This window comes from Micropterus salmoides, unplaced genomic scaffold (genome assembly GCF_014851395.1).
Source record: "Micropterus salmoides isolate LMB-PRFRI ecotype aquatic unplaced genomic scaffold, ASM1485139v1 Ms_hic_scaffold_1, whole genome shotgun sequence".
Lineage (NCBI taxonomy): Eukaryota > Metazoa > Chordata > Actinopteri > Centrarchiformes > Centrarchidae > Micropterus > Micropterus salmoides.
In genome coordinates this window covers 23,801,561-23,873,649 of record NW_024040040.1, presented here as the reverse complement: position 1 = coordinate 23,873,649, position 72,089 = coordinate 23,801,561, and positions in this window count along the sequence as shown.

Below are 72,089 nucleotides of genomic sequence, written 5' to 3'. Positions count from 1 at the left end.
TTGTTGTAGCAGAGGGTGTCGAGCAGGAACACGGGGGCAGCAGGTGACCCGCAGCCACAGATCCAGACTCCACTGCTCCAGAGCCAGAAAACCTGCAGGAAGTGATAGGAGAAGAGAGGAGAGGGACGAGAAAGCACAAGACTACCGGAAAGGGTAGAAGTTGTGTTAGTAACATGCAATAATGGGATGAGGTTGCATACAGAGGGAGAGAAAGTAGAGGAGAGAGGAGCTCAGTGCATCATAGGAAATCCCCCGGCAGTCTAGGCCTATAGCAGCACAACTAAGGGATGGTTCAGGACTCACCTGAGCCAGCCCTAACTATAAGCTTTATCAAAGAGGAAAGTCTTAAGCCTACTCTTAAATGTGGAGATGGTGTCTGCCTCCTGAACCCAAACTGGAAACTGGTTCCACAGGAGAGGAGCATGATAGCTGAACGCTCTGGCTCCTAGTCTACTTTTGGAGACTCTAGGAACCACAAGTAACCCTGCATTCTGGGAGCGCAGTGGAGATAAGACGGTGCCTGACCATTAAGAGCTTTGTAGGTAAGAAGAATGATTTTAAATTCTATTCTGGATTTTACTGGAAGCCAATGCAGAGAAGCTAAGACAGGAGAAATATGATCTCTTTTCCTGGTTCCTGTCAGAACATGTGCTGCAGCATTCTGATAATAAGGAATTGCAGTAATCCAGCCTAGAAGTAACAAATGCATGGACTAGTTTTTCTGCATCATTTTTAGACAGGATGTTCCTGATTTTCGCAATATTCCGTAGGTGAAAAAAGGCGGTCCTTGAAATTTGCTTAATGTGAGACTTAAACGACATGTCCTGATCAAAGATAACTCCAAGATTCCTCACAGTGGTGCTGGAGGTCAGGACGATGCCATCAAGGGAAACTATATCTTTAGATAATGTGTCACGGAGGTGCTTAGGCTCCAGAACAATAACTACAGTTTTATCTGAGTTTAACATTAGAAAATTACAGGTCATCCAGGTTTTAACATCCTGAAGGCACATTTGAAGTTTAGCTAACTGATGAGTTTCATCTGGCTTGATCGATAGATATATCTGCATAACAATGAAAGTTTATGGAATATTTCCTGATAATATTGCCTAAAGGAAGCATATATAAAGTGAAGAGGATTGGTCCGAGGACAGATCCTTGTGGAACTCCATGACTAACTTTGGCATGCATGGAGGACTCATCGTTAACATGTACAAACTGAAATCGATCTGATAAATAGGACTTAAACCAGCTTAGAGCGGTTCCTTTAATGCCAATGAAATGTTCCAGTCTCTGCAATAGGATCTGATGGTCAATGGTATCAAATGCAGCACTAAGATCTAATAAAACCAGTACAGAGACGAGTCCTTTGTCTGATGCAATGAGGAGGTCATTAGTAATTTTCACCAGTGTTGTCTCTGTGCTATGATGAGCTCTAAATCCTGACTGAAAATCCTCAAATAAACTATTGCTCTGTAGAAAGTCACACAGCTGTTTAGCAACTGCTTTCTCCAGGACCTTAGAGAGAAATGGAAGGTTAGATATAGGTCTATAGTTGGCTAAAACATCCGGATCAAGTTTGGGCTTTTTCAGAAGAGGTTTAATTACAGCTACTTTAAAGTACTGTGGTACATAGCCTGTTGATAGAGATAGATTGATCATATCTAGTATAGAAGTGCTGACTAAGGGTAAAACATCTTTAAGCAACCTAGTCGGGATGGGGTCTAAGAGGCAGGTTGATGGTTTAGATGAAGAAATTATTGAAGTTAGTTGGTAAAGATTGAGGGAAGCAAAGCAGTCTAAACATATATCTGGTTGTACAGCTGTTTCTAAGGCTCCTGAGTTTAGAGATAAGTTGGTGCCAGGTCTTGGTGAATATTGTTTCTAATAGTTAGAATTTTATCATTAAAGAAGCTCATGAAGTCATAACTACTGAGAGCTATGGGAATACTTGGCTCAATAGAGCTGTGACTCTCTGTCAGCCTGGCTACAGTGCTGAAAAGAAACCTGGGGTTGTTCCTATTTTCCTCTATTAATGACGAGTAGTATGCTGCTCTGGCATTACAGAGGGCCTTCCAGTTTGTTTTCCAGTTTGGTGGAATGCCAATTCCTCTCAAGTTTCCGCGATATTTGCTTTAATTTGTGAGTTTCAGTATTATACCATGGAGCTAACCGTCTTTGTTTTATTATTTTCTTTTTTAGAGGGGCTACAGAGTCGAGTGACATTCGCAGCGAGCCTGCAGCACTATAAACAAGATGATCGATTTGGGAGGGACTGAAATTAGCATAGGAGTCCTCCGTTACTTTGTGACTTGATAATGAATTTAGAGCTGATGGAATCGCATCCTTAAATTTAGCTACAGCACTATCAGACAGACATCTTGTATAGAAATTTTTGCCCAATGGCATGGAGTTCAGCAATACAAACTCAAAAGTTATCAAACAGTGGTCGGATAAAGAGGGATTCTGTGGGAACACTATTAAATGTTCAATTTCAATACCATATACCAAAACAAGATCGAGGGTGTGGTTAAAACAGTGAGTCGGTTCATGAACACTGAGAGAAGCCAATGGAATCTAACAGAGAGATAAACGCAGTACTAAAGCTGTCATTCTCAACATCCACATGAATATTAAAATCCCCTACAATAATAACTTTGTCCGTTTTAAGGACTAAAGTTGACAAAAACTCAGATAAGAATTCAGAGTACGGACCAGGTGCTCGGTACACTATAACGAAAAGAATTGGTTGCAGTGATTTCCAACTTGGGTGCGAAAGACTAAGAACAAGACTTTCAAATGAATTATAGTTTAGTTTAGGTTTAGAGCTGATTAGTAGGCTAGAGTCGAAGATAGCTGCAACTCCACCTCCTCGGCCTGTGCCTCGAGGAATGTGAGTATTAATATGACTGGGAGGGGTGAATTAATTTTGGCATATATATTCTCCATCACCCAGCCAGGTTTCAGTAAGACAAAATAAATCAATATCATAATCTGATATTAGTTAATTTACTAGTACACCTTTAGAAGAGAGAGATCTGATGTTTAAGATTCCACATTTAATTTTCCTATTAGTTTGCACTATTGCTCTTGTGGTTTTAATTTTTATAAGGTTTTTATGCACAGCTCCTCTTCTGTTTACCTTTGATTTAAATAATTTCGATGGTCGGGGGGCAGACACCGTCACTATAGGATTTTCACTAAGTAACTCCTGAAATGGAGGAGCAGAGAAGTGTGTTAGACTGCGACTCTGCGTAGGGTTTTGGGTGGGTAACTGCTGAATTAGAAGGGCAGAGAAGTGTGTTAGATTGCGACTCTGCCTCCTGGTCTCAACTCTGGGTTGTCATGGATTTGGTCCACTAATAAACTTGGCCAGATTTCTAGAAATGCGAGCTGCTCCTTCCCAAGTGGGATGGATGCCGTCTCTCCGAATCAGACCAGGTCTTCCCCAGAAAGTCTGCCAATGATCTACAAAGCCCACATCGTTTGCTGGACACAACCTCGACAACCAGCGGCGGAATGACGACATGCAGCTATACATGTCATCACTGGTCAGATTTGGCAGGGGTCCAGAGAAAACTACGGCGTCCGACATTGTTTTTGCATATGTACACACCGACTCAACATTAATCTTAGTGACCTCTGATTGGCGTAACCAGGAGTCATTACCACCAACATGAATAACGAATAATGTCCGAATAATGTGCGAATAATGTGTACATGAATAATATAATAATCTTACTGTATTTACGTTTATCCTTAGCCAGCAGTTTCAAATAAGACTCAATGTCTCTGGCCCCAGGGATGCACTTAACTATGGCCGCTGGCTTCGCTAACTTCACCTTTCTCAAAATGGAGCTGCCAATGATCAGAGTTGGTTTCTCAGCGGGTGTGTCGCTGAGTGGGGAAAATCTGTTAGAAACGTGAACAGGTTGGTGGTGACCCGTGGGCTTTGAATGCTTACAACTATTCTTCCTTCGGACAGTCACCCAGCCACCCCTTCCTGGCTGCACAGGAGATGCCGGGGGATGCTGGGTGGGCGTACACTAAAATTCTCAGTGCCGCGCACGTGCGCGGAAAAGGTAAACCCAATAGCGATAGCCTTAGAGGGCTGCGCCTATACTCACAGAATCCGGGTTACTGTACGTAACCCCTGATACATGGACTATTTACGTCTACTTACTTGTGTACGTTCTGTTCATATATTATGTCTGCTTGCAACATACCTGCAACATACACAAAGAGATTGGTACATTGTTATGAGCATGGTCTGCACTGCCTTGTTGAGGCTGCTTCTAACATAACTCACTAACAGTATACTCCCTCTTGTGGTAAAAGTGGGATCTAACACTTACTTTTTAACTATGCCCTGCTTGTGTACAGGACACTGGAGCACAATACTTAATTAAACAATACCAAAAAGCGAAACAATACACGAAGAAACAAAAAAACAAACACCACTGCTACACTCTAAACAATATGTAAGGGGGTGCCTGTGTTATGAACCTAAGAACCCATTAACCTCACATAATACAGAGCTAGTGCAACCCAGTGCAGGTGTGTAGATGTAGCTGAGCATGGGGCAAAAACAAACACTAGGAAAAAACTGATCGATCATTAATCACCATTCACTCCCTGGTCAAATGACATCGGCAGTGATGCAGGTAGTGTCCTCTGTTTCTGATTAGCGGATGTCTATCAGGCCTCAACGTTACATCCATATGTGTGTAGTAATAAAACCATACTAGGTCTGCTGGCTGAGACTTCATAGCTGCGCTGTTAGTTTTTCAGAGCACACAAACACTGTAAACACACACCTTTCACCAGCCCAGCATGGTGCTATTACCCAGAAACACATCTTCTACACCTATCTTTACAGTTTATACACACAGCCCACAGCGGGGTTAATAGCCGCATTTAAAACCTGCATGTACCGACAGTAACGTAACTCATGCATGTCAGCAACAGTTAGCCTAATATAGCTAACTTGCTAATGTTATCATATCTTACCTGCTGTACTGTCTGCTGCTTTCTCATCAGACAGATAGCATTCCTTTCACTGTTGACTTTGTATGTGAGGCCACATGGACAGAAATGCTGTACACTTTTAGTTATGGTATTATAAATGATAGTCCTCCCTCCAGCCCTGCTCAGTTCCTCTGCTTGCTTTCATGGCAGTGGGCTGGCAGTCAGAGCTCCCCCTGCAGTCCATAAAGTGCCTCTGCCGTTCCAAACCCTCCCTGCAGCCTTTGGGTCATTTGCATACACGACTCAATCCTCAATCCCCAAATCCCCAAAACCCCAATTCTAAATCGCTAAATGACTAAAGGCCCAATCCTAAATACAAAATGCCCTATCCTTAATACTTAATGCCCAATCCTAAATACCAAATGCCCAATCCTAAATCCTAAATTAGTTTTTGATTTCGACTTTTAGTTTCCGATTTCGACTTTTAGTTTTCGATTTCGACTTTTAGTTTTAGACTTTTAGTTTTAGTTCTGACCCAATAATCCCTCCATAGATGCTGCTTCAGAGAGCATCATACATAATGAAAAGGTGGAAACTGTCTCATCATATAAATACTTGGGTACTGTTTTTGATGACCATCTTAAGTTCAATATAAACAGCGCCGCCATTGTGAAGCGGGGGCAAGAGAATTTATCTTCTCTGCAAACTAAACTTCTTCTCTGTCACGCCAGTTATCCTGTGTAGATTCTATCAGTCGTTTATTGAGAGTCATTTAAGTTTAGGTTTAGTTTCACAATCTGACAGAGAAAGACAGGAACACCCTGAACAACATTATAAAAATCTGTCGGTGTGAAACAGAAAGACCTTAATGTCTTAATGTTCTGCAACCAACAAATAGCCCGGGACATGCTCTGGCAGGTGAACAGAGTATGGTCTAGAACTGCTCTTTTATGAAAAGCGCTGTGAGATAACTGTTGTTGTGATTTGGCCCTATATAAATAAAATTGAATTGAATTCTCTATGTTGCCTTCTGGGCGTTGTTATGCACTACCTGTGAGTAAGATGAACCGCCACTCCAAATCTTTAATCCCTATGGCGATCAAACTTTCAAACTCCCTGTAGGGTTCTTGGGGTTTTTTAAATGTGCACATACTGGCTTGTGAATAATGTGTGTGATTTGTGTTATGTACTGTTGCAAACATGCTGCTCTTAACTAATTGCCCCTAGTGGGATTAATAAAATTGTTTGAATTGAACTGAATTGAATTGAACAGTTTGACCGCAGTAAGTAACTTTATTGTAGTGTTAGTGGATGGGTCCTCTGTGTTGTTGTCACTGTTTTGTTGCAGTATTGTATATTATGTGTGTCATGTTAGTTACAGCAACTGAGACGGTGGAGAAGTTGTGTACCCGAGTATCGGTAAAACCACAATAAATCTAAATTTCAACGTTGCGAAGGAAATGGTAGTTACGTACTATAACTCCAGATTCTATGAGTATAGGCGCAGCCCCGTAGACCGTACATAAGAAATGGACATAGTCGTCATAGAGCCATATAATGAGCCACCCAGATCCCCGCAGTCCGCGGCATTGGTGTCGGCGTGTGCACAAACAACAATGGCGCGACATGGCAGGCAGAGGACCAACCCATGTGTAATAGCCAGGGAACCGAATGGGGGGTCCCGCAGCAGTACAGATGCAGGCGGGGTTACAACAGTGACTGCATCAGCTGCGCACAGAGCAGGGCCAGTCCTCCCACTGTCCAGTGGGAGAGGGCGCACTGCACACTCACAAAGGGAAAATCACTGTTACCTGTTACATGCGTCTATTAAAAGTAAAGTAACACAAAAATGTCAGGGAAATTACTTTACTTAGATTTCAGGACTGCAGTTGTACATTTGAAATACCTTCCTACCTTTCTGATAGGAAGCCTTCTTGAGGTGGTATAAAACATTTCTTCTTATATTCTGATTTGAGTTGTGGACAACTATGACCACATGAATTAAAAAAAATTAAACATTTCACTGCCCAAGTCAGCTATAACACAAGTCTTGTTCATCAGACTACATGCTGTACAGTATTTGTGGACAGATTTTGTCCCAGGATTTATTATGCATTTCTTCTTCTTCGTTGCATGATTTAGAATAATAAGGTGAGAAATGGGTCTATTCTGAGTTCATCCTGCACTGCAGCAGCTAATAAAGTCCATTTAATCCCAAAAACGCTTTTCTTTTAGGCAGGCTGGAGCAGAAAACACATGTCACATGTGTATGAAGGTGGATCAAACAAGCTAATCTTAAATGTCAAAGTAGAGAGGATCCTAGTAGGCCTATTTATTTTCATTCATTACACAATATGAATAAGCTATGCAGACAGTTGTAAAGAAAGAACATCTTTTTCTTCTGTTCTCTACTTGTTATAGTTACACAGTATTAGGGGTGTGGGCTGTATTAAAAGTATCCACTGTTCTCCCATGCTCTAACACACAGTAACGATGAAATGTGTGCTGTTCTCACATTCTTCCTCTGTATGTACACATAAACAACAAGGCAGGGAAATATAAAAGGAATTTATTTTATTGTTTGGGTACATTATTGTTCAGTGTACATGCTCACATCTGAAACAAACTTTACGTGCTTGATAACTTTCCCACCCCGCAGACATCTACACACCAATACCGATTTATATTCATAGCGGCAAGTGCTATGTAGCTCCACATAGGGGACACAGGAAGTGACATATAACACCTTCATGCGGTGTCGGAACCGCGTAGGAAATTCACAGCCGCACCGGCAGAGCTCCAGAATATGCAACTCGGCCGGCTCACACCCGGACGCGCTACAAGTGCGAGGGCCCGCCCAACGCTGCTTGCAGCTTTAATTTTTATTGTTATTATAATAATTAACACTACGACTGTTACCATTAACACTACTATAAATATCTGTACCATTTTTTCATTTAGTCTATAGCAACATCACCTTTACTGTTTGTACCTCTGTGTGTGTATATTAGGTAGGCTGCCTCCCTCCCCTCCCTCTCTCCTTCCATCCCTTCCAACCCCTTTTTCTCTCTGTTCCTCTCCTGCCCTCTCTCTCTCTCTCTCGCTCTCTCTCTCCCTCTCTCTCCTTCACCCCAACCGGTCGAGGCAGATGGCCGCCCACCCTGAGCCATGGTTCTGCTCGAGGTTTCTGCCTCTTAAAAGGAAGTTTTTCCTTGCCTCTGTCACTACTCCAATCCTATTGGTGTTGCTAGAACGGTAGCGTGTGACGGCGTAACCGGAGGCGTATATAAGCACGCCGGCACACAGGACACATTAGCCCTTTTCTATGAAGCAAGGCACTCCAGGCCGGGTGAGGTGTGGCCTCCTCAGAGAGGTGATAGCGAGGAGAAAGGCCATCTTAAGGGTCAGGTGCTTGGCCTCAGCCGACTCCAGGGGTTTGAAGGGGGCCTCAGCCAGCGCTTCGAGGACCACTGCCAGGTCCCAGGTGAGAACCCTGGAATGAGTCATGGGTCTCATCCTCCGGTCTCCACGGAGGAAGCACATGACCAGTGGAAGCCTCCCCAAGGGCCCATCACTCAGAGGGGCGTGGAATGCTGCAATAGTGAAAGATCTGGCCCTCCGCCTGGGACTGCAGGTCTCTCCTCAGAGGGAACTGCCAGGGCGGGCCCTCCAGGAGCGATATTAAATAGGAGAACCACACTCGTGCAGGCCAAAACGGGGCTACTAGTAGTAGGCTGACGCCGTCCTGACGGACCCACATCCCGTGAGTAAGGTGTCTGTCGAAATAATTGTTCGGCGACAGATCGCTCCCAACACGGGACCTTGGGACAGGAACCAAGATTTCCTCCATACAGACAGGGAACGAAGGTACCCGTATCAGACGGAGCGGATTTCCCCTTGGGGAGAATCCCTTGGATTTTAGCCACCACTGCAGGGCTCTCATGTGCAGTAGTCCAGAAGGTATTATACTGGACGCTGCTGCCAGGAGACCCAACACCCTCTGAAAGTGTTTTACAGTGATGGCGCGGCCTAACTGCACTCTGGTCACTGAGGACAAAATGGACTCGACGCGTGCGGGAGACAGGTGGGCCCGCATCGTCGTTGAGTCCCACACCACCCCTAGGAACGTAGTCCGTTGGGCGGGCGTCAGCACGCTCATCTTCACGTTGAGCCGCAGCCCCAAACGTCATCTCGGTGCCAAACCACTAACTCCCGATACTGGACAAGGATGAGCCAGTTGTCTATGTAGTTTAATATGCGGATGCCCTGGAGCCTCAGCGGGGCCAGAGCTACCTCCATGCATTTGGTGAACGTGCAGGGAGAGAGTGCTAGGCCGAACGGAAGAACTGCTGTCTTCCCGGCGCTGCTGCTTCGCTTGACTTCAGGTAAGATGATGATGATGATGATGCAATAGTAGAGCTTCCAAACATACTCAGAGTGCTTGCTGAATAGAAAGAAGCTAATGTGTCCTGTGTGCCGGCGTGCTTATATACACCTCCGGTTACACCATCACACGCTACCGTTCTAGCAACACCAATAGGATTGGAGTAGTTTCATTCATAATTCAGCCCTGCCACGCCCAGAAGCGTTCACATAGTGTCGTCACCGACGCAGTTCGAGTTCCCTCGAAGGGGAACAGTGAGCTTACATTGTCCAGGTATCTGTCAGTGGTCATACTTGAAGCACTAGATGTGATAGTTTTTGAGATGTTCTTCATTTACTTTGGTATGTTAGTCCAGATGAGCCAACCCTTCCAAGTTGTAAAATACTGTATTACAGGATTATGTAGGAGACATCATGTAGCACTTCATTTCTTGATGTGGCTGTTTATTAATGAACAAGTAATAATAATATTCAGAAAAACATATGGTTTTACTGAATAATTAATAAATATATATATATATATTTATATATATAAAGAAACCTGATTTCTTGACTGGCAACTCTCTGCTATCTCATAGATGACATCTTTGTCTTGTCTCAGGCACCGTAGCTATACTACTCGCTTGGATAGGGGAGAGAGGTACAATTCGCAACCCTCACCATTAGATGTCACTAAAACTTACACACTGAACCTTTAAGGGATGGTAGAACAAGCCAACCTGCAAGAATTGAATATTGGCTTGTAGATATGTTCAGGGCAGCACACTTCCTGTTTCACGGCGAATCACTGATTTGGGATGCCACCCACCCAATGCCACCCAAGCCGTTTAATGAACACTCACCGTTTGTACAACTTTTCAATCATCAATGGCTTTCGACTGCACAGCAGTTACACACTTTGTACTTGAACAAACTCCTCCTAGAGAATTAGTCCGATCAACTTCAAATTTTCGTTGTGCAGTCTAAACCCATTGAAAGTTGTACAAACGGTTATTCCCAGTTGACCAGTTTGCCCGTGGCGTGTAGTCAAAAATCAGTGATTCGCCATCAAACAGGAAGATGTTATAACTTCACTATACATGCTCACATCTGCACCTAATTTTAAATGTATAATAAGAGTCCTGCCCTGAACATAGGGCTCCAGCCACTGTGGATTTTTGATGCAATCCATTGCATTGCATTTTTCTTTCCCCCGACCGCTGGAACAGCAGCCTCTGCTGATGTTAGGCCATCCTTCTTCATTATAATCCTACCACTAATTCACTTTAGCCTTGGGCCTAGCTGGTTATACAGCTGCGGGCTGATTCTCAGTGTAGTGAACCAACCAGCGTTAAAAAATTTTGTCTCCCCTAAGAGAAGGTGAAAGGAGTTATTTTACCCCAAGGGGGCCTCATCCCAAGATTTGGCCTTTGTGACCTGCACAGGAAATACACAGCTTTGGTTGTGTAAAAGGACCCCTGCACAGACTCAAAACTGTTTATTCTGAGATGCATCTGACCACTCTGACCGTAAAGGTGCCACTGCAGACACTCCCCAGGACCAGAAAAAGGGCAGGGTAACCATGGTAATGGTGTTCCCCTTTTTAAATTACCTTAGACAAAATTAAAAAAACCCTTTCTTTCAGTCCTGATTCTCTACCCCACCAAAGAGCCATTAACATGGACTCCAACATGCCCCCTCCTTTTCACGCCGATGTGCTGAACTGATAAGACGCCAGAGAAAGAACAGACCCAAATTCCTTTGTCTGGACAAAGAATGTCTTCTCATTATAAACTTCCTTATTACCCTGTTTGAGCTAAATAATCTCTAACACTAGTTCTCCACTTTTGAGTAGTTTTATTACCATGTTTTTCTTGTCAGAAACTATGTTGAAAAGAAAGAACCATAAAGAAGTTTATTTTACAGTGCTCTTAATCTTCAGCAATGCTCATTTACACTCATGCATGTATTTGATGTTTTAACTAATGCTTTATTCGAAGCACCTTTATATACTTTATTAGAAATTATATGGTACAGAAATATTACCATGTGTTACGTAACCAATTTTCCTGAGCCAAGGATTGAATTTAAAGTTAAATTTCTTCAATAGTCAGTGATTTCCAGGTCCTCTCATGAAAAGAAGTATTACATGCCATTTTTCTTAACTGCCTCTCCTTGTGCTTAATTTATATTACTGTCTGTTTTATTGTTTATAATCTGATGCCATGTTCTTATGTCTCCTTATATATATATCCTTATAGTAAGAACGTTCAACAATCAGTATTCTCCTGGAAGTATTTAGTTATGATGCTCTTTCATCTGCTGTGATCCCTAAGAAATATTTTTAACTGGTGACTATTCAAATTGTTATGGACGATTAACAATAACTTTTACTTTTATCAAATGCTTAAAACTAAGAACTTTTCAACAGTTGATTGTGGAAAGGTATTTGATTAAAACATGTGCAAATAGGCTTTAAGACCATATTAAAAGTTAAGACACAGAAATCAGAGGTGACCTAAAAGCCCTCCTCCTGGGGACACACCCCAGGCAACAAAAACACAGCACCTTGAGCTCTCTTGCTCTCTCTCTTACGCTCCGCTCTCTGCTCCTTGCGCCTGCTCCCCAGGCTTCTCGCTCCTAGCAATGCCAGCAATCAAGAGTTCGGCCCGGGGAGACCTCTGAGACTCTTGAATTAAAGGGGTACTTAGAGGGTAGAATCAGCAACAAAACAAACAGCCTACAGTGTCCATGCCGGTGCTGTTTGCTGCATGAGAGGATTTGGCAGCGGTGGGGGATCGTCTCTGCAGAAGACATAGATGTGATCTGAGACTGAATTTTTTGCAGCAACCAAGACACATAAACAAACTTTATTCAAAATATTCAACTAAACAACAATATTCCATGTTCAGTCGGGCTGATTGGGTCCATTGTGGATGGGCACCCTCTGCAATTTCATTTGAAAATGAAACCATGTATACCTGTTCTGGTAAAACCCCTAAATAAAATGATGAACCTGAAAATGAGCATACTATGACCACTTTAAAAAAGAAACACAGAGTCGGATCCTTACCTCATGTCATGAGGTAAGGAGTTACATAGTTTGCCCACCAGAGGGCACTCTGCAGCTCCTCTGTTCAAAACACTGACAGCAACAGCTGACCAGAGTCTACCAGAGCATGCAGAAACAACTATTAAGAGTAGCACCTGGTAGCTCTTACACTCAGTGTTCACGGTGAGTTGGTCATTTGTCATGTTAATTACATGACTTAAATAATAATAAAAATAGCCCTCATCAGTTATCCTCTCCTGAAAACATTCATGACCATATTTGCTAACCCTCCAATTTTTCACTGTCCTCTGCCGGGTCACAGCAGTTTGTTTAATGTTACAGTAGTTGAGTGGTGGAGGCTGAGCTGAACAAGTATGTAACACGGCTTCCTGCCTAACAAAGTTATCTAGCTCCTTTTTCAAATGTGAAATGTTAGTGTGAAATCTCAAAGTTGCAAGTTCTCGTCCCCCAGTCATGTAGTATTAGATGCTAATGGGAAAAAAGAATATATTGGATTTTAAAATCCTCAAATATCGAAATTGGTATCGGACTTAAAAATCCCATAACGGTAGGCCTATGTATTTCATTACAGAACATTACTTTGTGTAACTGTATTATATAGGCTTATTTTGGTTTTGTTTAGCTGTTATTTTGGTATGAATTACCGTAAGCTATACATAAGCTCTGATAAAAGGAACAAAAAATCTGGACCTGACTAATTTATAAACGCTGGTTATGGCCCTGGTCACCAGTACCGGGGACTTTAGGGCTGAAGAGGTTTCCACAACTTCAAAAGACTCACCGGAGCTCCTAGTCAATGGCAACAATTCCTAGTTTGAATACTACAGCGTTACATGAATAGGGCATCACTTGCGTCACTTTGTCTTTATGGCCCATGGCCACCCCGTCGCTGTGTCATGTGGAGGTACATACTATCCAAAAGATGATATGGCTTTAGCAATTAAGGGGACTCATTATTCAGCAAAAACCCCACATATTTTTCCCTCTAGAGGGGAAGCTCAGCCAAAGAGGACAAAAAATAAATTGATGGCTATTGATGGCCAGAAAAAATTACCACTATAAACAGTATAAAAACGGTTTGATTTCTTGAAAAGCATGAATTGTCATTGTGGTGTTGATGGCCACTTAAAATGCAAGGTCCAGCAGAAAGGCTTCCATATTTCTGCAGCTGTCACATTAGAAAAGTAATGGTGTCCCAGAACAGCAGTGCATACTTTAACTGTGATAGGGCCTGTTTGTAGTGAAGTGATGCAAAAGTTCTCACTGTGCATGCTGAATTACTATACCTACTAATGCTACTTAAGGTTCTCTTCCAAAGAGCTCTTGGAAGCTGAACATCCAGTAGATTTTTGCTACTGGATCATTAAAAATATGGTCAGTTTGCCACTCACTGAACCAGGCAGCTGAGACGCACCCAGAGTGAGTATGACTGTGTGACATTTTACCAGCCTCGTCCCTCAAAATGTCTGTTGCCGCCCTTTCTATGACATTCAGAAGTCTTCTGGATTCTGCTGAAGATAGTTGTGTATCTGAGTTGGACTACTTGTCCTATAATGTACTGTTAATCTATATTTTTTTAAAAGGCTCCAATGATAAAGCAGAGATTTGTGCCTCATAACTAACTCTGCTCATCAGACTTACATTTGGAGAGGGCAGTAGGAGGTTTGACTTCAAAATAGCTTTGGCTTTCAGAGATCATTTTTAATTGACAGTTTTCTGTCTGGCTGACACGTTTTATCTGCCCCTTCTGTGTCCGCATGTGAATGCATTTCACTCCATCCCAATATGTCCAATTTGAGGGCTACTTTGCATGCGACGTGCATTACTGCGCATGTCAATATTGTTTATTCAAGAGTAACATGCAAACTGTCAACTGTTATCGCTGCATGTTTTTTTGGTTTAGATATTTTCATACAATAGGAATGAGGACAAAGAAGTGCCAAGGAAACACCCCCATCCACACAAACACTGTCTCTGCCTCTCCCCTTCTTCTTACTCTTTCTTTTTCTTTCTATCTCTCTGCCTCACTCTCCACTTTCCTCTCTGGCTCTCTTTAGTTCAAAGGCTGCCAAATCCTACCCAAACCAATTAGAGTATAAGTAAGGTCCTCAGGGGGGCCCTGCAGTGACAGAACAGGGTATGGAGTGGCAAGGGGTCTGAAGAGGCAATCACAGTCTGCAGTATTCAACAATATCACAGAGGAACAACAATAGCAGGCCATAAATCAGCCCCGGAACAGTGAATAGACACTGACTGAATGGTCGTTGGTTGAAGGAGCAGGAAACACACAAGCATGCATTTTCACAAAAACCAAACACATACACTCTCCAAATCTTTAAGCAACCATGTTTTGGTGACATAACAACAACAGTGATGCATTTTTGAAGAAGGAAAGTCAGAAAGCTATTTTTCAGGCATGATTTTTTGGAAAGCTGTTTAAACACATGGCTGAGTAATCCAATGACATCCTCCCTTCAATGTTCCTTCACATTTTAATATATGATAGTATAGGTTTATTTTGTGGCCATCGTCAAGTCATCTTTCCTGCCAGTTTAGGACAGTGGCTCTACTCTGCTCCTCAGCCGTCCCATCACTCGGAGGACTCGGAAGAATTAGTGGTGGAATGAACTCAGCAGTCACTGCCCATCTTCAACTACATCTCAGCGACCCCTGTTACCACTTACTAGTCATTCATCTAATTTCTTTAGAGAAAAAACTACTTTTACTGTAGCGCTGAACATGCTTTTAGTTATTTGTTTAAACTAGGGCTGGGCAAGTGAACGCGTTTCTATTGCGTTTTAACTTGTTACTGAACATGTTATGATCGTGGCTCTGGACTCTGATGGTAACTTGTTTTAACAAGCTAGAGAAAAGGTAATGCCCTGGCAGTGGCAAATAGCTTTGGTTTTATATTTGATTTGATTACATTAATTTTTAAGTTTAGATTTACAAGAAATATTTTATTGCTACTCTATAAAGGGAATACTGCTGGTAAAAAGCTTATTTGTTTAAAGTGTTTGCAAACCACGTTACTGCACTTTTGTGTAAATAGCAGTACATTAAAATTAAAAGTGCGCAATACACTACTTTAGAATTCATAATTAAATTTTGTGCGTAACAATCAAAAATTTAATCATGATTAATTGCACGATTTTCTGCAATTAATCGCGATTAATCATTGCCCAGCACTAGTTTAAATGGAATAAACTTACTTGCTTTTTGCTTTAGTACATCACAGAGCTCCTGTGAATTCAATCCTTCAGTTTTAATGGCCATCGGTTTGACTTTGACCTAGATACTTTTTAATACAGTTGTTCATATTTTGTAATGAGTGCTACAACTTTCGGCTACCTAACATTGTCTATTAGAAAATTTGTGTAAATTATTTCCCCAAAGCTCAGACATTAATGTAACATTCATAATATAAAGGGAGCCTTAGAGTTCAGACAGACTTAAACGCTGTTGTTGTCTTGACATTGTATTTGTTGGACAGATAAGCAAAGGTAGAGCTAACATTAGTAACTAACACACCAAATGACAAATGGCTGCAGCATTACATTTTCCAGCATCCATACTGACCAAGAATTAGTTATAATTACTCAAGCAGTTGAATCAAACCAGCAAATATTGCATTACTCAAAAAGAACAGTTCTTTTGAAGGTACTGACAGCATAAATAAAGGAACATTTGTAAATTGAGTTTCTGTTCATTATTCAGAAGTCCTTTAGTGGCCGTTAAGCAGCAGAGCAGAATCAAGCAGGCTCAACTCTCAACAAGCTCATTAATCCTGACAGAACATGAGCTCAGCCGAGTAGGGCAGGAAGAGAGGGATGAAGTTGCAGTATGACCCAGTGACTGCCTCTGTGCTCACAGCAGCATGGTGGATGCCATAAGTGTGTGTGTGGGCTGTACTGGACACTAAGATGAGTGATATCACTTTGTTCTGTTTAGGAACATTTTGTTGCGTGTGTACACATTTCCTATGGTGCATACATACTGTGACAGTTTGATGAAGGTCTCTCTCCTATGAATTACTTTTATATGCAACTTTCCTGCATCAGTGATTTCTGTTCAGTGACAGCCTTTAGTTGTAATAGAGGATGTAGTGTGACATTCATAAGGAGCAGTGATATGTGACTGGAATGCAAAACATATTAGAAAATGCTTGCTTTTGGGAGTAGTGTCTGGGGTTTACATCTTACTATAATGTCATCAACATTTTACTGAATAAACCATGACGATAATCTTTCCCTCACCCTAACCACATGTTTTTAGCTACTTAAGTTTAACCCTACTTATTCTTTATGCTCAACATGTACGATTATTCTAACAAGTTAAATATTTGCTAATGCAAATCCACTTTGACAGGTAAGAGCTCAAATATGTGGAACTTCTTAAAACCCACTTTTATCTTATGGCTTTTTATGAACAAGCCTAATGGCATTTATTGTCTTTATAGGCTCTAGCTCACACCGCTCCCTCAAACATTCATATACATCCTGTAGGCACAATGGGAAAATAATATATTTACCATTATGTGGAGCTTGTGTGGTCTAAAGGTTATCCAAGCGGGACTTATTTTAAAGGTCAAAATGTTCAGTGTATGTAGCTTTGTGCATATGTTCTCAACAATGTCAACTGCTCCACTGATAGAAAAGATTTCCACAAATGACCAACTGACACATTTTCTTTTTCGCATCACTTTGGTTTGTATTTAGCTTTGGAAAATGATTGAAGTAATTGTATAAAATCCAATTCAATCGCACAAAATTTCTCACTTTGCTATGACTTTATGCCTCATTTGATGTTAGCCAAATGAATCGCAGACAGAGCACATGCTCAAGATAATCATTTGTCCTCATTAGGATGCTCAGTACCTCCTTATCCTCACCCGCTTAACATTTCCAATCTTTCTTTCATTTGGCCAGTAAGTGATACCACCTCCTCCAGTTCTGCTGAAGCTATAATGAAATACCTGTGTCTTACTCAATCTCTCTCTTACATAGATGATTTCATTTAGTATGGTCAGTAGGGAGGTAATAATTACATTCAAATATTAATCTATGTTGTTGGGACACAGCAATGAATCAAAATCCTTTACTTAATCTCTTTCCAAAATCCCACCTCCTGTTTGATTCCCCCCACATACCCCCTGCTCCCCATGTGTCACCCAGCAGATTACAATGACAAATTATTGTAATTCCCTTTCACATGAAAGAGGGCTGGTTTTGAGGCGGGACTTTGTTCAGAGGGTGTGGACTACTAACCAGACATTGTGTGTGGACATGTATTACTTATGTTTTGGGGATATAAATCTGTTTACACATCACATTGTGGGGACTAGCCTTCCTTTTGGTGACAAAACACATGTTCCCTTAACGTAAATCATTACATTTTAGGGTGTAGACTTGGTTTAAGGGTAGGGTAAGGTTAGGTTAGACGGAGAGAGAGATCGTAAGGATGAAGTCTGTGGTGCACAGGCAAAGGGGGATGATGGTTATAGGGACAATAATGCTGGACCCCTCAAGTTTAAAGGGCTGTTTGAGGTTTAATTGAATTGGATTTAGGATTAGGGGTAGAATTAGGTTAAGGGTAGGGTAAGAGTATGGGTTAATGTTAGGCATGTAGTTGTGATGGTCAAGGTTAGGGTAAGGGGCTAGGGAAAGCATTACTTCAATGAGATGTCCCAACGAAGATAGTAAGACAAACTTATGTACACATATTCACACTCTGCAAGTGTATGTGTGCTTGACTGAGAAAGGGAGTGAGACAAATTCACAGTATCTGCATTCTTTTGTGTTGTGACCTGCCAAGGGACTGCAGATGCGAATTAGCTTGACGCTATAATTACGTTATAAAAACATTTGTTTTACTGTACATTTTAAATACATAAATGACATAAAAATATGGCATGAACTTCCATTTGATCACTCACTTGGTAGCTGATCCCTATATAAAATCAGTATAATGATAACATCTGCATAAAAATAGTGAATAATTATAAATGCAAATCAGTTACGTGTAGACCTATTTGATGGTCACAAAGGTGCATTACAAAACAACCCTATTAAATTTATATTATTTAATGCAAAATGAGTTGACAAGAACAAATGCAAAATGCAGACTCCCTGCTCAAATTTTCAAGTAGGATATTCATGATATAAGATATGACTTTATTAATCTAGAATCAACTCAAGAATGACTTATGTTGTGGATTTAACTTCTCAGAGGACGTTGTTTTCATAGGTTACAAGAAAAGGTAGGCCATCAATTTAGTTGTGAGTTAGTTTGTTTCCAATGCCCCAGGCCTCCAGGTCCAGAGAATGCTCCCACACCAGGGGGGCCACACCCACGACCCACACCACGGCAGGCTAGGTGTACATAGCCCCCATGGCACCCATGATGCAGTAAACCTGGCCCCCATCCTCAACCCCCTCGCCCGCCTGTGTAAATGTATTGTATTGTGTTGGATGCATGTCATGGTTTGTGAAGTGTTGTAAGGTGCGCAGAACACCACCCAAAACAAGATCCACAGGCATGTAGGCCAGGAGGGGCGGGAGCAGGCCCAGGTATAGCACGGCCCCATGGTCCCCAGAGCCCAGACCCACGGCCCCACCCACACCCAGGAAGCAAGGCCACCTAGCCCAGGCCAGGAGCCTGCCACCCCAAGCCCCAGGAGGCCACCAGATGCACCCTGCCCCTAGGACCCATCCACCAGCCGCACGGGACCCAGAGCAGCGACACTGCGATAGTATTATATAAATATCAGAAAAGCGTGCGCCCGTACATGTACGACACCCCCCACCCCTGCACACGACCTCATGAACGCGCATAAGATGAGGTGTCACAGGTCTGAAGGCAAGTCACCCAGAATTTTATGGCATCTTGTGAATTTTATTGCATCTTGTGATGGTGTTTGTGTAGCAAGTCATGCAGTAAAAGTCTGCCCCTAAAAACATGACTGATTTTCTGGATCAAACGGCTTTGGCGCCTCAGTTTGAATGGGCTGTGGAGGATTTTAGGATGTAGGGGTACTTGTTTGAACAAGGAACAGTTCATCTTTAAACAGAGAGCTTCATGAAATGTTTCTTCGTGAAAGCACACTACACATTAGTTTTTCTGCCAAAGACTGGAATTACTTCAGAAACTGTGTCTGGGACGCCTCAATTGTTCTAATTGTTAGTATGTTTGTACAGGGTCGAGGACATGTGCATAGGTTGATGTTCCGAGATACGACGTGCCTAATTATACGCCAACACCCCTTGTCGGAGACTATGATAACGCATGGGTGGATGACTTAGGCAAGGGGTTGTGGAAAAAGAATTTAACATTCCTCAATCCTTAAGGAAGATCAGAAGAGGAGATACATCGTTTAATGGAAGATGTTTGGACACTTTGAACTGTTTTGATCATGATGCATATGACTCTACTGCAGTATTACAGAGGTAACAGTAGCCTATTTTTAGCACAATATTCTACAGCAATGAGCTAAAAATCATATGTATATTGCATTTTTATGGACGCGTTGAGTATAAAACTCACTCTCTCTCACTCGTGCATTGACATACTTCTCTTCTTTTATATTAAAGGGCATCTAGGGGAAATTACGCAAGAGCTTTTTTAATGAAAATTTTTCAGATGGTCAAGCACACATACTGCATAGTATTACTGAAGACTGAACACAGTAGGAAGGGATTCTATGGACATTAGGAGAGGGTAACACTCTATATAATAATGGGTAATATGTCTTGTCTTCTATGCTACCCCAAAAATAAATTTATCATGTATAGGATGAAAACATTGTTGTGTGATGCTGTTAACGATGTCATGTGTATCAATGATAGACCACCATGTTGTCCCAGATTTGAAAAACAGACAGAATGTGTTAGACAATTGTCAGAGGACTGGTATGCCATGGTGCAAATGACTGCAGATAAATACACAGATGTAAAAGCAACTCTAGTCGATATTGCAAATTGTTTTCTTATGACCCATGATGAACTGCACATTGGTCACGTTATATGTTTTTCTACTTTTGGTATTGATCTATGAGTTTTAATGTTGATGTTGATGATGTAATGGAATGTTTGACTGAAACTTTGATCAATAAAACAGCAAATGCCTGTATGGATTTTTTATAGTCATAGAGTGCTCAGCCTTTGGGGTAAAAATCATGGAAGAGGTTATGAGAAAGATCTACAATGCGTCAGGAAATGTGGGTGGTTAAGGAGGCAAGCAAAAACTTAAAAAGCTATATTTGACAGTACAGGAATTTGTTGCGCAGATTCAGATATAGAGAACAGGCTCTTGAAACAAGACTCATACACTCTTCACAAAACTGCTCCAGTGCATTTTAAGAGAAACAAAGTTTGTGAATACAGTAGACTGGCAGTTTCAGATGGACCTAGTGAATATGATAGCTTATTCTTCAGAAAATGATAGGGTACGCTACTTATCAGAGGTGGGGGACTAGTCACATGACTTGACTCTAGTCAGACCAATGGCGTAAGGTAGTAACAACGGGCCCCAGTGCAGGCTTTTATGATGGGCCCTTGGGCTACACCTTTACGAAGCACACGCACACACACACTGCTGTTTAGAAGGGAACCCTATATTGGCAAATTTATGTGCCTCGTTTCCCCATTTTGCATGGTTTAACAACTGATAAGATTAGATGCAGTAAATACCTAATTTATAGCTCCTTAAATCAATTTCTTTCTCACCTACCTGGGTGTCGTACTTGACTCCTCTCTCTGGAGAGCGTGGCTCTCTCAGGAAAGGGTGGAGGCTCTGTTGGAGCTCTGTTGTCCCACGGGCAGTGGTGACAGCTCTGTCGATCATGAGGCTTCTGGGCCTCATGTCGGCTGCTCACGTCGTGGTTCCCATGGGCCTCCTAAACATGAGGAGGTTGCAGCAGTGGTTCATCCGCCTGCATGTTGACCCGGTGAGACAGAGACAATGCCTGATCGCTGTTCCTCTGTCTGTGGGTTCGGATCTGGCCTACTTGCGGGACCCCCTCTCTCTGTTGGTCGGGGTTCCCCTGGGCAGGATCACGTCCCATATCTCGGTCTTCACAGACGCCTCCCTGATGGGCTAGGGCCGGACCCGACTCTCTCAAGTGGTAGGCAGTCTGTGGCAGGGCCACATGCCTCCCCACACAAACGTGCCGGAGCTCCTCACGGTGTGGAAGGTGATCCGACACTTAGCCCCTCTGCTGCGGGACCAGCACATGCTGGTCCTCACCAACATCAGGGCTGCAGCGGAGTACATCCCAGACTAGTGGCACCTCCATCCCGATCTGGTGGCCCAGATCTGGCTCCGGTTCGGCGTGGCAGAGTTGGATCTGTTTGCCAACCGGGAAAAAAGCTCAGTGTACCCTGTGTTTTTCACTGAGCCTGCGGGACGTCCCCCTGCTGGGGGTGGATCGGTGCTTGTGCACAAGTCGACACGAATGGACAGCGGGTGACTGGGTGGCTCATTTATAGCTCTGAGCAGGTGGATTTTGTGCTTGGTGGTACCGTATGGGCCAGTGAGGCGTTGACTTATCCTGCTTCGCCTGTAACCCGTTGTATATATACAAGGTGCGGACGTAGGAGAAGCCCACCCTGTGGGTGGGTGTAGACAACTTTTCTCAGTGTCGCACAGGCGTGCGGAGGGGTAAACCCAATAGCGATAGCCTTAGAGGTCTGCGCCTATACTCATAGAGTCTGGAGTTATAGTACGTAACTACCGTTCTTTTTTCTCCTCTCTTTTCTTGAAACTACTTTTATGTTTGAATAGCATGAATGCTAGCTTGCACGTGTGCTCTGCTAGTCTACTGTCAGATTTTGCGTTTCACCCGGTTTCTGGAGTCTTGTCGTCTTGTCACATGATCAAATACTTAAAACTTAAGATTGGGCAGCCATATACATATTACCCAGCAATCACCACTGCATATGTGGGGAATGTGACACGAATACCAAAGAAAATAAGACTAAATTCATTCTGTTGAATCTGTATTTTTTTTATATTTCACCATATACCTTATAGCCTACTGTTTGCTTCAGACTTTTACCCACAAAAGTCTGTGGTGTCAGACACCACGGTAAAGGGGGAATGCACATATGAGTGTACATATACCACCTGATCTCCATAAAAAATATAGATTGTGGTGAATTGGGTGTTTACTGTTGATTTATAAAGTTTGATGCATTTTTACTATGTAACTGAAAAAGTCTTGCTCGTAACTCGGCGGGTACGCTCCCGTCATGGGCCCAAATACAGTGCACTGTCTGTACCTACACCCCTGAGTCAGACTCGAATTGCAAATTTTAAGACTTGACTAAAACAGACAAAAGACTCAACTTGACTTTGACTTGGTATTCATGACTTGAGACTTGACTTAGACTTGAGACTAATGACTTGATTTTTTAAATTAAACATTTGTATTCGCTCAATCCAACGTTTGCGGCTTAATTCTGCAACCATGTGTGCTTTAGTAGTCCGGATCTCTGTAACCAGCGGCTCTGAAAAAGACCGTTACGTAGTACAACACAGACATTCAAGGATTATGTTGTCTATGATGGTAGGAATAAAATGTGCAAGTTCTGCAGCTCAAAAATCAGTGACACAACCACCACAACATCCAACTTAATCCGTCAATATAGAACCTATAAAGAAAGGTAAATTACGTGACTGAGGCTTTTTAGTTAATTTATAGGCTGGTTGAATGCACAGAAAGTTAGTGCCAAGTTTAAGCTACACCCAGTTGTTTGGCTGCAGTTTGATGCTGTTGGAACTTAATGTGAAAACCTCTTAACATTCCTGGTGGTAACAGGTCCTGATGACAGCTTTTGTTATGTGCCCACAACTGCTATGCTAAGTTTATACTCAACTGATACACCGTTTGAAAGCTAAAATCCTCGTGATTCGACCAATGCAAACCATTTCAAGATACAATCACCACAGCATGTACAATCAGCGCCTCTGTCAGACCAAGCAGTAAAATCAAAATTTCATAAGCAACATAGTAATCCACCGATCAATTATATTCCAACAAAAATGGTCTTGTTACGTTGTCAAAGGTCCAGACGATCCAATCCAGTAAAAACATTTAGTCCAAAACACATGATTCCATCAATAAATCCCCAGGGCATCGTTTCATATTTGTCAGCAGACGGGGCTAGTATGACATTATAACCGTAATAACTCAGATGTAAATAACTACAATATCTTGTATTCAAATTAGCTGCTGAACTCTTCTTACCTTTTGACTGACACCTAATTGGACCCAAAGGAGCTCACATGTCTGCTTCATAGCCTACAATAGCCAACGAGAGCCTGTCCTGTAAACAAGGGCCAGTCCCTATTATTTCATGGGTAGGCTGAGCCAACTGCAACCAATTGTGCTGATGACTGGCACTTCGTGTAGCCAATAAAATTCTGAAAATAACGATATCCAGTTTTAAGTAGGAAGTTCATGATCTACCAGCAAAAAACACATCTGTGTAAAGCTACAGTGTGACGCAACAGCAGCCGCTTGCCGCCAAGGGGGAAATCCCAAGCACACCCCCCCCCAGCAAATCGCACCCTGTCAGTGCAGATGTTCTTCTTCTAAAGAAATCTGCCGGGCTGTGTGTGATGCTGCACACGTTACGCATGTTCCCCCGGCAGTGCCCGGCTGCAAGCTCGTGCATAATCACGGAATCAGTGACATGGTCCTTCTGTGCATTCAGGGGTACCCTTGTTTCCCAGAAGGCAGGCTGCATCATAAGAGTCCACGAAAGCGGACAGGATACACACACACACTCAACCCTGTGTGTAGTGTTATCCTATTGCCGCTCCATAATTCCGCACATTCCCCCCGGCACAGCCCAGCTGTGGGCTCGTGCGTGATCATGGCATCACCGATGAATTCCAAGTGGCAACCTCCGGCTCTCACTTCCAATGCAACCGCTGGACTCCTTCCACTTCCTGGGCACGATCATCTTCCAGGACCTCAAGTGGGAGCTGAACATCATCTCCCTCACCAAAAAGACCCAGCAGAGGTAGGTAGGTAGGTTTATTGTCATGATATAACAAGGTATAGAATGAAATTGTGTTTTGTAAAACGAAACAAAGTCAATGATGGTGCACTTCTACTCCACCACCATCAAGTCCATCCTCACCTCGTCCATCACCACCTGGTACGCTGCTGCCACAACTAGGGGCTAACTGTACCAAATTTTACACAGCCCCTCAGGGGGGCATGCCACACAAGGTCCTCAAGTTTTGTGTTGATCGGCCTTTCCATGCTTGAGATATGTCATACTTGCTGTTTTGAGCGTTTTTGCAAGTAATTGTGAGGTTGTAATTGGGACACTTGTTGTCGGATCAAAATTCCCTCTACAAACTTTATTCGGCTCGGTCCAGAGATATTCCGTGCCAAATTCCATGTCGATCGGACTTGCAGTTTCGGAGGAGTTAATTAAAATAGGTTTTGAAGTTATCGCGATTTGGCGAAAAGAAAACATCATCGCACAGATGCGTGTCCTATACCATCGGATTCGGCAGCATCACCCAAACACGTAGACGTAAGATTTATCAATGTGCAATGTAATGAGCCGTAGTTATCCTGCAAAATGTCCTTTGGTTGAAAATCCCATTGAAATGAATGGGGTGTTTGAGGTTCGATTATAGCGCCACCTTTTGGCCGAAGTGCACCAAATTTTTCAGGTGTCACCAGGGCCCAATGGGGAACAATTGACCCTGCAACAACAGCACCACCTATAGGTATATTTGGGTCAACATTGGTGCATGTAGAAAGGGTAGCATGCTGAAGAATTCGGCACTTGTTTCATGTGAGTGTGACTTGTAGTTATAGAGGAACAATTTTCTTTGATTAAATAGCGCCACCTAGGGGGGAGTTGCACAGAATTTTGCACAGGCCCTCAGGGGGGCATCCCACATTAACGCTCAAAATTTGGTCGGCCATTCACAAAGCGAAGATATGACATCATTTGCTGTTAGTAGCGTTTTTCACAAAGGTTTGCTAGCATATAATTGCGACATGTTTTGTCGGATCAAAATTTCCTCTACAAACTTAGAGAACAATAATGTACCCAAACAATAAAATAAATTCCTTTTGTATTTCCCTGCTTTGTTGTTTATGTGTACATACAGAGGAAGAATGTGAGAACAGCACACATTTCATCGTTACTGTGTGTTAGAGCATGGGAGAACAGTGGATACTTTTAATACAGCCCACACCCCTAATACTGTGTAACTATAACAAGTAGAGAACAGAAGAAAAAGATGTTCTTTCTTTACAACTGTCTGCATAGCTTATTCATATTGTGTAATGAATGAAAATAAATAGGCCTACTAGGCTCCTCTCTACTTTGACATTTAAGATTAGCTTGTTTGATCCACCTTCATACACACGTGACATTACTGTACAACTTGAGAAAGGTGAGTTGTTTTCTGCTCCAGCCTGCCTAAAAGAAAAGCGTTTTTGGGATTAAATGGACTTTATTAGCTGCTGCAGTGCAGGATGAACTCAGAACAGACCCATTTCTCACCTTATTATTCTAAATCATGCAACGAAGAAGAAGAAATGCATAATAAATCCTGGGACAAAATCTGTCCACAAATACTGTACAGCATGTAGTCTAATGAACAAGACTTGTGTTATAGCTGACTTGGGCAGTGAAATGTTTAATTTTTTTTAATTCATGTGGTCATAGTTGTCCACAACTCAAATCAGAATATAAGAAGAAATGTTTTATACCACCTCAAGAAGGCTTCCTATCAGAAAGGTAGGAAGGTATTTCAAATGTACAACTGCAGTACTTAAATCTAAGTAATTTCCCTGACATTTTTGTGTTACTTTACTTTTAATAGACGCATGTAACAGGTTTTATACTTCCTGTGAGTATAATCCAATCAATCTTATTTTCATACTGTATATCCGATGTGTAATTTGATAAATTGTGTTGTATGTCGTGCTCGCATCTCAGAGAAGACTCTGACTGCAACATGCGTCTTTGTAAAGAGAGAAACGGACAGAAAAAGTCTCTAACTCTGCCTGTCAGCTCGCTCTGCTCCGTTAAAACTGAATTTACCATACAGAATTGAATACGAGTGCACTCCAGATTTAGCTGCAGCCAGCTGACCGTGTGCTTCTCCCTATACCGCAGTTCTGTGTCCATGCATGCAGCAAACTGAAAGCACTGTCTGTCGGAGCGTCTACATGAAAAGAGAAGGAATACATTGCTGGTAGTGTCTTCAGAGTTGTTAAACACCTCAGCGCACTGAAGGAAGCCATCTGACTGTGTGAGGGGCAAGATCGTTGATGTCTGCAGGCAGAGTAGGAGCTCTCCTGTCTGACTGGTCCACCAATAGCAGAAAAGATGACCCCTTGAGTTATCAAGCACGTAAAGTTTGGTTCAGATGTGAGCATGTACACTGAAGTTACAACAACTTCCTGTGTCATGGCGAAGACTTGATCTTTGACGCCACGCCACGGACACACCCATTGACGAAAACTCGCAAATAGCACAACTTTTCATCTTCAATGCCTTTAGAAGGCACAGCACAAATTTGAAGTCGGTCGGACTAAATCCCTAGGAGGAGTTCATTAAAGTACAGTGTGTAAATCATCCAAAATGTGACGTAAAATTCAAAATGGCCGACTTCCTGTTGATTTTAGGGCATCGCTTCAAGAGGCTTTTTTGTGCGTCTGGACAAGATACACGTACCACAGAAAATTCGTGCACGTAGGTGAAACGTGCGGTGGGGGCTGCTTCGTTAAAAGTCACTTCCTGTTGCCAGCAGGTGGCGCTATGACTGTGGGTGAATGTCGGCATGTACATGTGTTCAGGGCTGGACTCTCATCCTACATGTACACTTTGGTCCAGATGTGAGCATGTACACTGAAGTTACGACAACTTCCTGTGTCATGGCGAAGAGTTGATCTTTGACGCCACGCCACGGACACGCCCATTGACGAAAACTCGCAAATAGCACAACTTTTCATCTTCAATGTCTTTAGAAGGCACAGCACAAATTTGAGGTCGGTCGGACTAAATCCCTAGGAGGAGTTCGTTAAAGTACGAAGTGTGTAAATCATCCAAAATTTGACGTAAAATTCAAAATGGCCGACTTCCTGTTGGGTTTAGGCTATGGCTCCAAGAGACTTTTTTGTGCGTCTGGACAAGATACACGTACCACAGAAAATTTGTGCACGTACGTGAAACGTGCGGCGGGGGCTGCTTCGTTAAAGGACACTTCCTTTTGCCAGCAGGTGGCGCTATGACTGTGGGTGAATGTCGGCATGTACATGTGTTCAGGGCGGGACTCTCATCCTACATGTACAGTTTGGTCCAGATGTGAGCATATACACTGAAGTTACAACAACTTCCTGTTTCATAGCGAATCATCGACGCCACGGACACGCCCATTGACAAAAACGCGCAAATAGCACAACTTTTCATCGTCAATGCCTTTAGAAGGCACAGCAGAAATTTGATGTTGATCCGACTAAATCCCTAGGAGGAGTTCGTTAAAGTATGAAGTGTGTAAATCATCCAAAAATGGCCGTAAAATTCAAAATGGCCGACTTCCTGTTGACTTTAGGCTATGGGTTCTTGAGGCTTTTTTGTGCGTCTTGATATGATACATGTCCCCAGACAATTTCGTACATGTAGGTTGAACGTGAACGAAGGGCTAATCTTTTCCAATTTTCTAGGTGGCGCTAGCGAGTCATTTTGCCACGCCCATGTGCGAAACTTGTAGAATACGAAATTTTTCACCGGTTCTGACATGTTGCTGCAAATTCTGGTGAGTTTTCGAGTATGTTTAGGCCATGTCAGTTGAGCCTACTTTGCAGAAAAAAGAAAAAAAAAAAATTAAAGCTGCAAGCAGCGTTGGGCGGGCCCTCGCACTTGTAAGCGCGTCCGTGTGTGAGCCGGCCGAGTTGCACATTCTGGAGCTCTGCCGGTGCGGCTGTGAATTTGTTACGCGGTTATGACGCTGCAAGAAGGTGCTATATGTCACTTCCTGTGTCCCCTATGTGGAGCTACATAGCACTTGCCGCTATGAATATAAATCGGTATTGACGTGTAGATGTCTGCGGGGTGGGAGAGTTATCAAGCACGTAAAGTTTGTTTCAGATGTGAGCATGTACACTGAACAATAATGTACCCAAACTATAAAATAAATTCCTTTTATATTTCCCTGCCTTGTTGTTTATGTGTACATACAGAGGAAGAATGTGAGAACAGCACACATTTCATCGTTACTGTGTTTCTGCTCCAGCCTGCCTAAAAGAAAAGCGTTTTTGGGATTAAATGGACTTTATTAGCTTCTGCAGTGCAGGATGAACTCAGAACAGACCCATTTCTCACCTTATTATTCTAAACCATGCAACGACGAAGAAGAAATGCATAATAAATCCTGGGACAAAATCTGTCCACAAATACTGTACAGCATGTAGTCTAATGAACAAGACTTGTGTTATAGCTGACTTGGGCAGTGAAATGTTTAATTTTTTCAATTCATGTGGTCATAGTTGTCCACAACTCAAATCAGAATATAAGAAGAAATGTTTTATACCACCTCAAGAAGGCTTCCTATCAGAAAGGTAGGAATCAATCTTATTTTCATACTGTATATCCGATGTGTAATTTGATAAATTGTATTGTATGTCGTGCTCGCATCTCAGAGAAGACTCTGACTGCAACATGCGTCTTTGTAAAGAGAGAAACGGACAGAAAAAGTGTCGGGTCGGAAATAAGGACCGGCCGGGCCAGTAAAAGACCTGGTCCCTACCCTAACCAACGTAATAAACTCAATAAAATTACTCTATTAGATTTCTTCTTTAGTCAAAAACTGCGTAGTCAAAAACTTCACTGGAGATGGTCAAGAGTCGGTGCAAAAGAGTTTATTCCAATAAAGGACCGATAAACCCGAGCAACATCCCTGCAGGTCTCAGGATGGAACCGAGTTGGTGGTCAGCGAACATCGCCTTATATTCACCTTAAGCTCCACCTTGTCTCCTCCCTTCAGGTGGGCGTTACATCTTAACTCCTCCTTATCTCCTCCTTCTAGGTGGGCGTTACTCCTTAACTCCACCTATGGTGTTCGCTGACCACTCCTCCCCTTTGGTGGATTTCCTATCCTCTACTGCCATCTAGTGGCCTTTTTCTTGTACTGTTTTACCAAATTAACCCTTTCATTAATGTTACAATTTCCACTTTTTAACTATTATTACATGTAATTATTGTTACCATTTATCTCTCTTTATATTTTTTACATTACTGGATTAGAAATCCACCAATATGTTTCAACTTCAGTCCCACCGTATTTTTTTAAAAGTTACACAGGCATAGTTTGACACCATTAAAACTTAAACACTTACAATCGTATTTTTTAAAAAGAATTAATAAGGAATAACATATCTAATACATATATAACGTGATTCAATGAACAAATACATGATTTAACAATGCCAACCATGAGGGTGCTTTGTCTCATACAAGTTAACTTTCGGCAGCGCAAAACTTGGTTTCATGCAGTACCTAGCCGTACCAGGCGCCATAAATCACAACATGTCATGATCTCATTCTTGGCTTCAGTTCGCGATGATCTCAGCCCTGGCGTACGTGACTTACTGCAGGTGCCTTGCTTCTATTGAGTGGGTTACGGTTGGCTAGGTTTTGCCTGCGCGGCCTGAGCAGCTTCTCTGCTCATGTAGGCATTACATTACATTAAAAAGCACACGTTCACAGAGAATAAGAATAATATATGATAAACACACAGAGTATAAGAATAAAATATGAGTTTGAACACACTCATTAAACACTCAGTAGTTAAACACTCAGTAGTTAAACTTTACACTATAAAATAACACTTTAAATGATGACAATGTAGACCACCATTGCTCTAGTAATTAATGATAACAATTTAGGCTATAATGCTCCAAAATAATTCACAACAAAAGTCTCTAACTCTACCTGTCAGCTCGCTCTGCTCCGTTAAAACTGAATTTACCATACAGAATTGAATACGAGTGCACTCCAGATTTAGCTGCAGCCAGCTGACCGTGTGCTTCTCTCTATACCGCAGTTCTGTGTCCATGCATGCAGCAAACTGAAAGCACTGTCTGTCGGAGCGTCTACATGAAAAGAGAAGGAAGACATTGCTGGTAGTATTGTCTTCAGAGTTGTTAAACACCTCAGTGCACTGAAGGAAGCCATCTGACTGTGTGAGGGGCAAGATCGTTGATGTCTGCAGGAAGAGTAGGAGCTCTCCTGTCTGACTGGTCCACCAATAGCAGAGAAGATGACCCCTTGAGTTATCAAGCACGTAAAGTTTGGTTCAGATGTGAGCATGTACACGTAAGTTACAACAACTTCCTGTGTCATATCGAAGACTTGATCTCTGACGCCACGCCACGGACACGCCCATTGACGAAAACTCACAGATAGCACAACTTTTCATCTTCAATGCCTTTAGAAGGCACAGCACAAATTTGAGGTCGGTCGGACTAAATGCCTAGGAGGAGTTCGTTAAAGTACGAAGTGTGTAAATCATCCAAAATTTGACGTAAAATTCAAAATGACCGACTTCCTGTTGGTTTTAGGGCATCGCTCCAAGAGGCTTTTTTGTGCGTCTGGACAAGATACACGTACCACAGAAAATTTGTGCACGTACGTGAAACGTGCGGCGGGGGCTGCTTCGTTAAAAGTCACTTCCTGTTGCCAGTAGGTGTCCAAAACTCAAAATGGCCGACTTCCTGTTTACTTTAAGGTATGGGTTCTTGAGGCTTTTTTGTGCGTCTGGACAAGATACACGTACCGCAGAAAATTCGTGCACGTAGGTGAAACGTGCGGCGGGGGCTGCTTCGTTAAAAGTCACTTTCTGTTGCCAGCAGGTGGCGCTATGACTGTGGGTGAATGTGAGCATGTACATGTGTTCAGGATGGGACTCTCATCCTACATGTACAGTTTGGTGCAGATGTGAGCATATACACTGAAGATACAACAACTTCCTGTGTCATGGCAAAGACTTGATCTTTGACGCCACGCCATGGACACGCCCATTGACGAAAACTCGCAAATAGCACAACTTTTCATCTTCAATGCCTTTAGAAGGCACAACAGAAATTTGAAGTCGGTCGGACTAAATCCCTAGGAGGAGTTCGTTAAAGTACGGAGTGTGTAAACCATCCAAAATTTTACGGAAAATTCAAAATGGCCGACTTCCTGTTGGTTTTAGGGCATCGCTCCAAGAGACTTTTTTGTGCGTCTGGACAAGATACACGTACCACAGAAAATTCGTGCACGTAGGTGAAACGTGCGGCGGGGGCTGCTTTGTTAAAGGTCACTTTCTGTTGCCAGCAGGTGGCGCTATGACTGTGGGTGAATGTCGGCATGTACATGTGTTCAAGGCGGGACTCTCATCCTACATGTACAGTTTGGTTCAGATGTGAGCATATACACTGAAGTTACGACAACTTCCTGCGTCATGGCGAAGACTTGATCTTTGACGCCACGCCACGGACACACCCATTGACGAAAACTCGCAAATAGCACAACTTTTCATCTTCAATGCCTTTAGAAGGCACAGCAGAAATTTGAAGTCGGTCGGACTAAATTCCTAGGAGGAGTTCGTTAAAGTACGAAGTGTGTAAATCATCCAAAATTTGACGTAAAATTCAAAATGGCCGACTTCCTGTTGGGTTTAGGCTATGGCTCCAAGAGACTTTTTTGTGCGTCTGGACAAGATACACGTACCACAGAAAATTCGTGCACGTAGGTGAAACGTGCGGCGGGGGCTGCTTTGTTAAAGGTCACTTTCTGTTGCCAGCAGGTGGCGCTATGACTGTGGGTGAATGTCGGCATGTACATGTGTTCAAGGCGGGACTCTCATCCTAGATGTACAGTTTGGTCCAGATGTGAGCATGTACACTGAAGTTACAACAACTTCCTGTTTCATTGCGAATCATCGACGCCACGGTCACGCCCATTGACGAAAACTCGCAAATAGCACAACTTTTCATCGTCAATGCCTTTAGAAGGCACAGCAGAAATTTGACGTCGATCCGACTAAATTCCTAGGAGGAGTTCGTTAAAGTACGAAGTGTGTAAATCATCCAAAAATGGCCGTAAAATTCAAAATGGCCGACTTCCTGTTAACTTTAGGCTATGGGTTCTTGAGGCTTTTTTGTGCGTCTTGATACGATACATGTCCCCAGAAAATTTCGTACATGTAGGTTGAACGTGAACGAGGGGCTAATCTTTTCCAATTTTCTAGGTGGCGCTAGCGAGTCATTTTGCCACGCCCATGTGCGAAACTTGTAGAATACGAAATTTTTCACCGGTTCTGACATGTTTGCAAATTTTGGTGAGTTTTTCGAATATGTTTAGGCCATGTCATTTGGGCCTACTTTGCAGAAAAAAATAAAAATAAAAAAAAATAAAAAATCCGAGCAAATTCAATAGGGACCTCGCATGGTCGTGCTCGGGCCCTAATAATAATCCGAGCAAATTCAATAGGGACCTCGCACGGTCGTGCTCGGGCCCTAATAATCCGAGCAAATTCAATAGGGACTTCGCACGGTCGTGCTCGGGCCCTAACAAAAAACATATATATATATATATAATCTTAGCAAATTCAATAGGGACCTCACACGGTCGTGCTCACGCCCTAAATATATAATCTTAGCAAATTCAATAGGGACCTCACACGGTCGTGTTCGGGCCCTAAATAAATAATCTGAGCAAATTCAGTAGGGACCTCGCACGGTCGTGCTCGGGCCCTACTTATAAAAATATACAACAACAAAGATTAACAATTAACAACAAATGTGTGCAATATGCCAGGTTTGTGCATGATATGAAATGAAATAGTCTTTACATGTGTAAAGACATATGTATTATTTGCAAAGGGGGAGTGTCAGTGGGGTGTTGATGAGTCTGGCTGTAGATGGAAAGAAGCTATTTTCGTGGCGAGAGGTTTTGGTCCTGATGGACCGCAGCCTCCTGCCAAAGGGGAGAGTCTGAAACAGTTTGTGACCAGGGTGGGAGGGGTCAGCTGCAATCTTTCCTGCTCGCCTCAGAGGTGTACAGGTCCTGAAGTGATGGAAGATTGCAGCCAATTACCTTCTCTGTAGAGTGAATGATACGCTGTAGTCTGCCTTTGTCCCTGGCAGTGTTAGCAGTGTACCAGATGGTGATGGAGGAGGTGAGGATGGACTCAATGATGGCGGTGTGGAAGTGCACCATCATTGTCTTTGGTAGGCTGAATTTCTTCAATTGCCACAGGAAGTACATCCTCGGCTGGGCCTTTTTGGTAAGGGAGGTGATGTTCAGCTCCCACTGGAGGTCCTGGGAGATGACGGTGCCCAGGAAGCAGAAAGAGTCCACAGTGGCGATAGGGGAGTCACACAGGATGATGGGGGAGGGTGGGGCTGGGCTCTTTCTGAAGTCCACGACCATCTCCACTGTCTTCAGAGCGTTGAGCTCCAGACTGTTCTGGTCGCACCAGGTCATCAGATGGTCAATCTGCCACCTGTAGGCAGACTCATCCCCACCAGAGATGAGCCCAATGAGGGTGGTGTCGTCCGCAAACTTCAGGAGCTTGATGGACTGGTGACTGGAGGAGCAGCTGTTCGTATTAAGGGAGAAGAGCAGAGGGGAAAGAACGCAGCCTTAAGGGGAACCAGTGCTGATGGTCCTGGAATCAGAAACATGTTTTCCCAGCTTCACGTGCTGCTTCCTGTCTGTCAGGAAGTCTGTGATCCACCTGCAGGTGGAATCAGGCACGTTCAGCTGAGAGAGCTTGTCTTGCAGCAGGGCCGGGATGATGGTGTTGAAAGCAGAGCTGAAATCCACAGACAGTATCCTGGGGAGTCCAGGTGCTGGAGGATGTAGTGAAGGGCTACGTTTACAGCATCATCTACAGACCTGTTGGCTCTGTAGGCGAACTGTAGGGGGTCCTGGAGTGGGTCTGTGATTGATTTACGGTGGGACAACACAAGGCGTTCAAAGAGAGGCAGGGCGACGGGTCTGAAGTCGTTTAGTCCTGTGGTCCTTGGTTTTTTGGGGACAGGGATGATGGCAGAGGCTTTGAAGCAGGCTCGCACATGGCATGTCTCCAGTGAGGTGTTAAAAATGTCTGTGAATACCGGAGACAGCTGATCAGCACAGTGCTTCAGGGTGGATGGGGAGACAGAGTCCGGCCCAGCTGCTTTGTGGGGTTTCTGCCCCCTGAACAGTCTGCCCCTGCCTCCCTCCCCTTACTGGGGGGTTAGCATGGCCATGGGCCCACGAGAGCGACTATGCTGCCTCGTGCAGACCCCTCAACCACACATGGGAGGGTACCCCAACCCCCTCCGAGTGGCTGTTTAAATCACGCATGGACTCAGCGTGTGCAGGCCATTTTTAATACAGTTTATGGTGCAGGCACATAAGGAAAAAAACGGCGTGCTCTTCTCTTTCTTTTGGTGTGTTGCTTGCATGTTTGGCTGCAAGCAGAACCATACAAATAATCATTTTTTGCTGCAATCTGGTTACAAAAGTATCGATTGAAGTACTGGTTTGACTGGAGACGTTTCGATTCTATTCAATACTGAGCCGTTTTGGTTGATACCATAAAGGTATCGAGTAGCGATACCCATCCCTAGTTATGAGTCATATTACCAGCTGAGTCCTTTATGGATAAAATAGTTTTTCCTTTATTCAGTTGTAATTGGTTGGCTATGAATCTGCATTTTCCAATGCTAATATAAGGGAAGACAATGTAGGTGTACACTGCGCCGGTTTAGTTTATTCACCATCTAGGTTTATTATACTATGTTTACACCTTTTATCTAATCTGTTTGTGTAATTATCTTGTGTCTGCAGGCGTTGTTTGACTGTATGTTACTCTTTTACAAATGATGTAGCTGTGTGTTTGTAGTTATGAGAAAGACTTCAACGTTAGTGTACATAAACAATGATGGCTAAAGGTTCCCAAGTATCTGTGTTTCTGGTATATAAGCTACCTATAATATAGTTTGACATTGTTCATAGCTAAACCTACTGTGTGAAAACCTTTTACTGTAACTGGTGTTATGTCATTACTTATTTTACCAGAAGTAAAAAATCCTTTATGTTTTATGTGTACTGCGCCCTCAGGTCACCTGCAGTCTTCCAACACCCTGTGCTTCTCACCAGTACACTGATCGGACCATGCTGGCTGGCCTGGATTACAACCAAGTGTCCACAGACCAGCCAGGAGAAAAGCTGATGACACAATTCAGTATGTTGTATTATGAGTAATCCTATGCATTTTACTCAATACATTTATAAGTGATGAGTCAAAAAATATTAAACAGTATGAGGAATACAGATAGATGGTGCTGATGCATGCATTGGTGTCTGTAGCCACCTGTCGGAAGCTCCGTCTTAAACAGGACTCTTATCCAGTTTTAATCCACTCTTTTTCGTTAAATCTTTTATATCCTTTTTATTAGGGTTAGGGTTAAGTTTTACGTGGGTTAAGGATTTTAGTAATCCGACATGGATTTTAAGTTAGATGACCGTAAAAACGCTATCAACGCTACTGACCACAACAAAGCTCCGGTTACTATGCTAGCCGAGATAACTCTGCCCCATGAGGACTGCACACTCCTTAAGAAAGCGAACAAAAAGATTGCTGACCTTATGGAAGACATCTGACAACTTTCAGAGGAACTCAAAGAGAAAGATTCCCTGCTGACTGGCTTTATGGATGTGGCTTCAGTACAAGCCAAACAGATTGTTTCTCTTAGTGCAACCGCTAACATCCAGGACACCGTGTTATGGGACCCCTCTTGCCTTCCGAGGCTTTCCTCCTGCTCGACTCCAACGCATCAGTCAACCTGGGCTGAAGTGGTGGTCCGTGGCTGCAAGAGAGGCTCGGATGGGGCTGCCTCTGCTCCGCACATTGGCCTCTCCAACCGCTATGCAGCCCTGTCTGACGACACTCCGGTCCATCCAGCGGATGCACCTGCGGCTTCAAGTCTCCCTGATACGGATCTCTTTCGGCGGACAGTGCCTGCCGACACTGTTGCATCTCCTTCACCGACTACATCTCCTGCACTGGGCCGCCGGTCTGCCGCTGGGCCTGATTGGCGGCCGTCATTCCGGTCAAAAACCTCCGCTTCCCGACGTTGGATCCTGAAGGAGGCTGTGCTCAGACGCTCCGGAGGCCATCTCTACCCTGCACCGTCGAGTAGCCCTTCTCTCAGGTATGTTACTGCTACTCAAACACAACACTCGGCAGCTCACACACTCCATCCTCAGTCCGCACGCAGTGTTGAAGCAGATTCTGCTCAGTCCTGCTCTGGAACCCCACAACCGGCATCTCCTCGTCCTCTTTTCTCCCCAACCACATTAATAATTGGTGACTCCATAACCAGAAACATCCGTTTCTTTAACGCTACCACTCACTGCTTCCCCGGTGCCACCACGGCTGACATTTAAAAAAACTCCAGGACCTGATGCCGTCGCTCCCGTCCTCCATCACAAGAGTGATAGTCCATGTGGGAACAAATGACACAGCTCTTCAGCAGTCTGAGCTGACAAAATCAGATTTTAACCGTCTTTTTAACTTTTTAAAGCAGTGTGGAAAGTCCGTTTTTATCTCTGGTCCCATTCCCACAGTTGGTCGCGGTGCTGGCCGCTTCAGTAGACTCCTTGGCCTCCGCGACTGGCTCCAGTCCGCCTGCAGGGCTCACCGTGTGTGTTATGTGGATAATTTTAATATTTTCTGGCAAAGAATGCCTCATTTTAAGACAGACAGACTTCACCCAAACAAACGGGGCTCAGAAATGTTAGCCGCTCACATACAGCATGTGGTGCGGTCCACACATGACTTACGTGAATGACTAATCATTCATGCAGCACACCTGGACGCAAGCGTACTTGATGACATTTTAAATTTTCCCTATACACGCTCACTAGCCCACCACCACGACCACTGACCCTCGGTTGACTAAAACAATCATATTGAGGCGGACACAGTTCAGCTAGCTGGCTATAGTCATTCATTTGCAACCAGGATTCAGTTAAAAACATAAAATCTAGATTTGCAGACAAGATAAAATCATTTAAGATAAAAGTCTTACTTGACAGTGATCTCACATTGAAGAGAGCCATTTTAAATGTGTTTGTTCTGGGTGCTGGAGTTGGTGCAGTTGTCCTAATCCTTAAGAGATTACTAATATTTCTGTGTGGGATGTGCACATTTCGGTTTACTGGTCTATGCGTGATGATGACAGGAATAGAAGTCTTTGGAACAGCGCTGGGAGCAGACGGCTTTACATGCCAACAGGTGGAGACAGTTGTTTGTGGCAGTGAGGAAGAGATGTGTTCAGTGACCGGTGGTGTGTCCAGGTGTGCTGCATGAATGATTAGTCATTCACGTAAGTCATGTGTGGACCGCACCACATGCTGTATGTGCGCAGCTAACATTTCTGAGCCCCGTTTGTTTGGGTGAAGTCCGTCTGTCTTAAAAAGAGACATTCTTTGCCAGAAAATATTAAAATTATCCACATAACACACACGATGAGCCCTGCAGGCGGACTGGAGCCAGTCGTGGAGGCCAAGGAGTCTACTGAAGCGGCCAGCACCGCGACCAACTGTGGGAATGGGACCAGAGATAAAAACGGACTTTCCACACTGTTTTAAAAAGTTAAGAAGACGGTTAAAATCTAATTTTGTCAGCTCAGACTGCCGAAGAGCTGTGTCATTTGTTCCAACATGGACTATCACTCTTGTGATGGAGGACGGGAGCGACGGCATCAGGTCCTGGAGTTTTTTTAAAATGTCAGCCGTGGTGACACCGGGGAAGCAGTGAGTGGTAGCGTTAAAGAAACGGATGTTTCTGGTTATGGAGTCACCAATTATTTGTGTGGTTGGGGAGAAAAGAGGACGAGGAGATGCCGGTTGTGGGGTTCCAGAGCAGGACTGAGCAGAATCTGCTTCAACACTGCGTGCGGACTGAGGATGGAGTGTGTGAGCTGCCGAGTGTTGTGTTGGAGTAGCAGTAACAGACCTGAGAGAAGAGCTACCCAACGGTGCAGGGTAGAGACGGCCTCCGGAGCGTCTGAGCACAGCCTCCTTCAGGATCCTACGTCGGGAAGCGGAGGTTTTTGACCGGGATGACGGCCGCCGATCAGGTCCGGCGGCAGACCGGCGGCCCAGTGCAGGAGATGTAGCCAGTGGAGGAGATGCAACAGTATCGGGAGGCACTGTCCACCGAAAGAGATCCGTATCAGGGAGACTCGAAGCCGCAGGTGCATCCGCTGGATGGACCGGAGTGTCGTCATACAGGGCTACATAGCGGTTGGAGAGGCCGATGTGCGGAGGAGAGGCTGCCCCATCCGAGCCTCTCTTGCAGCCACGGACCAGCACTTCAGCCCAGGTTGACTGATGCTTCGGAGTCGAGCGGGATGAAAGCCTGGGAAGGCTAGAGGGGTCCCATAACACGGTGTCCTGGATGTTGGCGGTTGCACTAAGAGAAACAATCTGTTTGGCTTGTACTGAAGCCACATCCATAAAGCCAGTCAGCAGGGAATCTTTCTCTTTGAGTTCCTCTGAAAGTCGTCGGATGTCTTCCATAAGGTCAGCAATCTTCTTGTTCGCTTTCTTAAGGAGTGTGCAGTCCTCATGGGGCAGAGTTATCTCGGCTAGCATAGTCACCGGAGCTTTGTTGCGATCAGTAGCGTTGATTGCGTTTTTACGGTCATCTAGTTTAAAATCCATGTCGGATGACTAAATTCCTTAACCCACGTAAAACTTAAATAAAGTTAAGTTAAATAAAAAGGATATAAAAAATGTAACGAAAAAGAGTGGATTAAAACTGGATAAGAGTCCGGTTTAAGACGGAGCTTCCGACAGGTGGCTACAGACGCCAACGCATGCGCAGAGTGCAGATTACGTCAGCAATTACGTCAGAGATCTTGTGACAAGATGATGCAAGCAAAAATACACTATGTGAGATCACTTTCAAGTAAGACTTTTATCTTAAATGATTTTATCTTGTCTGCAAATCTAGATTTTATGTTTTTAACTGAATCCTGGTTACAAATGAATGACTATAGCCAGCTAGCTGAACTGTGTCCGCCTCAATATTATTGTTTTAGTCAACCGAGGGTCAGTGGTCGTGGTGGTGGGCTAGTGAGCGTGTATAGGAAAAATTTAAAATGTCATCAAGTACGCTGTGATGAATTTAACTCCTTTGAAGTTCTCACTCTTAAAGTTGGAGGGCTGCAACCTATCATATTTGTTATAATTTATCGCCCCCCAAAACCGCCTGGAGGATTTTTATCAGAACTTCCTGAATTTTTATCTACTCTGGTTTTAAATTATGACAGAATTGTTCTTTGTGGCGATTTTAATATTCATGTTGAAGGGCAAACACATAACCGTGGACATACACTGGACTTGGTTTTTACCCTGGGTGTCAGCATTTCCTCTGTGGAATTAGTGGACATGACCATATCTGACCACAGATGTATTGTTTTTAGATGCGATTCGCCTGTTACTCATGCCGCCTCACCAAGCTCTATGTGTTCTCGCATCTTTAATGAACACAGTGTTTCAAAGTTTTGCACATTCTTTCAGAGCCAAAGCCAACACCTGTCTGATTCAAACAACAAAAATCTGGTCGATCACTTCAATCATATCTGCTTGTCGTCACTAAATATTACTGCTCCTCTAAAGGTTAGGCCTACGTCTAAAACTAGTAAGCAACCCCGGATAAATGACAGCATTCGCAGCCTCAAAAGGGAATGCAGGAAAGCAGAGCGCAGATGGAAAAAATCCAGTCTCCAAGTCCATTACCTCAGTTTGAAGGATTTATTAATTAAATACAATAACATGGTTAAGGATGCGAGAACACACTATTTTTCTGAACTCATTACTACACATAAACACAATCCCAGGTTGCTGTTTAAGACTGTGGATCAGCTGGTAAACCCAACCCCTCCTTGTACCTCAGCTGGAAGTAATGATGACTGTGAATTCTTTTTATCTTATTTTACCAATAAGATGGTGTCAATCAGAGCCTCTATTACCCCCGCGGCCTCTTACTCAGGTTCCTCACCAGCAACAAGAGAGTTTTAACCAGTTTTATCCCATCGACTTGTCTGAGCTTTTAAAAACAGTATCACAAATGAGAGTGTCCTCCAGCCCACTTGATGTAATACCTACAAAGTTTTTACTGAAAGTAATAGATTCTGTTGGGCCCCATTTGATCACTGTTTTTAACAGCTCCCTATCTACTGGTTGTGTCCCTGATTATTTTAAAACGGCTTGCGTGAACCCACTTTTAAAGAAACCTGGTTTAGATCCCTCCCTCCCACATAATTTTAGACCAGTTTCAAAACTGCCTTTTATTGCAAAGATTCTAGAAAGAATTGTGTCCAAACAGCTGCTCACTGTACTGGAAAATAACAAAATATTTGAAAAGTTTCAGTCTGGTTTCAGGATGTACCACAGCACTGAGACTGCCCTGCTTAAAGTCACCAATGACCTTTTAATGTCTGCTGATGAAGGCATGTGCTCAGTCCTGGTACTCCTGGACCTTAGCGCTGCTTTTGACACCATTGATCACAACATCATGTTAGACAGACTGAGGCACTGGGTGGGGATCTCTGGTACTGCCCTAGAATGGTTTTCATCCTACCTGTCAAATAGGAAGTTTTGCGTGTCTGTAAACAACTATGTCTCTTCGTTCTGTCCAGTTAAATATGGTGTGCCTCAGGGGTCGGTCTTAGGACCCATTTTGTTTTCCTTGTATCTGCTTCCCCTTGGACATATTATCCATAAACATGGCATTTCTTTTCATATTTATGCTGATGACACACAAATATACTTGCCCGTCAGATCCACAGACCCTGGAATGCTGAGTTCACTTAACAACTGCCTTTGTGAAGTAAAAAAATGGATGTCAAATAATTTCCTCCAGCTGAACTCCGACAAAACAGAAATCTTGGTCATTGGGTCCCAGCAGATGGCAAATCAAATACTGCCATCTGCTGGTTCTCTAGTAAATCACATTAAGCCTGTTGCAAAGAACCTTGGTGTTTGGTTTGATAGTAATTAAAATTTCGAGCAGCACACCACAAAGCTTGTTCAATCATGTTTTTATCAACTTAGAAATATAGCAAAAATTCGATCTATGTTAACTTTTAAGGACACCGAGACCATTTTACACGCCTTCATCTCATCACGCCTGGATTATTGCAACAGCCTTTTCACCTGTTTAAGCCAAATATCTATTGATCAACTCCAGACTGTCCAGAACTCAGCTACCAGGCTTTTAACCAGAATAAAGAAATATGTCCACATTACTCCGATTTTAGCTTCATTACACTGGCTCCCAGTGTGTTTTAGAATTGACTTTAAAATTCTATTGATTACTTTTAAAGCTCTTCATGGCCTCTCGCCTTGTTATATTTCTGAACTTTTAGTCCCGTACACACCAGCACGTACCTTGAGATCCTCGGGCAGAGGTCTGCTATCTGTTCCAGAGTCTCGACTGAAAACTAAAGGGGACAGAGCCTTTGCGGTCAGGGCCCCGAGGCTCTGGAACAGCCTGCCCGAGGAAATCAGGTCGGCTGAGTCAGTGAACTCTTTTAAGTCCCTTCTTAAAACATACTTTTATACTAGAGCCTTTCCCAATCTTATTTGACTTTATTTTATCCCTTTTATTTTATTCTATTTACTAATTTTATATTTATCTTAAATGTGTATTTTAGTCTTTTCAATGTTTTCATGCTTTTATCTTGTATTGTTTTTGTATTATTGTCTGTTGGGTATTATTGTCTTTACACTTGTTAAAGCACTTTGTAACTTGTTTTTGAAAAGTGCTCTACAAATAAAGATTATTATTATATTATTATTTATTGTTATTGATTGCATTTTATGTGGAAATAGTTTACTAATAAGAGAACAATGTCAGGTGTTAGAAACTTTTCACTAAGCTGATCCTCCTTTCTGTATTATCAGGTACAGTAAGGTGTTTAACAAAAAGTCCAGGAAGTGGAGCTTGTACTCATTGAAGGTGGAGAAGGACTGCAGTTACATCGCAGACCTCCAGAGTGCCATCCTCCTCCTCCTCCGGTTGTCTACTACTGAGGAGATGCCTAGAAGCAGAACCAGGAGACCTGATGATCCCTGTCAACATAGGGTTCAGTCAGGTGTCCCTGCCCCAACTGTGTTGCTAGATACAGCAAAATATAAAACAAAAAGTAATATGGTTGGTTTTGAAATCTGGTAATCATGTCAGAGAGGTGACTGTGATATATTTAATCATCTCCACAGCAGTGATATGATGCTACGAGTGAAGTCTGAACTGTCTTCATAATCAGTCAAGATACATCTGGACACACCTTGTCTCTTCCTGTATATACTTATTTTTATTGATGTTTTAAAAATAATCTATTTGTGATATAGGTTGTAGTTTTAGTAGAATATAATAACAATAAACAAGTGTTATACCACATTTGGATGTCATTATTGGAGACATAAGACAAGTGTAGTTGCTTGATTGTTTAAGCTGCAAGTGTAAAGAACAGGCATTTATCATTTTCAATGTTTTATTTAAAAAAGAATGAAAATATTATCCAGAACAGGGAAAAATAACTTTGTATTTTCTCTACCCTCCTGGGCATAAAAAAAAACAATGTACAGGTATTCATTCACACAGTGGAGGTAATTATTTGTGTAGCAGTTAGTGACATTATATCTTCCACCCTGCTAGGATTAAACCTCTGTATTGTCCTGATGGATCAGGAGAACAGTTGCATATCTTCCAGAAACAGCAACTTAGTATCACGACTCTGTGACCAAGTGCTTCACATTGCCACACTACAAACTGTCTGTATGCTGCCCCACTGAACTGTCTGTTACTCTGTCCTGGGTCTGGAAGGTCAGCCTTGTGTGGTGCATGGAAACACAGTAGTCTGGATGTTGTCCACAGTCCTCAGATTCTGGCCTGTAAAGGAATATATAGTTGTTAGAACCCCAAATTGGAAAGATCGGTGTAATAGGACAGAACATTCATCAACATGATCAGAAATTTTTATTGAACAGGGGCCTGTTGTTCTCTAACAGGACTTCTGTGTCCACATTACACACCAGGTCAATGTACATGACACAGATGGGCCGATAGCTGAAGCAGAGCTGTAGTTAGTTGTTGTAATCAGTAAACAACAATAAAAAAGTAATAACAACAGTGATGGATTAATGTTACATTAATAAAGCACTTTATTTTTTACAGTCAAAGGGCTTAGGGGGAAACACCAGAGAAACTTTGAGACAAGTACACTGGGAGATAATAGACTAATATTAAAATATATATGTATAGATATGCCTGTTCATATGCTGTTGTTGGAGCGTGAAGCTCGACGCAGGTCCTAGAAGATGTGCTCCTTGGCTTGCACCTCGTCCTCCCTGTCGTGCCTCTTCTTCCTCGGACCACGGCAGCCCTCCCTTCTCTGCTTCGCCTCGACCCCGGGCCTGTCCCGGTTTTTGCTTGGCTCTGGGATGCAGTCCTCATCAGAGACAATGATGTTGTCACAGTGGAAGGTCTAACATGCAAAACAACGTTCATGTTATGAGTATGAAATTCACGTTCGTGTAGTGTAACTGATGGAAACGGGAAAATGTGTACCGCAGCTGTTAGCACAGCTACCTGTTGCTAACAGTTAGCTAGCCAGCTCGTTACTGATTAAAACTCGGCCTTTTTAAACCTATCCAATATTAACATGCTAGCTTGATAGTGAGTACTAACAGCCGGGTTAGTTGTTTATTTTCATAATGATAAAGTTAGATGTTTTCTTACCCCTGATGTGAGCCGCTGCTCTCCGCTCATCACACTGTCTTCGTCCTCCTGCGGTGTCGGCAATGCGCATTCACGTGTTTTGGGGGCGTGGCTTTGGAAGGAGCCCAGAAGGGAGGGGGTGGGAGTTTCTCTGTTGGATACTTTCAAAATCCAGCAGTTTCTGGCTAGTTTCTCAAACTTTCCTACCCTGCCTTTAATTCAAGTTTCAATTTTTTCAAGATATGTTCCTGTGTGGAGGCAGCATGGGCAGCTTCTGATGTTTTTATTTTTTGTTCTAGTTCTAATTTTCGAGCTCTCTTTCTTTTTTTTGTATGAGTAGGAGATTATTTTACCTCTCATGATAAAATCTAGGTCTTTAAGTAATGATGTATTAAGTCTTAGTTGGTGGTGTGACTCTTTTTTTACTCATGAGCGATTTATTCATGAGCGATAGAAACCGGTGCATGATTGCTGATGTTGTGTGATAGGGTGAACTTCAGTGTCATAATTGACCAAAAAATAGTCAAGGTGAGAATATGAGTTTTGGACTGGTGAAAAGAAGGTATATTCTATGAGAGTGGGGTGTATAGAAACGCCATGCATTGTGTACCAGCTGAAATTGTGAAATGTGCCTTTAACACTCTGTATTGCCTAGATATGTGAGAAACGTCATCAGACAGCTCAGAGTCTGTCTCATGTTAGTTGAGTGCTGTAAATGGATGCCTGTTGCTGAGTTTTTTTGTTAGTCTCTCAACTCACGAGTAATGTTTAGAAGACGTGTAGCCTCTGTTTTACTCATGTTAGGGTTGCCACCTTTAATACAGAAAATTAAGGGACGCCTGCCGCAGTAGAGGCCACACCCCTCGGGGGCCAGCAACCACAGGCCCGATGCCAGTGGTAGTATATCGTAACTTAAAACATGTTTTCAGAAAAGTAATTGTATAAAAGTAAATAAAAGTAAAAAACTGGCTTTTGGAGCAGCTTGTGAGCTTTAACTTACTTAATTAACATGTCCAAAACTTATTAACTATAAATAGGCTAAAACAAATGCTTTGATATGATTTGATTGAAAGACTCTTGCAAAGGATTTTCCATGAACATCATGAACATCAATGGACTATAAGTAGTCCTTTTATAAATGTTTTCTTGTCAGAAGTACATTACCTGTGCAGCACTGCGTAGCTGTTTGTCTTTTAAACAGCTACAGTAAAACTATGAACAGGACTGCTCAAAGTTGAAAGTGATGAAGCGCTCACTCCTAATGAGCTCCACAGAGCACATGTTCTTGCTGTCACTGTGTTGGTCATATTGGAAAATATCCTTTCCAAATAACCAGTGGAGGGCTTTACTGAAGTTGTGCAGAGTTGTCCGCACCTCGCGGGACTTTCGGATAATTTATCACCGTTATCGTTTTTAAATAGCCGGCTACTTGAAATAGACCCGCGAGGAACCGCGACGTGCATGCAGTTATCGGCTGCACGCCATGCACGCAAAACTCACACAAGACCGGTGAATAACAGGCGAGAGAGAGAGAGAGAGAGAGAGAAAAGGGTCTTCAAAAAGCCTCAGTTTAGCTGGAAATTTACAGTGTAAGTTCAATGAATAGAGACTGGAGCTCTGCAGCTTCTCAAGATTAAAGCGGAGCTACCGTGTGTAACATGATTTATTTACATTGTAGCAATATTTCTTAACAAATAGGCAGCATGTGAAATCAGAAAATTTGTATGTTTTCTTAAGTCATTACACTGCCTCGGAAAGCTGTAACACGTCTGACAAGCCACCATGTACCACACAGAAGACTGGCCGATAAACTGTGCAGTTTGGCTTCATTACCACTGACACTTTCCAGACAAGTATTTGATTTATCCCACTCTTGTCATCGGTAGGCTACTTCTGCATCCACTTTCATTTCAGGGGGGATGCGGGGGGTTTCTAGAGCTGCCGCCGCTGTTGTTTCAACTCGTCTGCCTGCCAACAGACCCACCCTTATCTGACTCCGATTGGCCCTGAATCTGACTGTATTAATCAAAACAACAATGGCAGTGAATGTTACCCAATCAGGGGTAGAAAAGGACAAGTCTTCACAGAATGCGGGTGAGATGATTTGCATGGGATGCTGCATTAAAGTCAACTAGGAAATACGGGACAAAACCCCCGCGTTCCGTATTGATTCAACACGGGACAAGCTATTTAGTTCTCAAATACAGGACAATTCCGTATTTCAAGGGACGGGTGGCAACCCTAGGGCCCTTTAGTGATAAAGTGCCAGATAAATGGCAGGCATCGTCCCAAAACCAGTGTGGCTGTGAGTTTACTTTGTTTTTTTGCCTCCTTTTCAAGCTTTTCAACTTTACCAAGAAAACACAGACCCAGTCCGTTACAATCATAAAGACCAAAATCGCTCATGTTGTTTAAGGGTGTCTGTTGATTGTGTCTGTTTTTATTTCTGACCACATTCCCACTCTCGGTAGTGGAGCTGATCATTTTAGCCACATCGTTAGCTTACATACTTGGCAGCAGTCCACTTGCAGATCTCACAACGTGGATCGTATCAATAATTCTAACTTGTTCTGGGATTGTGCATCTCTCTTCAAAAGAGACAGGATTCATTCTAATGGCAGCATAACAGTCGGCATGAGGTCCAGTACTCTCCATGTGCATGACTATTCACACAGCAGACACCCTCTCCGAAACCCCCCTCTCCTTCCTATATCTTTGGTCCTCCCCGAGCATAAACATGTTCACTGGCCCAGCTTCCAAGTCAATCTGGTTATTCAGATCCTGAGAAATGTGTCCCCATTTATACATTTACAGTAAATAGCAACCTATCTGTTAAGCATGGCAGTGTAGTTATATTGATATAGTTAATGCTATCCCAGTCAAAGAAGCTCTGATCAACGCGTGATCCTTATCCATTAGGACCTTCATACTCAAGACTTTACACTGCCCATGAATTGGATTTCTTCCTGGTGATGGAAACCTAGCTTAACACAGGGGAGGTTGCTCCACTTGTTGAACTGTGCCCAGACAGCTGTGACTTTTTTATCATGACCCTCTGGACATGGTGGGGGTCTAGCGTGTGTTTAAGGAACATTTTTACTGCCACCTACTAAACTCTGATCAATTCAACCGGTTTCAGGTTAGAATTAATTAAAGTAGGCCTGATCAGGTCCCTCTGAATTGCTCTTGTGTATTGTCCACCAAAAATACTTAGTCCTATCACCTGGGCCCGGTCTGGATTTGGGAATAGCATGTTTTGCTATCCACATTGAAAAAAAATCATTGACCCATTTAGTAATGTCAGCTTACTTCTTCTTTTTAACTCAAATAGCTAAGACAAGTTTTGGATTTTGAACTCAACTGTATGAGTTTTAGAAAGTTAAACTTGCATTAATTCATTGTGTTGACTATTTGAGACTTTTGTCGTCTTTTGTCGACTTTTGTTGACTGAACTTGCATATGTAAGTTATAAGTTGAAAAAAAGGTGAGTGTTGCAGGGATGGGAGCTAAAGAAAAAAAATTGCCTAGGTGCTGCGTCTTTTGAGTTTGAGAGAAACATACACATAATCAATTAATTATTGGGGTTTTCGAGTACTTGGTTGAAACAAGTATCCGGTACAGATCCTTTTTACGAGTATCGTGACAGTAAAATGTGTTAATATCTGTTTTATTAAAAACTATAAATATAGGAACCTTTTTTTAAAAATCAATTACTATTGTGATTTAAAACATTGCTCTGAAGCTCAATTCTGAGGCTTTTCTGTAAATAGTTTCATAATATATCAAGTTCTGATACCAATTTCAGGCTTAAATAATTTCCAGTTTGTCCTGCCCACTTCTAGATTAAGTCCCACCCATTCTGATTACGGTACAGAAAATTTAATTTGTTGAGCAAATACAGATACAGATAGTGGTGTACTTGCTCATCCCTACTAATTCTACACTGCAGATAAGTCATATATTCAAATTCCAACCAAAATATAAACTTCTGTTGTAAACAAGACTAGTGCCTTAGGCCGTTTCAGATAGGAGCTCATATCTGTTGCTATTTTGAACTTTGACTGCGGTGTGCATGGGAGCCTGAGTAGGGTGTTGCTTGACACACTAACAAATAGTGATGGTAAAAGTGACTCTTTTGACAGACTTGAGTCTTCATATCTCATTCATTAAAATGAACTCATCTTATTTAGAGTCATTTTGTTCATTTGAACTAGGGTGGTTATTGCGGTGCTGCATCCCTCTTGTGGGCGTTGTGAAAAACAGTGCAGTTCTCAAACAAGGAAGGCTACCTGGTACCCCTATTGATCATTCTCTATCATCTTTCTATAAAGCCCCATGGGGCAACAAACAAACTCAAACCATGTAAAAACCAAAGAAATATATTGTCAATATGCAATCACCACTACTCTGGCTAAATCCGTCCATTTTTACAATCTTTCCTGAGTATCCAACCAGAACAGCCATATATGTATATATAATTATAATTACTATCATTATATCTCTAAAGTGCTCATTCATACAGTAGCCTAACGTCCCTATTCATGTGTAAAATATATATTTTAACATCAGATTTGCTGGGAATGTATAGAAGTAATAAGCTTGACACACTGTATGAATAAAACACATTCTTATTAATATTCAACCAATTTAATAATATGGATACACAGAGAAAGGTACAAAGAAATAACACTTTATATAAACGCAGCAGTTCTGGAAGCAGAATGGGCCACATCAGGTCTGGATTCTGCAGACAGAGAGAAACAAACATGAGCACATCGCTCTCAAACACTGCCAGGTTGTTCACCAGTCAAGAGCCGTGAAACAACAGCACGGCTCTGTTGATAAATAAAAAGTAAAGTTACGTTGCGTTCTCTGGTGGACCCGGATCAGCTGTTAGCTGTAAACACACCACAGGGCAAAAACTAACATTGCTATGTGGCTGTGTTTTAATGATCGGGTCCGTTTGTTTTGAAGAGGAGACTACCTCTGTGGTAATTCGGCTCCCGGTAGAACCCTGTCAGTGCACTGAAGTGGAGCGGACCCAGAACAACTATCATCAGCTGTTAGCTGTAAACACTAGCAGGACTAAAGTTACGGTACGGCTGTGTTAAAACTATAGCACAATATCGCTGTGCTGTAATAACATTACGCTTTATTAAATGTCACATAATTAACAAAATAGATATATAATGTCAGTCCAGTGTCTGTTACCTGACAAACGACTTGCCTCTCATTCTCCGGTGCTGGCAGTAACTCAGCCTGCCGAGTGAACAAAAGACTCTGAAGACCCATGTGAGAGGTTAATGAATAGTGAATGAATGGTGAAAAGTTCATCCCAGACGTGACAAATGAACGACTCAAACCCAGAGACCCACAGTTGAGAGTCGTGAACTAATCAATTCTGTTTCCTGTGCTGGCGGAGCCCATGCACAGGGTATATACAGGAATCCTGCAGTAAAATTTAATACCTTTTTAAGACCTTTTCAAGACTTTTTCAACATATTTTAAGACTGCCGTGCCACTTTGAGCTGTAACCGATTAAATCAGCCACACACCTTTAAAAGGGACATTTTTGAGGTTTTAAAAGGAATTTAAGTATATTTATAACATATTTATTGCCTATATGTCATCAGGTTGTAACACCACCTAAAAATCGAGGCATTCACCAAAGTTGCCTATAACAGTCTGTATGGGTGAACAGTTTTCTATGTGAAGGACTGGTCAGATTTCCTGCGAAAAGCAACTGTCTTACATAAGCTATGACGTTTATGTACGCAATATTACAGCAAATCATGTGAAACACAGTGTAATTTTGTGTTTTAGTTGGTTTAAACTAGATAATGTGAGCTTTCCTGCAATGATATGTGTGATAACTTTCACCGTCCACTTGATCAATACAACAAAATTCAAATAGGCCAGGAGGGAACGTCTCGGGTTACGTATGTAACCCTGGTTCCCCGAGAAGGGGAACGAGACACTGCGTCGGTTACGACACTATGGGAACGCCTCTAGGCGTAGCAGGTCTGAACGTGAATGAAATCACTCCAATCCTATTGGCTTGTTGCTAGAACGGTAAGGTGTGACGGAATAACCGGAGGAGTATAAAGCACACCTGTACACACTCATCATTAGCTTAAACTATGAAGCAGGCGCTTCAGGCGGGGAGAGAGGTGCGGCGGGCCGACGCAGTGTCTCGTTCCCCTTCTCGGGGAACCAGGGTTACATACGTAACCCGAGACGTTCCCCTTCGAGGGAACTCGAACTGCGTCGGTTACGACACTATGAGAACGAGATACCCACTAAACCGTGCCGAAAACACCGCCTGCCCCAGTGTGCAATAAAGTGGCACGACTAAGAGGAGAGCGCACGAGTGCCAGGTGCCGAAGGAAGGTCAAGACTGTAAAACTGAATGAATGTGTGCGGAGTGGCCCAGCCAGCCGCTAACAAACATCCTGCAAAGAGGCCCCGGAAAGGATGGCTCGAGAGGCCGCCATGCCTCTGGTAGAATGAGCCCTCACAGCCACAGGTGAAGGCAAACCGCGCACCTGATAGGCCAGGGAAATAGTCTGAACAATCCAGTTGCTAATAGTATGTTTGGATGCAGGGAGCCCAGCCCTGGGGGACCCAAAACACACTAGCAGCTGGTCAGCCTTCCTCCAACGGGAGGACCTCAGAGTGTAACACTCAGTGCTCTGACAGGGCAGAGCAGATGAAGTCTCCCGTCCTCCGCTGTCACATGAGGTGGAGGATGAAATGCCTGCAGCACTGTGGACCCTGCCGCACAAGAAGGCACTTTAAGGATGTATCCTGGACGAGGGTGCAGGATAGCCCTAATATTCCCCGGGGCAAACTCTAGGCTTGCGGAGAAACCGAAAGCGCTTGGAGATCCCCCACCTTCCTCAGAGAGGTGATAGCAAGGAGAAAGGCCATCTTGAGGGTCAAGTGCTTAGCCTCAGCAGACTCCAGGGGTTCGAAGGGGGCCTCAGCCAATGCCCCAAGAACCACCACCAGATCCCAAGTGGGAACCTTGGACCGAGTCGCAGGTCTCATCCTCCGGGCACCACGGAGGATCCATGTGGACGGGGCCCTGGAGCTGAGGAGGGTCTCAACTGCTCCGGCTGTTAGACCCGCCTCTAGGTACTGCCCCTCAGGGGCCAGACCCACAGTCGCCATATGGCGGGGCAAGGGTGAAGAACCCGGCCCTGCGCCTGGGACAGCAGGTCTCTCCTCAGAGGGACCCGCCACGGCGGGCCGTCCAGGAGCGATCATGATGTCCGAGAACCACACCCGGGTTGGCCAGAACGGGGCTACGAGCAGTAGGCCGACATTGTCCTGGCGGACCCGCTCCAGAACCCCCGGGAGCAGAGCGACTGGGGGAAAAGTGTACAGACGTAGCCTCGGCCACAAATGTACCATGGCGTCCAGACCCAACGGGGCTGGAGGAACGAGAGAAAACCATAGCGGGCAGTGCGTAGTCTCTTGAGACGCAAACAGATCCACGTCTATGGGGCCGAACTCTTCGCACAAGAGCTCCACCACTTCGGGGTGAAGTCTCCATTCCCCGGGCCTCAGCCCCTGCCTCGACAGCATGTCTGCTCCCTGATTCTGCGTCCCAGGGAGATACATCGACCTGAGCGATAGTAACCTCTGCTGGGACCACAGGAGGATCTGACGCGCCAGTCTGTACAGAGGGCGCGAGCGCAGACCGCCCTGGTGATTCAGATAGGCCACCACCGCTGTGTTGTCGGAACGAACCAGGACGTGGTGGCCTTGGAGATCGGGCAGTAAACTCCTTAGAGCCTGGAACACCGCCAACATCTCGAGACAGTTGATATGCCACTCGGATTGATGCACCTGCCAGGATCCCCTTTCAAAGCCAAAGCGGCCGTCCATGACCGCGCCCCAGCCCGTGAGGGAGGCATCTGTCGAAATGACCAGCCGGCGACAAGACCCTCCCAGCACGGGCCCCTGGGAGAGGAACCAACTTTCCTTCCAAACTGATAGGGAACGAAGACACTTGCGCGTAACCCAAATCAGACGGAGAGGATTTCCCCTCGGGGAAAAACCCTTGGTCCTTAGCCACCACTGCAGGGGTCTCATGTGCAGCAGTCCAGATGGTATTACGCTGGACACAGCCGCCAGGAGACCCAACACTCGTTGAAAGTGTTTTATAGGGAGTGAGCGTGGCCTAACTTCACCCCTTTCACGGCAGCAAATATGGTGTCGACACGTGCCGGAGACAATTGTGCCCGCATCGTTGTCGAATCCCATACTACCCCTGGGAACGTAGTCCGTTGGGTGGGTGCCAGCACACGCCAACTCTCGAGACTGGGCTAGGATGAGCCAGTCGTCGATGTAGTTGAAATCCGGATGCCCTGGAGCCTCAGCGGGGCCAGTGCTGCATCCATACACTTGGTGAATGTGCGAGGGGAAAGTGCCAGGCCGAATGGAAGAACCCGATACTGGTAAGCCACACCCCCCAAGGCGAACCTCAGGAACTTCCTGTGAGAAGGACGGATGGAGACGTGGAAATAGGCGTCCTTTAGATCTATCGTGACGAACCAATCCTCGGATTGGATGCGCGTCACGATGGCGGGGATGATGAGCATCTTAAACCTGAATCTCCTCAGAGACCGGTTAGAACCCGCAGATCCAAAATAGGGCGCAGCCCTCCGTCCTTCTTGGGGACTATGAAGTACCGGCTGTAGAACCGGCGTCTCTGTCTGGGGGGGAGACACGTTCCACGGCCCCTTTCCTCAGCAGAGTAAGAACTTCCTGTCCCAACACCGGACCTTGCTCCGGGCGGACCACAGTCCAAACCACCCCGTTGAATTTTGGAGGGCGGGTTTTGAACTGTAGTCGAAACCCATCTATGGCAGTGCGCAGGACCCACGGTGAAATGTTCATCATGCCCCGCCAAGCCTCTGCAAAGTCTGCCAATGGAACCAGCCCCTCGGGGCTGGTGGTCGGTGTCTCGTGTGATCTTCTGGTGGACCCCTGATGCCCCAGAACGGCAGGGGAGAGCCGCCGAAGATCCACGGCGAGTGAGTCTGAACGCCGCCTGACTGCAGACCCTCGGGTCAGGCAGTACGGCGTGGACTCGATGGTGGCAGGTGCGTCCTGAACGTGTAAACGGCGGGATAACATCACCCGTTGCCACGGCGGAGGGGACCTCGATCAGCCTCCGGGGGGTGCGGGGTGCGGGAGGGGAGAAAGACTCCCCTACCCCGGTCTTCCCTGAGCTCCGTCGGGACTGGATGACGGTCCTCAGATCGCGTCTCTCAGAAGGCTGAGGGTGAGAGCGCCGTCTCGCTGCCCCAGCTCCTCGGCGGGGCCCCCGAGAAGCGACACTCTGCTTCCTCTCCTCTCCGTAGGAGCTCATAGAGGGAAGGGACCTACGCCTGGCAGCCTCAGCTGCCTTGGGTCCAGACCGGCGAGGGAGGTACTGGCAGAACGCTTCGCCCTGCGTCTAACGCTCCGTGGTTCTGCGAAGCTCCGCCAGATCTTCCTCAGAGGGACCCCCCCTCTGAACCATCTCCTGTAGCAGGTCGGCTTGGTAGGCTTGAAGCACCGCCATGGTGTGCAAGCTCGCACCTGCCTGGCCCGCTGCCATGTACGCCTTCCCCACGAGCGTAGATGTGGTGCGACATGGCTTGGAGGGTAACGCCGGCTTCTCCAGGGAGGATGCCAGGCCGCCTCAGCGGCCGCAGGGCCCGCACCACGGGGAGAACACATCCGGCCATCCTCGGAAAAGAGAGCCATGCTGTACCTCAGTACCCGCACGGAAAGGGCTTCGCAACGGGCACAGGCAGCCCCCTCGAGAGATGCCCGGGCGTGCTCCATCCCCAAACATGAGACACACATCTCATGAGAATCTCCACCCGTGATGTACCGAGGGCAAGAAAAAAACACACCTTCTGTACATCTGGTTGCCGGACATGCTGGTAGACTTCTTCTTCAGGTAAGACACACTGCTTGTAGGACTGGAGCTTTCTTCAAACAACATACAGAGCGCCTGCTGAATAGAAAAAAAGCTAATGATGAGTGTGTACAGGTGTGCTTTATACTCCTCCGGTTATTCCGTCACACCTTATCGTTCTAGCAACAAGCCAATAGGATTGGAGTGATTTCATTCACGTTCAGACCTGCTACGCCTAGAGGCGTTCCCATAGTGTCGTAACCGACGCAGTTCGAGTTCCCTCGAAGGGGAACAAAGATGAAGAGAATAAACTGACTGATGAATAACGTAAGTAGTGTAGGCGGTAGTCTAAATAACTGCATTAGTATAACATTAAATTGAAAGTATATTGTTCATTTAATAGTAAACTAAAAGTTTGATATTAATATATTCATTATGTTACTATATTCAATATAATTTCATATAATAGTATAGAACTTACCACTAGTAGGCTATAATATTAATTCAAATTACAGCTGCTTCAGTTTGGGGTTGTTTCTTATTCATTAACTTTGTGCAAGAATCATAACTGTTTATGCACAACACTGAGTTCAACATTTACAAAGTTTGTTGCAGCACATCAAGCTTTTTTCACAAAAAGTGACACTGATGAGAGCATCGGTTTTATGAAAAGTTTAATTTGTTTCAATAAAAAGCACAGATTTAGCTAAATAGCTGGCTAACGTTCGCCAAACCCACACGCTGCTGGTATGTATCGAATATGCACAAACAGGCATTTGGGGAATACAAACGCTATCTCAGCTGCAGTCTGAAAGGAAGAGGTGTGATGCGAATTTGCGACAATCTGCGTTATGAGTAAAGTTCATATTCTTGAAAATATACTCAGAGCTGCATTTATTGAATTGTATCTTTCCTTTCTGGCCACTAGAGGTCAGAAGATCTCCAAAACAAACCTAAAGACACACAGCCATGACATACCATTGCCTTATAGAGTCGGCTAATGTGTTTGCAACCTGTTCACATACACACAAGTGGTGTATATCACCAACAAGTATAATAAATGTAATAATAAAATAACATTGAGTAAAAGTAATAAAATAGACATTCTACATCCACTCTCCTTTAGCTCTGATTTGTTCTGTGCCAGCTCTTGAGAACTCTTAGCAGATGTTTGACTTTCTTCACTGGTTTCTGACATAACTGCTGGTGCACAGTGGGTTTATCCGAGCATGTTACTGTAAATGTCTGCCTGCTGCTGGTGCTGGGAAAGGGGACAAAACCATATATTAATAACATAACAAGGAGCTAAATAAAGACTAAATGCTACTAAAAAGAGCTGAGTGAGAAATCTCTGAGAGTGTATTCACTCTGCACTCATTTGTATCATTATTATATAAAAATACAGAGCTTTATGGTACAGTAGAAAGTATTTGCATTACTTGAAACTACTGTAAGAAAACCATCATTAAATAAATTAATATAAACTGCAGGTAATGAACCAAGATGTATGATATGTTTCAACTGTACTTTAGTACTAAAAAATAAAGCATATGTAAACATCAATTTGACCAGGTGGGCAATCAAGATTCCTGGACCCCGGTCAGGAAGTTGATGGCATATGAATGGGAGTCTTATTGGGACTAATTGCTGTGATTTACATGGGCTTTGATGTCACTTTGAGCTCTCGTTGCCTATACTGGGCTATGGCTTGCTCATTAATCACACATAAATGGTTGTCACAGCTGGTTTCTGTACAGATCCAACATGGCCAGCCCCTGTCAACTGGTTGACAGATAGAGATTGGTGGGGGTGGGGGTGTCAGGGAGACTGAGCAGACAGGAAGCCAGAGTTGGTTACAAGTTGGTTACTTGGGTCTAAATTGTTCTTTAACAAAATACACAATTATTAGCTATCGCATTTGATCATATTGATCAAATGCTGTGTTTACTGTACATGATCATTTGCTAAGTTGATGGCAGTCAATGGAGCTAATTTCAAAAATCAGAAATCAGAAAGAGCTTTATTGCCAAGTAGTTGTGGTGTATAATGTATGTGCATTTGACTCAACAGTTTAAAATAGCCATGTAGCAGCTGGACAGAGGGTCAGTGACCTTTGGGAAGAGCAGTGATTGGTGGTTATGTAGGGACTGAACCCTTCTATAGAATCTGACCTCTAACCCTTGTTTTGCTACCTAAAGATAGTATGTACCCTTCTGTGGATTTGACGTTTTATTTGCAGACTCAGACCCTTCTCTGGTACCAGATACCTAAACACATCCTATATAAGCTATGTTTGATGTACAGAGAGACAGCGTGGCCATCGGGCTGGGTCACTCTCAAAGCGGCTGCAGAGCTTGTAATTGATACAGAACTCCGTGGTGTAATAAACTTTTATGATCAAGAACAGTGTCAAGCGGATTTCTTCTCAACACATCATCGCAGCATTATTGTTTGGACACCACATAGTGTTTTACACATACAAGGAATTTGCTTTGGTGATAAGGTGCTACACGTAGACAAACATAGAGTTGACATAAATTAATGTAGAAAAGTAGTAAATAAAGGTTGGTAATGCGCGTGCATGTGAACGTGCATGCGCATGATGCACGTAACAGGCGTGCACGTGAATAAAATTTTGATTAATAAAAAAATTTATTAATGAAAAAATTAATAATATATATATTTTTTTTAAACTTAAAAAAGATTGGGGGTCATAGTGAGATTGAACATCAAAGGTAATCAATTGGGGGTAATGACTCCAAAACAACGCATAATTATAGATCCTGTTGCAATGAGTATGGCTCCTAGAAAGAAGACTACCCCAACAAATACTAAACTATGTCAAAAAGAGATACATCGTGTAAAAGATGAGAGCACTGTTGTGTGAAGCTGTTAACAATGATATGTGACACAGATGTGAAAAACAGACAGAATGTGTCAGACGAATGACCTCGGGATGGCATACCATGGTGCAAATGACAGCGGATAAATATGCAGGTGTGAAATCTACTCTACTCAATATACCAAATGTTTATCTTGTGAACGAAAAGGATTTTCATATGTTTTGTTTTTGTACTTTTAGCATTGATTTGTGTGTTTTAATGTTAACCAGAAAACAACATGTCGATGTTGCTGATGTGATGTATTGCTTATTTGTAAAAACATGGGTGCTTGTACTGATTTTCTGAAAAGTGTATATAGTAATCCTTGCTGACAGATATGTTGCGTATGTCGTTGGAAAGACTCTTCAGCTGATCCAGAATGCTGCAGCACGTGTTCTGACAGGAACCAGGAAAAGAGATCACATTTCTCCTGTTTTAGCTTCTCTGCATTGGCTTCCAGTAAAATCCAGAATAGAATTTAAAATCATTCTTCTCACATACAAAGCTCTTAATGGTCAGGCACCATTTTATCTTAAAGAGCTCATAGTACCTTCCTACCCCACCAGAGCACTGCGCTCCCAGAATGCAGGGTTACTTGTGGTTCCTAGAGTCTCCAAAAGTAGAATGGGAGCCAGAGCATTTAGCTATCAAGCTCCTCTCCTGTGGAACCAGGTTCCAGTTTGGGTTCAGAAAGGCAGACACCATCTCCACATTTAAGACTAGGCTTAAGACTTTCCTCTTTGATAAAGCTTATAGTTAGGGCTGGCTCAGGTGAGTCCTGAACCATCCCTTAGTTATGCTGCTATAGGCCTAGACTGCCGGGGGATTTCCCATGATGCACTGAGCTCCTCTCTACTCTACTTTCTCTCCCTCTGTATGCAACCTCCTCCTATCACTTCCTGCAGGTGTTTCTGGCTCTGGAGCTGTGGAGTCTGGATCTGTGGTTGCGAGTCACCTGCTGCTCCCGTGTTCCTGCTCGACACCCTCTGCTACAATTATTGTTATTAGTCCTATTGTTATTATTGTTATTATAATCATTAACATTACGATTATTATCATTAACACTACTATAAATATCTGTACCATTTTTCATTTAGTCTATAGCAACATCACCTTTACTGTCTGTACCTCTGTATGTATATTGTGTAGGCTGCCTCCCTCCCCTCTCTCTCTCCTTCCATCCCTCTCTCTCTTTCTCTCTGTTCCTCTCTTGCACTCTCTCTCTCTCTCTCTCTACTTCACCCCCAACCGGTCGAGGCAGATGGCCGGCCACCCCAAGCCATGGTTCTGCTCGAGGTTTCTGCCTCTTAAAAGGAAGTTTTTCCTTGCCTCTGTCGGTGCTTGCTCTTGGTGGGAATTGCTGGGCTTCTGTAAATAACATCACAGAGTATGGTCTAGACCTGCTCTTTTATGAAAAGCGCTGTGAGATAACTGTTGTTATGATTTGGCGCTATATAAATAAAATTGAATTGAATTGAATAAAAGACCTTGTCGTCTTTTGTCTCACTCTCTTGAAACTAAAACTCTTGTATCCTCTCGTAATAACGCTTCCGTGAACTTCCTTTAGTTTTGAAATTCCGATCTTTTTTTTCTTTCGTACTTTAAACTTCCTTCAGACGACCTGAGAAAGCTTCATGTTCTTGAATCCCCATTTTTCTTAGCAAGCTTTCTTAGGGAGCTTTGATTTTGGCTTTTGGTTGGTAGTTGCCTTGGACAAAACTTTCCCCAGACTTTGTTTAAACTCAGCAACATTAAATAGCCTATATTCCTGGGGCCTTGCGAACCTACGGCGAATGTATGTCTTATTTGATTTTGTTGTTTTAACGTTATCCGACCGTTCTTAGCAACTTTTGACCCAGAAACCCAGAAGCCCGTTCAATTCTCGCCTCGAGTTGAACGAAGCCACGGCTCCAACGACAGAGTCTGGAGTGTGTTCCGCTGAGCTATAGCGACACCAAACAAAGTCAGAGTGCAAAGCCAGGGCTGGCTGCCTTTTGCTGCGAGCATTTTCCCACAAAGGACTCAAGAGCAAATCCACCGGTTTGAACCCAACTCGAGACGCCGCTGGGGTGCCAATCCAGCCTGGCCGGACAACAACTACGAGCCCAACCGGCAGTGAGCCTTTGCTACAGGGAATTATGACAAAAGTAAGGCAAAACAAACCACATTCTGTGACTCGTTGGTGTCCTATAGTTAAGAAACCCCTAGGTTATTCAAGCTAAATTTGCAACATAATTTCCGACCATTCGTTCCCTCATTCTCGTAGAATACTCTCCCTCTACAATATCAAACTGAAATCCCATCGAGCCTATTATACTGATCTTGGCTTATTACATATTCTGTTCATTAGGGCCCGAGCATGACCGTGCGAGGTCCCTATTGAATTTGCTCGGATTATAATTAGGGCCCGAGCACGACCGTGTGAGGTCCCTATTGAATTTGCTAAGATTATTAGGGCCCGAGCACGACCGTGCGAGGTCCCTATTGAATTTGCTCGGATTATTTATTTATTTATTTATTATTAGGGCCCGAGCACGACCGTGCGAGGTCCCTATTGAATTTGCTCGGATTATATATATATATATATTTTTTTTTTTTTTCTGCAAAGTAGGCCCAAATGACATGGCCTAAACATACTCGAAAACTGACCAAAATTTGCAAACATGTCAGAACCGGTGAAAAATTTCGTATTCTACAAGTTTCGCACATGGGCGTGGCAAAATGACTCGCTAGCGCCACCTAGAAAATTGGAAAAGATTAGCCCCTCGTTCACGTTCAACCTACATGTACGAAATTTTCTGGGGACATGTATCGTATCAAGACGCACAAAAAAGCCTCAAGAACCCATAGCCTAAAGTCAACAGGATGTCGGCCATTTTGAATTTTACGGCCATTTTTGGATGATTTACACACTTCGTACTTTAACGAACTCCTCCTAGGGATTTAGTCGGATCGACGTCAAATTTCTGCTGTGCCTTCTAAAGGCATTGACGATGAAAAGTTGTGCTATTTGCGAGTTTTCGTCAATGGGCGTGTCCGTGGCGTCGATGATTCGCTATGAAACAGGAAGTTGTTGTAACTTCAGTGTACATGCTCACATCTGGACCAAACTGTACATCTAGGATGATAGTCCCGCCCTGAACACATGTACATGCCGACATTCACCCACAGTCATAGCGCCACCTGCTGGCAACAGAAAGTGACCTTTAACGAAGCAGCCCCCGCCGCACGTTTCACCTACGTGCACGAATTTTCTGTGGTACGTGTATCTTGTCCAGACGCACAAAAAAGTCTCTTGGAGCCATAGGCTAAACCCAACAGGAAGTCGGCCATTTTGAATTTTACGTCAAATTTTGGATGATTTACACACTTCGTACTTTAACGAACTCCTCCTAGGGATTTAGTCCGACCGACCTCAAATTTCTGCCGTGCCTTCTAAAGGCATTGAAGATGAAAAGTTGTGCTATTTGCAAGTTTTCGTCAATGGGCGTGTCCGTGGCGTGGCGTCAAAGATCAACTCTTCGCCATGACACGGAAGTTGTCGTATCTTCAGTGTACATGCTCACATCTGCACCAAACTGTACATGTAGGATGAGAGTCCCGCCCTGAACACATGTACATGCCGACATTCACCCACAGTCATAGCGCCACCTGCTGGCAACAGGAAGTGACTTTTAACGAAGCAGCCCCCGCCGCACGTTTCACCTACGTGCACGAATTTTCTGTGGTACGTGTATCTTGTCCAGACGCACAAAAAAGTCTCTTGGAGCCATAGCCTAAACCCAACAGGAAGTCGGCCATTTTGAGTTTTACGTCAAATTTTGGATGATTTACACACTCCGTACTTTAACGAACTCCTCCTAGGGATTTAGTCCGACCGACCTCAAATTTCTGTTGTGCCTTCTAAAGGCATTGAAGATGAAAAGTTGTGCTATTTGCGAGTTTTCGTCAATGGGCGTGTCCGTGGCGTGGCGTCAAAGATCAAGTCTTCGCCATGACACAGGAAGTTGTTGTAACTTCAGTGTATATGCTCAAATCTGGACCAAACTGTACATGTAGGATGAGAGTCCCGCCCTGAATACATGTACATGCTCACATTCACCCACAGTCATAGCGCCACCTGCTGGCAACAGGAAGTGACTTTTAACAAAGCAGCCCCCGCCGCACGTTTCACCTACGTGCACGAATTTTCTGTGGTACGTGTATCTTGTCCAGACGCACAAAAAAGCCTCTTGGAGCAATGCCCTAAACCCAACAGGAAGTCGGCCATTTTGAATTTTATATCAAATTTTGGATGATTTACACACTTCGTACTTTAACAAACTCCTCCTAGGGATTTAGTCCGACCGACTTCAAATTTGTGCTGTGCTTTCTAAAGGCATTGGAGATGAAAAGTTGTGCTATTTGCGAGTTTTCGTCAATGGCCGTATCCGTGGCGTGGCGTCAAAGATCAACTCTTCACCACAACACAGGAAGTTGTTGTAACTTCAGTGTACATGCTCACATCTGCACCAAACTTTACGTGCTTGATAACTCTCCCACCCCGCTATGGAGGACCGATCCTGACACAGTCAGAAATAAATACAGAAATAAATAAGTGCTCAATAAATAAATAAGCATCCAATTAAATACACAAAAAAATAAAGTAAATAAATAAATGTAGGTAGTAATTAAATTATACAAGGAGACATAAATGTATATATTTTAATTAGTGCCTTTACTTATTCACCTTTGTTATAATTACCTTATTTATTTATTCTCCGTTATAATCTTCAACTTTATTTATTACTAATTTTTTAATATATTTATTTATGTGTGTGTTTTAATATTTTTGTCTGTTTTATTCTTCCTTTGTATTTTTCTACCTTATTTATTTTCACCCATGGTATTTATTTCTGCCTGTCCTTTTTAAATTTCTGTCTCATTATGCAAATGAGGAGGGGCTGTGTCTCAAGGGGTCATCTTCTCTGCTATTGGTGGACCAGTCAGACAGGAGAGCTCTAGGCCTACTCTGCCTGCAGACATCAACGATCTTGCCCCTCACACAGTCAGATGGCTTCCTTCAGTGCGCTGAGGTGTTTAATAACTCTGAAGACACTACCAGCCATGTCTTCCTTCTCTTTTCACGTAGACGCTCCAACAGACAGTGCTTTCAGTTTGCTGCATGCATGGACACAGAACTGTGGTATAGGGAGGAGCACACGGTCAGCTGGCTGCAGCTAAATCTGGAGTGCACTCGTATTCAATTCTGTATGGTAAATTCAGTTTTAACGGAGCAGAGCGAGCTGACAGGCAGAGTGAGAGACTTTTTCTGTCCGTTTCTCTCTTTACAAAGACGCATGTTGCAGTCAGAGTCTTCTCTGAGATGCGAGCACGACATACAACACAATTTATCAAATTACACATCGGATATACAGTATGAAAATAAGATTGATTGGATTATACTCACAGGAAGTATAAAACCTGTTACATGCGTCTATTAAAAGTAAAGTAACACAAAAATGTCAGGGAAATTACTTAGATTTAAGTACTGCAGTTGTACATTTGAAATACCTTCCTACCTTTCTGATAGGAAGCCTTCTTGAGGTGGTATAAAACATTTCTTCTTATATTCTGATTTGAGTTGTGGACAACTATGACCACATTAATTGAAAAAATTAAACATTTCACTGCCCAAGTCAGCTATAACACAAGTCTTGTTCATTAGACTACATGCTGTACAGTATTTGTGGACAGATTTTGTCCCAGGATTTATTATGCATTTCTTCTTCTTCGTTGCATGATTTAGAATAATAAGGTGAGAAATGGGTCTATTCTGAGTTCATCCTGCACTGCAGCAGCTAATAAAGTCCATTTAATCCCAAAAACGCTTTTCTTTTAGGCAGGCTGGAGCAGAAAACAACTCACCTTTCTCAAGTTGTACAGTAATGTCACATGTGTATGAAGGTGGATCAAACAAGCTAATCTTAAATGTCAAAGTAGAGAGGAGCCTAGTAGGCCTATTTATTTTCATTCATTACACAATATGAATAAGCTATGCAGACAGTTGTAAAGAAAGAACATCTTTTTCTTCTGTTCTCTACTTGTTATAGTTACACAGTATTAGGGGTGTGGGCTGTATTAAAAGTATCCACTGTTCTCCCATGCTCTAACACACAGTAACGATGAAATGTGTGCTGTTCTCACATTCTTCCTCTGTATGTACACATAAACAACAAGGCAGGGAAATATAAAAGGAATTTATTTTATTGTTTGGGTACATTATTGTTCAGTGTACATGCTCACATCTGAAACAAACTTTACGTGCTTGATAACTCTCCCACCCCGCAGACATCTACACACCGATTTATATTCATAGCGGCAAGTGCTATGTAGCTCCACATAGGGGACACAGGAAGTGACATATAACACCTTCATGCGGCGTCATAACCGCGTAACAAATTCACAGCCGCACCGGCAGAGCTCGAGAATATGCAACTCGGCCTGCTCACACGCGGACGCGCTTACAAGTGCGAGGGCCCGCCCAACGCTGCTTGCAGCTTTAATTACCTTCTGGTTTGTTTCATGTTTGACTGTTATTCCTGTAATATTCCCATATTTACTTCCACTATTGTACTCCCTTTAGTTAGTCAATAAATTTCACCTTGATCATAGTGATTTGTGTGTGTGTATTGTTTAGCATCCTGGGTCCTTGTACAGAGGATTCGTCCTCAGATTTGAGACTGACTGATTCATTGATTAAAATTAACAACTTTAGAATAACTGAACCATTAATGACTATTGAATTACCAAATATTCGTTTAATTATCAAGCTATACTCAAGGACCTAAAGTGGACAGCAAATCTTTAGGTGGTACCCGAGAACGAGGATTTATGAGTTACTATTTCTGAATATTAATTTTCATAGGTTTATTAAAAATCATACGTAGACCTGCTACAGATTCTATACAACAATGTCACAGATAATAGCTGAACTAAACAGTTGTTTATCTGAAAACGACATGGGTCACATTGAGCTTGATTACAACAATATTAGCAACAGAGTAAGCATTTTACCAACGAGAGACGTAGAATTAACGTTTCAAGGAAAACTTTACAAATGTTGGGATTTATCCCTGGAGTGACTTTTAAAACTCACGAGGGAATTGCAACATTTAGATCTCAGGGATCTGTAGGGATGTATAATATATTTGTTTATACCGATACTGTTGATCATCAAACAGTAGGGGATAGTTACATCCCTCTTTTAAGAACAGTACATATATCGGGGCCAAACAACCATATGATCACAAATACCTGAGGCTCTGCAAAACACACATTGATAGTATCGAGATTTCTCTCAAGACAGATCAGAATCAACATATCCCTTTTATGTACGGTAAAGTTATAATAAAGCTACACTTTCGACCGTAAACTTTCGTAAAATATCAGTATTAGACAAGGAGCAAACATGTACCATCCATATGCTCACAAGTACGTTGCATATTATACAGCCCGAGCGGGTGGTGATTTACCAGGATACAGTGGGCTCGGTGCTCAGTATGGTGCAGGGTTAGGGGGTATCTTTAGGGGTCTGTTTAGACTAGCATTCCCGTTACTCTAGAAAGGATTTACATTTGTTGCCCCTAATTTAAAGACAGCTGCTAAAAACATAGCTATGGATGTTATTACTAACCTCATGAACAGACGTCAAGAGGGGTCGGGTATAGTGGCCGTGGCCCCCTGACCAATAAAACGACCTCCTGGGAAAAGAGGGAGTTCCCTACCAAAGAGGCGTAGCCAAACAACAACTAAGAAGACCCATACTAAGACTAGAAAAATAAACAAGCAAGGAGAAGCAAGTCGACAAAACGTCAGAAGACAAGAGACATTTTCTAATGAGAATGTCGTTGGTACATAGCCTGTCACAAGAGTGCGTTAAGTCGGAGCTAGATGGTGCTGTTAACACAAACAAGTATTGAGAAATGCGTCTCCGTCAAATTCCCTCCTCTAGCAGCGATATCAGACTCTGCACCCCTTGAATTTTTCATTCCAGCTAGTACAGAGGACTACATGGATCTAAACAATACATTTCTGGACACCAAAGCTAACTGCAGAAACCTGGATCAAGAAGACGAAGTGGCCTTTATCAACTACCCTGGATGTACAATATTTTCACAGGTTGACATCATTGGGGGACACAATCATGAAACACATATCCTTACAGGGGTATAATAGAGTACCTTTTGAACTATGGAAAGGGCGCTCTGCAGACACAGTTTGGATCTGGACTATTTTGCATGGATACAGCAGGTCATATGGACAACGCAAGGGCTGGAGGATGTAATGAGGGACTAGTTAAAAGAATGGAGTACACACTGGATAACTCAGTCACGATCACCATATGCATCACCAGTCGTGTGCGTAAGAAAGAAAGATGGGACTTTAAGACTGTGTTGTGACTACCGGGAATTGAATAGAAAGTCAGTCCCTGATCGCCACCCCATCCCCCGAATCCAAGACATGCTTGACTCTCTCACTTGCAGCTCTTTGTTCTCAGTGTTAGATCAAGGGAAGGCTTATCACCAAAGGTTTCTGGATGCGGAGAGCCAGCCTCTGACTGCTTTTATAACACCCTGGGGCCTCTACCAGTGGATTAGGATCCCATTTGGCTTGAGTGCAGCCCCCGCAGAATTCCAAAGAAACATGGAAGAGTGCTTAGTTGGTCAACCATACCTCGATGATAATCTTGTCCATAGCCCAAGCTTCGAGGACCATGTCCACCACATGAGAACTGTGCTGCAAAGATACCAAAAACACGGGGTGAAGCTCAGTCCAAACAAATGTCAAGTGTTCAAAAAGAAGGTGAGATTTTTGGGTCGTGTGGTGTCCAGCAACAGCTACACTATGGACCCAGCTGAGGTGGCCCTGGTGCAAGCATTAAAGGAGAGGGTGCCCAAGACTGTTGGAGATTTGAGAAAAATGCTTGGATTTCTCTCTTATTACCGAGCTTACATACCAAACTTCTCCAGAATAGCAAAGCCCCTCTACCAACTGCTCACAATAACCCCAGAGAAAAGGCTATCGGAGGAGTCAAAGAGCATGAGGAAGCCTGTCACCATAAAAAATAAAGGTAACCTTCCACCTAACACTCCCATTGACTGGACACATACCCACCAAAATGCACTGTATTTTCTCATTGATAAGCTGACTGAGCCTCCCATCCTGGGGTACCCAGATCAAACACAACCTTTCATCCTCCACTGTGATGCATCCCAAGAGGGGTTGGGAGCGATATTTATCAGAGACACAATGGCAAGATGGTGGTAACTGGATATGGCTCCAGAACACTGACCCCACCTGAGAAAAATTATCACCTGCACTCAGTGAAGCTAGAATTCTTAGCACTAAAATGGGCCATATGTGAGCGTTTTCAGGATTATTTGTATCATGCCCCCCACTTCATGGTATATACAGATAATAACCCTCTAAACTACATCCTTTCTACAGCTAAGCTTAATGCCACAGGCCATAGGTGGGTTGCTCAGCTGGCAGACTTCAACTTTTCCATTAAGTACAGACCTGGCAAGCACAATGCTGATGCAGACGGCCTCTCCCGTATGCCACTAGATATTAATGAACTAATGGAGCAGTGCACCGAGGAAGTGAACCAGGAGGTAATCAGTGCATCGATCCAGGGGGTTTCATTGCAGAAAGACACTCCACCAGCCTGGGTAATGACAGCTGACATAGAAGCACTACACTTAGTTAGTGATACCTGTTTGCCCACCTTGGCCAAACCATTAACAAGAGAGCAGATTAAAGGAAGTCAAGAGAGAGACCCTGTCATTGGTAAGGTTCTACAGTACAAAAGAAACAACCAGCGCCCTTCCAGAAAGTCTCTGAAAACTGAACCTGCAGATGTGAGAGCCTTACTGAGGCAGTGGCAAAGACTGTGTATCAAGGATAATGGTATCCTCTGCAGGAAAACTGGAGATAAATGCCAGCTCGTCCTACCAAAAGAATACCAACAAACAGTGTTTCAAGAGTTACACAAAGAAATGGGACATCTGGGGGTACCAATTGTGACTACACGCCCATTTGAGCTAGTCTCTATAGACTTATTGCATTTAGAGGCCTGTAAGCAAGGGTTTGAGTATATTCTAGTAGTAATGGACCATTCTACTCGTTTTGCACAGGCCTATGCAACCAAAACCAAATCTGCAAAAACTGTTGTTGAGAGACTATTCAATGATTTTGCCCTTCGCTTTGGGTTCCCAGAGAAAATTCACCATGGCATGGGCAGGGAGTTTGAAAATCAGCTGATGGCCCAGCTGCAGAAATGTTGTAATGTATGAGGCTCCCACACTACCTGTTATCATCCACAAGGCAACGGGCAGGTAGAGCGCTTTAACAGGACTCTACTACTGTTAATGCTTCGCACACTCACAGACACACAAAAGGCTGACTGGAAAAGCTCACTCCCCAAAATGGTGCATGCATATACAGTAATTGCACCCGCAGTGGAGTCACAGGGTTTTCTCCATACTATCTGCTGTATAGCCGCTCCCCCCGTTGCCAATAGACCTGCTCTTCAACCTACAACCAAGTGAGACACAGGAAAGTTATGCGTACTATGTTCAGAACTGGCAGACCAGAATGCAACAAGCCTATAAGATTGCATCCAAAACTGCTAACCGGGCTGCTTCCAGAGGCAAAACAGGATATGACAAAAGAATTCACGGAGGTGATCTTCAACCAGGTGGACAAGTGCTTGTACGTAACCTGTCAGAACGAGGAGGTCGTGGTAAACTGCGGTCTTACTGGGAAAGCAAAGTTCATGTTGTTGTCGAGAGAAGAAACAGGGATAGCCCAGTGTATGAGGTAGTACCAGAAGGAGGGGGCAAGAAGCGTGTACTACATAGAAACCTCCTACTCCCATGTGACAGCCTGCCTATAGAAAATCCTGGGACAGACCTGAAACAGGAACAGAGGAGAAATAAGACGCAAACCAGAGCAAGATAACATCACACAAACAGACAAGTGGAGACTTCAGACAGCGAAAGTAATGATGACAGTGAGTTGGTGTGCTGCTTCCCAGTCTACCAGCAGTCAAATCAGAGAGCTATAGGCATGAACCCAGATGCTGAGCCATTCGTACCAGTTCCGGTGAGGAGAGAGAGAGAGCTAGTACAAGGCCGTGTGGAGGCAGACTTCATGGACAACACAGCAGGGGGCGATGGTGAGGACAATACTGCGGAGCCTGGGGAGAGCTTACAAGAGTCATCAGAGGAACTAGCATCAGAAGTGGATGACCCAGAGCCACCACCTGCCACCCACAGAGGTAGAGATGCACAGAGACCGAGAATGCTGACCTATGGGGCTTTGGGTGAGCCAACTCTGGTGGAAGTTGGTGTCAAGAACCTTCAAGTGAGTATGTTTCCAGACTGCAAAGGATTGTGGCGACCTTGGATGGCGCCAGGCATGGAGGTAACAAGTTAAGACCACCCGGTATAAAGACACTTTTAAAGGGACAGAGAGATAACAGTTCACAGTGAAATGGACACTGAAAAATAAGCTGGAATTTGAGCAACGGAAAAGGAAGAGGTGATTCCATGGGAACATATTGGCTTGTATTGTAAACCAAAGAGACTGGTAACAGACTAAAAGAACAGAGGCCGAAACTGAGTCCTGTTACACTTGAGTGTTGATCTGGACAGATTTAGAGTTTATTTAAACTGTGAATGTATGGTATCTGCTAACTTGAGAGTACATTACGATAAATGGATAATAAGAGTACTGAAGTACATGTGAACATTAAGTGCCGCTCAAGAATAATGCCATCTTTATTCAGTTAGAAAAGTCAGTATGTAAAGTGTCAATAACCTTTTGTCACTAAATGTCCGAAGACATTTAAAAATTGAGGGGGAGAGTGTGGCGCAATGACCCACGCGAGGAGCATCAAACAGGATCATTTCTGTGATATTCTGTAAGTTAAAAGCCTTGATAATGAGGGAGCCCCTGTAGCTCGTACAAATGTTAGCATGTTGCTATCACTGGTTCATGTGTTTTGTGGAATATTACATGTCAATATTATAGGTTTTGGTGTTATACTGAACAAAGACAAACTTTATGGAAATGAACGACACAAATTACTTACTAATTATCAGAAGAGTTTAAGTGCATTTTGAACATTTGTCATTGTTTATTTGATGAACAAGTCAGATAATGAGATTCTGTGTACAAGAGGTAAACAGAAAAAGCTCGGTAGCGATTGTTAACCTAAAGTGATATTTTTGCATATTGCAGAGAAAAATCTTCATTAAATGTGTAGCACCAGATTGAGCCTTTGAGACGTCATTCTGTGCCCCGCTACATGAAACAAATCACAGTAAATAACTGCCAGCAATTGACAATCAACTTACTGTAAAACAAATCACAGTAAATAACTGGCAGAAATTGACAAGCAACTTACTGTGAAACAAATCACAGTAAATAACTGGCAGCAATTGACCAGTAACTTACTGTGAAAAAAAAGATCACAGTAAATAACGGCCAAAGTTACTGCATGTTAAAAGTCACATTGACACATTTTATAAATAGAAATAACTGCAGAGACATCAAACAATAAATGTAACGATTTATTCTTGACTGACTGTTGAACAGTAACAAGCCAAACGTTTTTCTAGTGCTTTAAAGTGTATAGCTAATACACTGAATTCTGTCTTCCATTACATTTACAATCACCGTCCATGTCTTCTAAAATGTGCGAGTGACAAGCAGCTCTTAAGAGATTCAATATACTACAAACCATAAAACAATGGATGGATTAAAACAGAGGATTGCATATTTAAAAATAGTGGCAATAACAAGTCAACACAATAAATATAACGTCATTTCTTCTATCAAACCATATATAGACATTCTGTGGTCAAAAAGGCACTGTTTGGCTAATACATTATTCAATTCAATTTTATTTATATAGCGCCAAATCACAACAACAGTTATCTCACAGCGCTTTTCATAAAAGAGCAGGTCTAGACCGTACTCTGTGATGCTATTTACAGAAGCCCAACAGTTCCCACCAAGAGCACGCACTAGGCGACAGAGGCAAGGAAACTTCCTTTTAAGAGGCAGAAACCTCGAGCAGAACCATGGCTCAGGGTGGCCGGCCATCTGCCTCGACCGGTTGGGGTGAAGGAGAGAGAGGGAGAGAGAGAGCGAGAGAGAGAGAGAGAGAAGGAGAGGAACAGAGAGAAAAAGAGAGGGACGGAAGGAGAGAGAGAGGGGAGGGAGGCAGCCTACACAATATACACAAAGAGGTACAGACAGTAAAGGTGATGTTGCTATAGACTAAATGAAAAATGGTACAGATATTTATAGTAGTGTTAATGGTAACAGTCGTAATGTTAATGATTATAATAACAATAATAACAATAGGACTAGTAACAATAGTCGTTGCAGCAGAGGGTGTCGAGCAGGAACAGCAGGTGACCCGCAGCCACAGATCCAGACTCCACAGCTCCAGAGCCAGAAAACCTGCAGGAAGTGATAGGAGGAGAGAGGAGAGGGACGAGAAAGCACAAGACTACCAGCAAGGGGAGAAGTTGTGTTAGTAACATGCAATAATGGGATGAGGTTGCATACAGAGGGAGAGAAAGTAGAGGAGAGAGGAGCTCAGTGCATCATAGGAAATCCCCCGGCAGTCTAGGCCTATAGCAGCATAACTAAGGGATGGTTCAGGACTCACCTGAGCCAGCCCTAACTATAAGCTTTATCAAAGAGGAAAGTCTTAAGCCTACTCTTAAATGTGGAGATGGTGTCTGCCTCCTGAACCCAAACTGGAACCTGGTTCCACAGGAGAGGAGCATGATAGCTGAACGCTCTGGCTCCTAGTCTACTTTTGGAGAATCTAGGAACCACAAGTAACCCTGCATTCTGGGAGCGCAGTGCTCTGGTGGGGTAGTAAGGTACTATGAGCTCTTTAAGATAAGATGGTGCCTGACCATTAAGAGCTTTGTAGGTAAGAAGAATGATTTTAAATTCTATTCTGGATTTTACTGGAAGCCAATGCAGAGAAGCTAAGACAGGAGAAATATGATCTCTTTTCCTGGTTCATGTCAGAACACGTGCTGCAGCATTCTGGATCAGCTGAAGAGTCTTAACGGACTTTTTCGAGCAGCCTGATAATAAGGAATTGCAGTAATCCAGCCTAGAAGTAACAAATGCATGGACTAGTTTTTCTGCATCATTTTTAGACAGGATGTTCCTGATTTTCGCAATATTACGTAGGTGAAAAAAGGTGGTCCTTGAAATTTGCTTAATGCGAGACTTAAACGACATGTCCTGATCAAAGATAACTCCAAGATTCCTCACAGTGGTGCTGGAGGCCAGGGCGATGCCATCAAGGGAAACTATATCTTTAGATAATGCGTCACGGAGGTGCTTAGGCCCCAGAACAATAACTTCAGTTTTATCTGAGTTTAACATTAGAAAATTAAAGGTTATCCAGGTTTTAACATCCTGAAGGCACATTTGAAGTTTAGCTAACTGATGAGTTTCATCTGGCTTGATCGATAGATATAACTGAGTATCATCTGCATAACAATGAAAGTTTATGGAATATTTCCTGATAATATTGCCTAAAGGAAGCATATATAAAGTGAAGAGGATTGGTCCGAGGACAGATCCTTGAGGAACTCCATGATTAACTTTGGCGTGCATGGAGGACTCATCGTTAACATGTACAAACTGAAATCGATCTGATAAATAGGACTTAAACCAGCTTAGAGCGGTTCCTTTAATGCCAATGAAATATTCCAGTCTCTGCAATAGGATCTGATGGTCAATGGTATCAAATGTAGCACTAAGATCTAATAAAACCAGTACACAGACAAGTCCTTTGTCTGATGCAATAAGGAGGTCGTTAGTAATTTTCACCAGTGCTGTCTCTGTGCTATGATGAGCTCTAAATCCTGACTGAAAATCCTCAAATAAACTATTGCTCTGTAGAAAGTCACACAGCTGTTTAGCAACTGCTTTCTCCAGGATCTTTGAGAGAAATGGAAGGTTAGATATAGGTCTATAGTTA